At 39.0% G+C, this 62,502-nt stretch overlaps 1 protein-coding gene and 1 pseudogene across 1 annotated transcript; one reads left to right on the top strand and one right to left on the bottom strand.

Annotated features, from left to right (window-relative positions):
* Window positions 1-26,297: 26,297 nt before the first annotated feature.
* Window positions 26,298-43,442, bottom strand: LOC115965149 (2-alkenal reductase (NADP(+)-dependent)-like). The gene is made up of 6 exons (XM_031084339.1): window positions 43,209-43,442; window positions 42,879-42,936; window positions 41,808-41,963; window positions 29,007-29,173; window positions 26,991-27,073; window positions 26,298-26,676 (listed from the first exon to the last, which is right to left on the bottom strand). Exons 1-6 carry the CDS (start codon window positions 43,440-43,442, stop codon window positions 26,298-26,300), a joined length of 1,077 nt encoding a protein of 358 aa, XP_030940199.1.
* A 2,396-nt stretch (window positions 43,443-45,838) lies between these two features.
* On the top strand, window positions 45,839-48,240 carry LOC115965880 (annotated as a pseudogene).
* The last annotated feature ends 14,262 nt before the right edge of the window (window positions 48,241-62,502 follow it).

Raw genomic sequence — 62,502 nt, 5'->3', positions numbered from 1 at the left:
CAATCCGGAATTCGGATAGAAGGGTTTTGAGGGGCTATTGTGGGGCCCAACAATTCGTGGACCAGGCCCATTTGCCCTTAGAGAGTCCGAGGGCCCAATCCGAAGAGAACTGTGGCCCAAGCTCCATGACGCAGAGCACAGACCAATTGTGGGAGGCAGCCGAGGACAGTCTAGTCCTCGGCAGGCCCATAATCCCCCCAGAATAAAGGGATAAATTCGTAAGGAAATCCGAAATACCTTGGGGCGATTACCCTAAATACCCTTCTGGATAAGGCCCAATGCCTGACAGAACCGTACTCTGCAGCTTTATCAAGTCATCCCCAACAATTCCGGGATTAGACTGATGGGACCAATGTCAGTATTTGTAAAGACTGACCCTACACGTGGACGAAGGACATCGAATGCACGCTAGTATAAAAGGAGAAGTAAGTGAATCTAGTAAAAGGGGGGGGAGACTTCATGAATAAGATCGCCGGAACGATCCATGCACAGAACAGAGAAGGTCCTCCGTTGGACAGCCGGAAAGGACCACAAGGGTCCTCGGATCAAGTCCGAGGAGCCCATTCTCAGAAGTGGCAGCATGGCGGGGCTTTAAACGTTTAGGCCCAGTCCATTTTCCACAGGGACCTTTCTGAAATCCAGACCGGACCATCGCCCCGTGACCAAGCCCAAGCTTTTCAAGCCCACTCTCTACAAATCGTATTGTGAGGGATCTCTCCCGCGTGAATCCAAAATTGTCACTGGGCCGCACAGGAATCGTGTCCTTACAATTACATATATAAATTTTGGTATCTTTGTAAATAAGCAAGCAATATTTGTAAAGTAGGTACTTTCCAAGAAGTTTTCAACTCACCATTATTGGTTGTAAAATATTAAATATATAAATTTTGGTATCTTTGTAAATAAGCAAGCAATATTTGTAAAGTAGGTACTTTCCAAGAAGTTTTCACCTCAACATTTCACTCCTACCCACATGACTATCTACTCCTCTCTTTCTTTTATATTCATTTCTTATCTCACCTAACACTACTATTTCACCATTTCAAACCCATCCTCTGAATCTCCTATCACCTTCTTCTTTCTTTATGTATCTTTCTCACTGTAAAAAAAGTTTTTGGGCCATGGGGGCCAGGGCCCCCTTGTACCCCCTACTGGGTCGATCCGTCCTTGCGAACAAACTTGTTCGTGGATGATGCTATTGAACGGCAATGAGCATGAATGCTAGTGATGGACAAAACATATTGAAGGTTATAGGAATGTGGTTCTAAATTCTAATACCATATTGAGAGAACAAGAGAAACAAAAAATGAAATAAATTAATGGAATAAACTGTGTAATTTCTATATTCTTTGTATTTTCTATGCAATGAAATACACAAGTAGGCCTAAATATATAGACTTTGTAATTGAACCAGGGAAAAATTTTGCTCAATCAAGAATATCAACATGTTCAAATTTAGGCAATATAACAATATAAGGTTTATACTAACATTGAAAATCACATTAATATTATAAACAACCACCGTTACTGAACTATGTTGGAAGTATATTGTAACCATGTTTCAAAAATAAGATATTAGTTTTTTTTTTTATTATTATAATCGTGTCTTGAAAACATAATTTCAATACAAATAAATTACTCTTTTTTCCCCCTAAAAAAACACAGTTTTAGAAAAGATGTTAAATTTTCCAAATAAATTAAAAATATTACTATTTTAATACAACCATTTAAAAATAATATTTTGCAAAGCAGTTTTATAAGACGGTCTCATTAGACCACCTTATAAGATGGTCTCATTGGACTACCTTTTCTATGGCATGTGAAATTTCACATTAATTGTTATGAGAAAGAAGTTTAATATTATTGTCTTACAAAATACTTTTTCGGTGAGCATATATCACTATACCTAATTCTCAGCGAGCAGATATCACTATACCCAATTTGAGTAGCGCAAAGGCAAAAAAGAGAGTGAAACTCCACACGCTACCGGCATAGTGTGGCCTTCCATTAATTAAATAAGGTGGGAAAGTTATCAAAAATAAAAATAAGGTAGGAAATTTTAAATCTACCCAAAAACCAAAAAAAGAAAAAATTACATTTTTTTTAAAAAGAATATGTGGATGGCATTAAAAAAATCCTGTTAAATCAATATTAAAAATATGTTCTTATAAATATATATATATTAATTATTGGATTTGCATAGGGATTATACAGCAAGTAATTTTTGTTTTTTTGTTTTTACAACTTATGAAAAATGATAAGTTGCAGTTGCAATCTATCTAATATCAATTTTAGAATGTAGTCTTACTAACACAAATCTGCATATGCAACACAATATGCCCAACTCGTACAAAATTTGAAAATTCTTTTGTTGTTAAATAAAAAATCTAGTGTTTGAACTTTGTTTAAACATTTTATTTTCAGCTTGATTAAAAAAAAAATCATTTTAGAATGAACACTGAAATTTATTGTATTTATTATGTAAAAGAATTGCACATAAGGCCACCTAGGTTTGTTGGGCCTAATTTGACTGGTCAGTCTAAAGGCCCATAAGAGAGTCAAGACTCCGTACTCGAGAATTTTGTGGTTTTGTTTATCATGAGGACCTAATTTGACTGGCCAGACTAAAGGACCATAAGAGAGACAAGACTCTATAATCTAGAATTTGTGGTTTTGTTTGTCATGAGAGAGTTTGAATTTTACATATAATTCAAAGATATTTACATTTTAATAAGAGTAGTTTTAATGACGATATTTGGCAATAAGGAATCTAACACAACTTTGATGAGACAAAAAACAAGTGGTTGTGTATCAATATGACATGGACACGCTATTTTCCACCACTTACATCTAATTACATTAAAGTTGTATTAATAGATTTGTTTCATGTGAAAGTTTTTTTTGAAGATTATAATTATTATGGCACAAACTTTTGGTATAACTTTGATGTAACGAATTATGAGTGATTGTTTGTTACTTTTACGTAGACTCCTATTACTAACATGTGGGATAATTATTTTTGGTTAGTAATCATCGTTGGGCCTAATATGAGTAGCCAAGATACACCATAGAATTGGTTTTGTAGTTTTGTTTGTCGGTGGGATAGTGTCGCTTTCGATCAATTAAATAAGGTGGGAAATTTTATATCTATCCAAAAGAGCAAAATATAAAAAAATGATATTTGCCTTGAGAATCCATCCTAGTGAATTCAAAATAAACTGAACTAGACTAGTAAGTAATTAATTTTCTCTAACGTTACTTTGAAGTAGTGTTAAAAACACAACCTTCTTCCCTACTTCCACTAACATCATTTCACATAAATTTATTACCAACACAACTTTTATAACTTTTATTATATACTAATCTACAGAAAATATTTCTTTACTTCAACAGAGAAATATTTAAATACCCGTTGATACATAAACATATATATATATATATATATATATGAATTTATTAATTTTTATGTTTATCAACATCAAATTTTAACCTAAGTACATTAACCAATATATTAACTTAAATAACATGTTTTTTTAATATAAAAATTAAAAATTTTAACATTTTTTTATTGTACCAGTTGAAACACTAATATCGAACCCAAAATATAGCCTATACAAACCAGTGCAACTTTTTTTTTATTTTTATAAACATTATAGAGGAGTACCAGTACCAATTTAATGGCAGGTACGGTAAATTTTACTAATACAGCAGGTATTTGTATGTATTTGACTTCCTTGAAACAATGGCTTTCTAGCCTGAGGCTATGATTTCTGAAAGTGGTAGTGGGTTTTTGAAGAAGTTGATTGTGATAATGGCTTTTTGGGAAAAAGTGACTTAATTGGTTTGGTTCGATTAATTCTTCAAAGGGAACAATAACATCTGGATTTTCTGAATTTTAGAGTTCAAGAGAAATAAGCAATTGTTGGTATTAAGTTGTCTCTTTTTTTTTCTTTTTTTTTAATAAGCAATGGCCAAAAATGTGTGATGTTGAGCAAGCACATGTGAGCTTGAAATCGACTTTGGTTTTAGTCTTTCGGCTGCCTTTTGAAGATGTAACTGATTCTTGAAATCAATTTCAAGACTAGAGAAAGATCTGTGATGTCGAGCAAGCTCGTTTGTGGATGATGCTATTGAACAGTGATGTGCAAGGCTGCATGGTGATGGACAAAACCTATAGAAGGTTACAAGAATGTGGCTTTAATACCATATTGAGAGAATACAAGAAAGAAAGAATGATATAAATTGATGGAATAAACTGTATCAGTTGTATATTATTTGTGTTTTTCTATATGATGAAATACATAATGAGACAGGGAGATCCTTAGCTGAGCTAATACCAAGGAAACTTGTCCTAATTTTTGCACAAACTAGGATTTGAATATATGCAAATTTAGGCTGTATATATATATGTGGTATATTCGAACATTAGCAATCACATAATGTATTATAAACAACCTACTCCTGGCATCATGTTACATGTATTTTTGTTGTTGATGATGCTGAAAAATATCACCAGTGAGCCACACGGTTTTCGCGCATTCGAAACAGCACTTGCACAGCAAAAAAAAAAAGACCTCATAGAGAGCACCGGTGTGGTGCCGGCCAAATACCCTTCGAAGGTCAAGTCAGAACTCTTCTCACAACTCTAGAGTGCTAGAGAGGGTAAATTATGCGTACCGTGGTTTGTGAAGGTGCTTGGGTTTTTATAGTAGTAGGGATTGACCCATTTTCCTTGAAGTAGAAGTCTTTTCCTTATAGGAGTCTTCTTGGGCGTATTTTGCGGGATCCTTTCCATATAGGAATCCCTCTTAGGTTTCTCAAAACGTGGAGGGCAAGTTATTTCCTTACACACGCAAACATGATTGGCAAGCAATCTTTGACTAATGCCGTTAGCTTACGCTATGCCTTCAGTCTTAATCCTGTCAGCTTCAGGATCCCTTCAGTTTTATGATCCTGTCAGCTTCATGACCCCGTCAGCCTTAGGGTGTGCCCTGCCGGTCAGGCATCAAATGAGGGTTGACAGTTTAGTCTTTTTGTGATTAATTTCTTTTATCCTTATCAGTTGCCCCTTACTTCATATCTCCGTCACTTTTTATACTGACGGGTTATGGAGTTAACGTTCTTGTTGACTGATCATTGTTATATTCTTTAAGGGAGTGGGAAAATTATTTATGAGGAATTCCTCAAGCCGCCGCGCATTTAATGCTTTGGACAAATGGCGGGTTCTCATTGGTTTTGCTTCTGACGAGGGCGTCGCTTCGTCTTCCGCGCACTTCCACTCTATATATATAAGCGGCTCCTCCTCATTTCCTCTATTTCTTCTTTGCTGATCTTTGAAAGAGAGAGACCGTTGCCTTGAATTCTGTTAGCTCGTTCCTTACTTCCGTCAGCTCATTCCTTACTTCCGTCAGCTCATTCCTTACTTCCGTTAGCTTGTCCATTGCTGCCATTGAAGTCGTTTTTCTAAGAAAGTCAACTTACAAGTAAGTTCTATTCCTTCTTTTCTTTCATTTTTGCTTATGCCTGAATAATTCTTTAGTGAGGATGTCAGCTTAGGTACTTAGATTGGATTCGTCACTTGTAGGTAGTTAGATGTCAAGTGACGCGTCGTGTGAGGAGTCGTCAGTCTGCGAAGGAGCGGGCTATAACGAGGCCTTTGGTTCTGGTGATGAGTCAGAGGACTTCTCACCTCCGTCAGAGAGAGAAATGTTGGCCCAATCTCTCGACGGTGATGAGAGTTATACTGAGGGGGGTAAGGATGAAGTAGAAGAGGAAAGAAGGGAGAATGAAAGTGACAGGGACAATGTTGATGTTGACGGGGATTATGGTGACGGTGATGAGGAATCTAGTGGAGGGACCTTAGAGGGTCTAGGGGATAACCGTCCTTTCATTCTTCCTGAGGATTGGGCCGTCAATAAGTTTTTTCCCATGATGAGTAATAAGGTTTTTAGGGAGTTGCGCGCCCGCTACCAAATTCTGGACCATATCCTGATCCGTCTCCCTAGAGAGAATGAGAGATGTTACTCAGGGAGAACAGCTGACGTTGGCATATATGATAACATGTTTGTTGCGGGTCTAAGATTGCCGCTGACGGCCATACACCGTCAGCTAGCAGATTTTCTGGGCCTATCTGTCACTTAAATCGCCCCGAATGCCTGGAGAACTTTCATAGGTGCTGAAATCCTGTGGGGTCGCCTTAGCGGAGGAAACCGTCAGCTTACCTTGGACGAATTCTTTTACTGCTACAGACCCTATCACATCGCTTCGTCTAAGGGGACATATCATTTTAATGCCCGGGAGAAAAGTTTGAGGCTAGTATCAGATATGCCAGATTCCAATAGGAACTGGAAAAGTAGATATTTCTTTGTTGAAGGGACAGATTGGGTTTGCCGTCAGGAGGAATGGGCGACGATGCCCCATGGTTATTTTGACAACACTTGGGCCTTTGTCAGGGATTTAGGTTAATCCCGTCAACCATGTTTCTTTAGTTTTGAAGTGACGCTGCTAACATTCTTTCTCTTTTTCTTTTCTTTTCAGCTAATACCCGTCCCCACATAACTGACGAACAGGAGGAGTTCATCCGTCAGGTTCTCGAAATCCCTTTGGAGGAACGAAAGTGTAGGGATTTGATCACCCTTGACACTATTCATTTATACTGTGGGGGTCCAGAACCATCAGCTGAAGCCCGAAAGTTGGACGACTTTTCTCGCCGACGTGAGTATATTTCTTATTACCTCCGTCAGTCTACTCCTCTGTCTGTTGTTCTATTTTTTTTTTTTTTTTTTTTTTGTGTAGAGATGGAATCTGCTAAATAGAGGGTGAGGGCTGTCGTAGCCCGTCAGAAGGAAGAGAAGAGGGCAAAGGAGGTAGGGGGCCAAACTTCATCAACCCCTAAGACCGTCGCTAAGCTTGCAAAGAGGAAGCCCGACGGGAGTGACGGCCGTCCGTCTAAGAAGGCTGCCGTCACTCTTGGGGATAGTGCTCTAAAGGAAAAATCCCCTCTTAAGCCAAGCCATGGTGCGGGTAAGGGGGTAATGACTTCCTCAGGTCTCGTCAATGAGGGTCCCTGCTGCCTCTTGACTCATAAGGACTATGCTGTTGGGGAGGTTGGATCCTTCATAAAACTAACGGACATAGAGCCTTATGATTTGTTGGGGACGGATGATTTAGGGGCGTCAGCCCTTTTTGATCTCACCAGGGTATGCTTGCTTCTTTTTGGTCGGATTGGTTTTATTTTGTTTTGATAAACTCTGACTGACGTCTGTGTTATCTTCTCAGGCCTTGGTGCGTGTCAAGGCCCTTCAGGATCGTTGCGTTGCCAAGGAGGGAGTTGTCACCTAGGTTCGGAAGCATAATACAAATCCGATGAATGAACAGGGGCAGTACAAGGATGTTGTCCGTATGCTAAACCAAGAGCTAAAGGAAGTCAGGGAGAAGCTGGCGGAGGCGAACTGTCAAAATGAAAAGCTCCAGGAGGAGGTGACGGATCTAGGCCAAAGGGTGCAGACGGCTGGGACTGATGCGGTTCAAGATTTTAAAGTGTCGCAATCATACATTGACTCTTGTGCCGAGTATTATGGCACTGGGTTTGACGATTGCCTTAAGCAGGTCGCGTCGGCATTCCCAGAGCTGGACCTATCTGGAATTACAATGGATGATGGAGATGACGGCTCCTCTGAGCCTAATCTTACTCTGGAGGCTGACGATGTCGTTGTTCTAGCCCAGCTTGCTGCAAACCCTCCTACTCTTGCTTCCAACAATCCAGCTATGATTGTAGACATTGAAAATCAACAAGCTGACGAGAATCCTGCTGACGCTCCTGCTCCTTAGTTCTTTTTTATTTGTATTTTAACCTTGTATTTCAATAATTTTGCAAACAATCGTTTAATGTGTATTTCAATTACTTTTTAAACAATCATTTAAGTGGTTTTTTTTTTTTTTTTTTTTTTTTTTGGGCCTTTGTTTGTATACAGCTGCATTTATTACATGGCATGTTATTCTCGTCGTTTTCATATTTTTTAATCAGTGATTGTGCCAGGCGAAGTCCTGGTAAGCATTCCCGTCTGTTTTGGGAACCCCATCAGTTTTTCGAACTGGTTTGGAGACTCCGTCGGTATAGCCTTTCTGCAACTTATGAGCCTGTCCATCTTATCTTTTTGGGTTGGATAGTCTCGTCAGTTTCACGGGCTTTCCCCTTGGGTTTACGACCTTGTTCGTCATTTTTCAAGGTCTATCAGCTTGGTTGCTTTATCCAAGTAATGGCTCCGTCGCTTTTGTAGCCCGTTGGCTTTACAGCCTCGCCCGTCAATTGTCACTACTTTTATCATTTTACTAACTTTAATGTGACCGTCAATTTTCTAATTTCCAGTCATCTTATGGACTTAATGTAAGCCTGTTGGTTCTATAATGGCCTCATCCGTTTGGTGAGACCGTCAGCTTTTTAGCTTTAGTCTGTAATGGACTTGATGAGCTTGTCATCTTTGTAGGCTCGATGGTTTTAGAACCTTGTCCATGTGATGATAGTCTCATCTATTTGGTGAGACCGTTAGCTTTTTAGTCCATGCGTTATGGACTTAGTCGTTTACTTTTGTGGTTCACTTTTGTGAACTTAGTCGTCCACTTTTGTGAACTTTAAACTGTAGATTTCTAAAATAGATACTTCAGCAATTTTGAATAAACTCCTCTTATTACCATGCATTTGTAAATAAAAGTAGTTCTAAAACCAAATCCTGCCTTTCGGGCTTAAAATGAAAAAGAGGTATTGTTGCAAAAAACTAAAGTAAATAATAAAACTGAGGAGTAAGACTAAGATTTGCTAAAATGTAAATAAAAAAGGTTGGCCTTCATGTTGCCGCTTCTACTGGTAATACTTTCGTAAGTGCTCGGTGTTTCATGGATGTGGCAGCTTCTGTCCTTCTAACGTCTCCAGGTGGTAAGTGTCTTTCCTCTGTCACGACGTAACTCGGTAAGGTCCTTCCCAATTGGGGCCGAGCTTCCCTTTGGTAGGATCCCTAGCGGCACCCATGACCTTTCTAAGAACGAGATCTCCAACTTAGAAGTCTCTGTGTCGGAGTCGAGAGTTGTAGTGTTTGGCCATGCGGTCCTGGTACCTAGCAAGCCTTTGTTCTGCCGCCGCCCTGATCTCGTCCAGTAGGTCAAGCTGTAGTCGCATTGCCTCGTCGTTTTTGTTCTTGTCATGGTTGTGCACCCTGTAACTCGTGAGCCCAAATTCGGCTAGGATGACTGCTTCACTTCCATACGTTAGTCGGAACGGTGTCTCTCCTGTGGGTGTCTTTGTTTTCATCCTGTATGCCTATAGTATGCTTGGAAATTCTTTAGGCCATATACCCTTTGCCCCCTCGAGCCAAGTCTTGATAATCTTGAGCAAGGATCGGTTTTTGACTTCGACCTAGCCATTAGCCTGAGGGTGGGCGGGGGAGGCGTAGTGGTTCTTTATTCCTAACTGTGAGCAAAAATCCCGGAAGGAGTCGTTGTCGAACTTCCTCCCGTTGTCCGAGACAAAGACTCTAAGAATGCCAAACCTGCATATGATGCATCTCCAAACAAAGTTTCGTACGTTTTTCTCCGTAATGGTGGCCAAAGCTTCAGCTTCCACCCACTTTGTAAAGTAGTCAATGACCACTACTAGGAACTTCAGCTATCGTACTGTTGTAAGGAATGGTCCCATAATATCTAATCCCCATTGTGCGAACGGCCATGGAGCTGTCATCAGGGTCAGCTCTTCGGTTGGTTGTCTAATAATATTGCTGAACCTTTGGCATTTGTCACAGGTCTTGACATAAGCCTCGGCGTCCTTCTGCATGGTGGGCCAATAGTACCCTGCTCGCACAAGCTTGTGCACCAATGATCTTGACCCTGAATGGTTTCCGCAGATTCCTTCGTGTACTTCCCTCATGACGTAGTCTGCTTCTTCCGTACCCAAGCATCTCAGATATGGATGGGAGAAGCCTCTTTTGTACAGGACGTCTTTTATTAAGACGAACCTTGCCGCCTGGACCTTCAACTTTCTTGCAGCCTCTTTTCCATCTGGTAAGACCCCGTTTTTCAAGTATGAAATTAACAGCGCGGTCCAGCTACTGTCAGAGCCTATTTCCTGTACGTTGTTGGAATCTATTAGTGGAGAAAGCTGAACAAAAGAGAGTACATTACCAGGATGACCATATGTTCTGCTGAACCGGCCTTTGCAAGGCGATCGGCTCGCTCGTTTTCTCCTCTGGGGATTTGGATGATTTTGGCTTCTAGGTCATCTACTCTTGCCCTTACTTTATCAAGGTACCTCTTCATCCTTTCGCCCTTGCACTCATAGTCTCCATTTATTTGGTTAGTAATGACCTGAGAGTCGCAGTAAACGACTACCCTCGCAGCTCCTGCTACTTTGGCGAGGTCGAGACCTGCTATTAACGCTTCATACTCTAATTCATTTTTGGTAGCGGGGAAGTCGAGACGGACCATACATTCAACTGTATCTCCTTCGGGCGATAGCAGTACGATGCCGGCCCTTCCAGCTTGTCTGTTGGATGACCCGTTCGTATATATGCTTCCATAAGGGGACTCTTCTGCCCCCTTGCCTTCATCATGAGTGAATTCTGCTATAAAGTCTACGACGATTTGTCCTTTTATGGCAGTTCGTGGGCGGTACTGGATATCAAATTCGCTCAACTCTATAGCCCATAACGCCAGTCAACCCGCAGCCTCAATATTGCTCTTGTCGGTCAGGACGTTCACCGTATGGGCTTGAAAGTACGGTTTGAGCTTGCGAGCTGCTGTAACTAATGCAAAGGCAAGTTTCTCCATAGGCGGGTATCTTTCTTCGGCACCGCGAAGCACTCGGCTCGCGTAGTATACGGGCTTTTGTACTTTTTCTTCTTCTCTGACTAAGGCAGCGCTGATGGCTGCGGGGGAGACGGCTAGATAAAGAAAAAGCTCTTCTCCTGGCTGTGATGGGCTCAGTAGTGGCGGGGAGGAGAGATAAGCTTTCAACTCCTCGAATGCTTGCTAACATTCGGCAGTCCACTTGAATGATCTCTTCAGCATGCGGAAGAAGGGCAAACATTTTTCCGTCGCCCTCAACACGAACCTATTTAGTGCTGCTACTTTTCCGTTGAGGCTTTGTACCTCCTTCACATTTCTTGGTGGCACCATCTCCATAATGGCCCGGATCTTGTCCGGGTTTGCCTCGATCCCGCTTTGGAACACCATAAATCCTAGGAATTTTCCCGCCATCACCCCGAAGGCGCACTTTCCTGGATTGAGCTTCATGTTGTAAGAACGAAGGGTGTTGAATGTTTCTTTGAGATCTTCCAAATGATCTTCCTCCCTTCGGCTTTTTACTAGCATGTCGTCAACGTAGACCTGGACATTCCTCCCAATTTGCTGCGCGAACATTTTTTTCATAAGTCTTTGGTTCGTTGCTCCCACGTTCTTCAGGTCGAAGGGCATTACTTTGTAACAGAAGAGGCCTTGACTGGTCACGAACGAAGTTTTCTCCTAATCATCTTCGTGCATTCGGATTTGGTTGTACCCTGAGAAAGCGTCCATGAAGCTTAGCAATTGGTGTCGGGCCGTTGAGTCTACTAGGACGTCGACCCTTGGGAGGGGATAGCTATCTTTGGGGCAGGCTTTGTTAAGGTTAGTGAAGTCCACACACATCCGCCACTTTTCGCTAGCTTTCTTAACCATTACTACGTTCGCCATCCAATCGGGGTAGTATACTTCCCTAATGAAACTTGCCTCCTGTAGTTTGCGGACTTCTTCTGCTATGGTCCGATCTCGTTCGGGGGCGAACACTCTCTTCTTCTGTCGGATGGGTGGAAAGGAGGGCAATACATTCAACCTGTGCACCATGACTGAAGGGTCTATTCCTGGCATATCTTCATGGCTCCAAGCGAATACGTCTCGATTGCCTCTGAGAAAGGTTATGAGCTCTTGATGAATTGTGGGGTTAGCGAGTGTTCCAATTTTGGTTGTTCGGCCAGGATCGGAACTGTCAAGGGGTATCTCTTCTAGCTTCTCTACTGACTTCGTCACCGTCTGGTACTCTTTTATATTCAAGGCTTGGACCTGATCCTCTATCTCCATCACGGCCACGTAGCATTCGTGCGCGGCCATCTGACTTTCGTGCAGCTCCCCTACTCCATAGTCGGTAGGGAACTTAATCATCAGGTGGTAAGTTAAAGTTACCGCCTTCCACAAATTGAGCGTGGGTCGTCCGAGGATAGCGTTGTAGGCAGACGAGCAATCGACCACTAAGAACGTTACGTCCTTGGTTATCTGCTGGGGGTAATCGCCTACCACTACGGACAATATGACCGCGCCCAGGGGGAATATCTGGCTCCCTCCAAAACCCACGAGCGGGGCATTTGTCGGAATCAATCGCTCCTTGTCGATCCTCATCTGCTGGAATGCCGGGTAGTATAGAATGTCTGCTGAACTGCCGTTATCGACCAACACCCGGTGCATGTTGTAGTCTTCTACCCATAAGCTAATGACGAGCGCATCGTCATGTGGATAGTGAAGGCGTCGCACATCCTCTTCTGAGAACCCGATAATGGGGCCTTCTCTTCGTGCTATCTTTGGCACAGCTCCCGTCAGTTGAACATTTTGTACCATCCTAAGGTAGGTTTTGCGGGCCTTTTTGGATGACCCGGCGGTAGCCGTTCCTCCTACGATCATCCTTATGTCCCCTATCGGGGGTCTCGGTCGCTCATTATCCCGTCGGGGGTGTTGGTCTTGTGGGGGTGAATCTATTTTCTCCTTGCTAACGAACTTTTGCAGTTTTCCTTACCTGATAAGAGTCTCAATCTACTACTTTAGGTCATAGCAATCGGCCGTATCGTGACCATGGTCATGGTGGAAGCGGCAATATTTATCCCTAGACTGTTTGTTGGGATCACTTTTCAGCTTTCCAGGGAATGTCAGAGCCTCCTCGTCCTTGATCTGCATTAGGACTTGATCGATCGAGGCGGTTAACGGAGTGAAGCTTGTGAATCTTCCCCACAGGGGCTTAGGGCGTCTCTCATCCCTTCGGTCTCCCGCCCTTGCTTTCTTCCGGCCTTGGTCCTGCCGGGTGTCTTCCTGCCTTTCTCTTTTCTTGGGCCTCTCTTCTCGGGCCAACAGCGCGTCTTCGGCGTTCATATACTTGGTGGCCCTATAAAGCACTTCCAACATGGTCTTTAGGTCGTTTTTGTACAAGGAGAACAAAAACTTACTTTTCTTCAGCCCATTCGTGAATGCTACTACAAGTATCTTATCATCGGTTTCGTCGATCTAGAGTGCCTCCTTATTGAAGCGGGATATGTAGGCCCTTAACGTTTCCTCCTCTCGCTGCTTGATACTCATCAAACAAGCTGTAGACTTCTTGTACCAATGTCCTCCGATGAAGTGTGCAGTAAATTGAGCACTTAGCTCCTTGAAGGTGTTGATGAAGTTGGGTGTCAGCCGGCTGAACCAAATTCTTGCCACATCCTTTAGCGTTGTAGGGAAGGCCCTACACATGATCGCGTTTGCCACTCCTTGAAGGTGCATCAGGGTCTTAAAGGTCTCTAGGTGGTCTAGAGGGTCCCTAACTCCATCATAACTATCCGGAACTTACTTGGCAGGGGGAAAGAGTTGACGGGCGCGGTGAACGGTGAGTTAGTTCGGTTAACGAGGTCGTCAAGATCGCTGGACGCTCGTCCCTTAAGAGCATTCATCATAACTTCCATTTGTTCCTTCATCGCCTGCATCTCTACGATAATAGGTGGCGGAGCCGTATCTGCAAGAGAAGGGAGGCTCATGTTCTGACGCTCCGGTTTGCTTGGGGCGTTACTGGCCTGGGGTCCTTCTTGATTCCTTCTGTTAGTGTTGGTTCCTTCTTGATCTGCTCCTGGGTTGTCCGGTGCTGCGTTTTTCTGGCGCAGCTGTTCTTCCAGGTCGCGGTTTTGCCTAGTGAGGCGTTCCACGGCAGCAGCGAGAGTTTTAACTTGCTTCTCGAGGGCGGTCGTGGGTGGTTCATCTTTTTGAATGTCGTTAGCGGTTGCCATTGAGCGAGTGAGCACCATGCAACTTTTGTCCAGGCAGCGGTAATATGACTTTACACTACACGTTCCCACAGACGGCGCCAACTGATGATGCTGAAAAATATCACCAGTGAGCCACACGGTCTTTGCGCGTTCGAAACAGCACCTGCACAGTAAAAAGAAAAGACCTCACAGAGAGCACCGATGTGGTGCCGGCCAAATACCCTCCGAAGGTCAAGGCAGAACTCTTCTCACAACTCTAGAGTGCTAGAGAGGGTAAATTATGCGTACCGTGGTTTGTGAGGGTGCTTGGGTTTTTATAGTAGTAGGGATTGACCCCTTTTCCTTGGAGTAGAAGTCTTTTTTTTATAGGAGTCTTCTTGGGCGTATTTTGCGGGATCCTTTCCATATAGGAATCCCTCTTAGATTTCTCAAAACGTGGAGGGCAAGTCATTTCCTTACACACACAAACGTGATTGACAAGCAATCTTTGACTAATGCCGTCAGCTTACACTATGTCTTCAGTTTTAATCCCGTTAGCTTCAGGATCCCTTCAGTTTTATGATCCTGTCAACTTCATGACCCCGTCAGCCTTAGGGTGTGCCCTGCCGGTCAGTCATCAAATGAGGGCTGACGGTTTAGTTTTTTTGTGATTAATCTCTTTTATCCTTATCAGTTGTAATCATGTTTCCAAAACTTGATTTAAAAAATTAAAATTGAGTTTTGGATATATGGGTTTGATATTTTGCTATAAATGTGTTTGAAAACATGAACAGTAAGGGCTAAGGCAAAGGTACTACTCAGTCAGCCAAGCCAAGTCCATGAGGTGGATGATAATCTTGTGTACTGTTTCTTCCACCAAGACTCTGTTACCAACTCCCTTAAAAAAAAGAAAAAGCCTGCTACCAACAAGCGTCGAACTACACTTATCAAGCCTGTTTCCAATGACATTATATTATTAATTCTTGTTCATATATGTAAACAATATGAGGGATATAGTCTAATTGACAAATAAGGGAAAACATTGGTGGCTACTCAAATAATTTCCACAGTTTTTTGGCAAGGAATTGGGTCTGATTTGAGCAATTGCTTATTACTGTGAATGTTTCAATTCATTATGACTAACATCGAGTGTGGCATCTGCCTATTTGATATCACACTGTTTCTCAAATTAAGTGTTTACATGAATTAACAAGGGCCTTTATACACCTTTGTTTGAAGGGTCATATTGAGTCAAACCCAAATCAAAAGGCCCAAGTTACACTTTAGCTTGCCCAAACAGAAACACTCCCTTTTCGGAGCAATCAAGCTAGACCAGCATGTGCAGAACTTTACTAATCAGAATTGGCAGGTACTCCTAAAAGTGGCAGCCTTCAAGAACAAAAGATCAAAAAGGAGTGGTTTTGCCTATGAAGCTTTGAACCAGGAGGGAGTCAACATATTCTCAGGAGGCAGCAGTTGTGGGAAGAAGAATCATTACTTAGCCATACAGGATGCTGTGAGTGAAGCTGTTTTTAAAGCCAAGGAGCTGGGATTCAACAGAATTTTAATCCTGAGTAACATTAAGGGCCTTGATCAGATTTGCAACCAGTCTAGGAAGCCTGCTTGGCTGAAACAGACCCTATATTCTGATCTTCAGCAGTTAAACCTACAGGGTCTCTTTGTAAACCACCTTTTAGTGCCTAGTTTAGTCACTTCTCATGTTTTGGATTTGGCTTATATTACTACTTCCTTTCCTGTTCATCATTGTAGGCTAAACCCAGAAATTTTTGTGTCAATATTTTTGTGTGCAATGGTTCTTCTCTACGGACCGCAAAGTACTATTTATAGAGCACATTTGGAAGGGAGAAATGAAGTAATTTCCAAATTGAGTTCCATACTTCACGGTTGACGTGTCAGTGGTGCAAAGCAAATATATAGTATTCACAGCTGCACGTAATTTCTCACGCTATAATTGCCCTAAACTACGAATAGTAAACAGAATCAACACTAGTACCCCATGGACTTGAAGTTCTCCACTACTACAATTTACGTCATTTACAAATTGATATGGGTCCTAATTACAACGTTAAAATGTAGATTATATACATGAATATGGTGCAATTGATATTTTTTTTTTTTAGTAAATTAAAAATTCTACCTCTAAAATTTGAGGATGTTTGGATTTTAATTTTTATATCCTAAAGTTTTAGAATTTGAAATTTACTATCTGAAGTTTGAGAGTGTTTGGATTTTACATCCTAACATTTCAGAAATTTGGATTTTACCCTCTAAGTTTTAGGTGTGTTTGGATTTTACTCCCTAAAGTTTGGGGATGTTTGAATTTTACATCCTAAAGTTTTAGAATTTGAGATTGTAACATCCAAACATTCCCAAACTTAAGGGAGTAAAATCCAAATTCTGAAACGTCAGGATATAAAATCTAAAGAGTGTAAAATCCAAACACCCCCAAATTTTAGGGAGTAAAATTCAAATTCTAAAATATCAGGGTGTAAATCTAAATACCCCTAAACTTCAAGGGGTAAATTTCAAATTCTAAAACTTTAGGATATAAAATCCAGTGCACTCCTAAACTTTAAGGGTGTAATTTGCAATTTACCATTTTTTATTTTGGTACCAGAGATTTAGGGTTCAAAGACTCCAAATTGCTATTATTCTACAACTCCAAACATGCATGTTGCATGTTTTGTTCAAACACTTAATATTACTTTATCTAAAGAAATTGATATAAACAAATAAGTTGTTTCTATCAACTAAAACTTAGATGCATGTTGCATGTTTTGTTAAAATACTTATAAGGACTCAATTCGTGACGGCCCCAAAACAGTATTGGGTTTGCACTTTGAGGGCCCAAACAATATAATTTGTAGAGCGTGGGTTTAAAAGGCTAGGCCTTGGTCACCGGACGGTGGTTAGTCGTGGTGCTCATACAAATTTAAACCGTGTTTGCTCGAGGAGTCTTTCTCCTCGAGACGGTCTGGGAGGCTCTGGTTCTTGGCCCTTTTCTCCCCCCAGCCTTCTTGGCGCATCAATCTTCACATTATATAGCCCTTCTTGGCTAATCCTGGCCCTCCACCTGTTGATCAGGCAGGTGCCGATTCAAGTACCTGTCTCATCAGCCGCCTCCCCTTGCTTTTTGTTAGTTGCAATAACCGAAGTCACACTGTTCAGGCGTCTTTTCTCATTAATACGGTTAGGACGTTTGTGGACGCATTTAATGCGGAGGGGACGTATTTACCTTGAACCACCTCCACACCGTCCCCCCACGTGGGTTCCATTCTAATCGCCTCTTCTTCCGGGGGCCTTTTGGAGGCTACCTTTGATGACATGTCACTCTTCTCTTCGAAGTCTTGGGATGCCGAGGACAGAGTCATCCTCGGCTGCGTCTCTAGGCTATTTGGTCTTTCCCTACCCGTCCTCGGCAACTACCCTCCTCGGCACGGGCCCTGGGCCTTAATGGAGAGTGGGCCGGGTCGTAAGTTCTCTGGCCCCACAATAGCCCCTCAAAATCCTGCTATCTAGCTCCTCGGACGGATAAGAGGGTTTTGATGACATCAGACGTCTGTCAATGCTTGTCAATCCTTGTCACCTATCGGTTCCCGAGACTTTTCGCCTGCCCGAGACACGTTCTTAGAGCATTTGGAAGGTGAAACGTGTCCTCATTAAATGCAGGCGGCTCTGTGCTTCCCACGTTCAACGGCGTGATGGAGATCTAACGGTGGAGATTTCCTGGCCTTTATGGGCGGGAAAATTCGTGCAGTTACTTTCGATGGGAGGCATAAATGATTTTTGGAACTGATTTGTCTCTTCAGTTTTGCACTTAAGGGTTCTAGCGCATATACCCTGAGTTCATCTGAACTTTCGTCCAAACTCAAGTCTATCTCCAGCACAAAAAGCCTGTCCAAGGCACCTTTCCTCTTTTCTGTAAGTTCTCTGCCTCCATTAGCTTGTACTTTTTCTTTTCTGGGTTTATTTTTCTCTTGTTCCTCTCCTTCTCCCGTAGTTGGTTGAGTCTGTTTAGTAGTTCTTAGAAATGGTTAAAATGAGACTGAGGAAATTAGTTGAGACCGAAGAGGCGATGGAAAAGTTCATCGCCGATTATAGAATTCCCCCCAACGTGAGTCTGAGGCACTGTAAGATGGGGGAATGGCATATTCTGAGAAATACAGGTGAGGTGGTAATCCCTGTCCTCGCCTTCATAAAGGGGGGTATGAGAATCCCCATGGGGCCAGTAATGAAGAATTACCTTAGGCATTTCCGATTAGCTCCCACCCAGTGCGCCGCCAATATGTTTAGGATTCTGGGTTATGTGGATGCCCTGAATGAGAAAATGGGGTTAAGACTAACCCATCATGACGTGAATTGGTGCTACAATCTCCAAAAATTAAAGGGCAAAATCTATTACATGAAGACCAAAGACGAAAGGGCTCGGCTAATTCAGTGCCTCCCCGACTCCAACAACGGGTTGAATAAAGACTTTCTTATTGTATCTGGGGAATAGCACGACGGCGTTCCATGCCCAATGGTGGAGGGAGAACCAGGTGGGGTATAGAGAGTGGAAGGGCGCTGATCCTTTGCGCCATTTTAATTTGATGTGGTTCGGTTACTAACCATGTGCATGTTTTTTTCTTGCAGATCCCAACGCCTTTCATCGGCACTTTCACCTAGTTAACCAGGTGGACTTGGAGACTGTTCTTCAAGCGGCAGTTTTTGTAAACGACAACGATGGTCAAGTCAGAGCTGCTCACAAAATCTTAGGGTACGCTCCCCTTCAGAAGTCGTTCGCCGACCCAAAGCACGTGATTAGCGCTAACTGTCCTCGGCTTCCAAAAATTACCATAGTTGAACAAGGGTTTTTGATTTCCGAAGGATCTCCTGTCCCAGAAGGCATCCCATTGGTGGGCTCTTTGTTGCTTCATCGCACAACGGAGGACAAAGATAATTTGGATTCATCCGAGGAGGGTTTTGGGGCATTTGATCAAGCCGACCCATTCGAGGATCCTTCTGGTGATCTAGGGGACCCAGACTTGTCCGAAGCAGAGCTATTGTCAGTGGGTACATCCTTCCGAGCCGAGATAGGACTTAAGAGAAAGCCCTCGACCAGCTTACTCGACCTCCTCGAGGGTCAACCGGGGAAGAGTGCGCAAGGAACACCACAGTCCAGTGTTCCATCTCCATCACCTCAACCCCAGACCATCCAGACCAGGTCATCCTCCACCAAGACGCAGCCACAATCTCCCCACCACAAACTTCCTGCTCCTCCCCCATCAGCTCTACCTCCTCGGCCGGAGTCCACTGACTCAAAGAGAAAGAGGAGTCTCAAGGGTAAGGAACCCATGGACGGGGGAAAATCCCAATCTTCTAAGGAGAGGAATGAAGCTCCGCGTATGAAACAATTAAAGATTGGGCACCAAAGCAAGGGTAAAGCAACCGAAGCCCAATCCACCCAAAGCAAGGGGAAGGGGATCGAAGCCCAATCCTCGCCAAGCGCCTGGCTTCCCGCCCCAATGCTCCACGGGGGACCACTACTGGAAACCGTGTCCATGAGGGACCTTGGAGATGGCGAGGGCGGTTATGTGGCCGACGCATTAGGGAGAACCATGCTGCTTCCCACCGATATGGAAGAGTTGAAGAACCTGAGGATGCATGAGGTTTTTCTCAGCGCGAAGAGGTACTTGGGTAAGGTAAGACTCTTGGAACCTAAAACTCTATTAACTCTTGCTCCCAGACTTTCGCTCACAATGTATTTATCTCACTTGACAGGCTCTCCAGGCCACTTATAGGATGGAGGAAGAAGTCAACAAGTAGAGCAAGACCGCCGAGGGCGAACGCACCAAGCGCATAGAAGCTACACGGACCCTCAAAATTTCTGAGAATGACCTCACGAAGGCTAGGGAGGAGTTGAAGAATGCTACCTGAGACAGGAATAGTGCCCAAGCGGGTCTAAAGGGCGCCCAAACGCAAGCCGAGGAACAGACAAAGCGCCTAATCGTCATCGAGGAGCAGCTGCAGATAGCTAAGGAGCAGATCAGTGACTTGAAGAAGAGACTGGTCATGGCAGACAACGCTAAGGGCATGGTGGAGTTTGCCCGGGATGAAGCCGTGAGGGCTAAGCAAGAGGCTGAATTTTCCAGAAACGAGGCTGAAGCTGCTAGGGACAAGGCTGAGGATGAGGGTTACAATGCGGGAGTAGCTGAAACCCAAGCCTCCCTTAAAGCTCAAATCCCGGGTGTGTACAGGCTATACTACTCTCAAGTTTGGGAAGAGGCCTTAAAACGAGTTGGGGTGGATGCGTCGTCTGATTTGTGGAAAGCGGAGAGCATATTTTACTCTCCTGCCATCCGTGAGGCCGCCTCCGCCAGCTCCGAGGCTGTGAGCGACCAACACAAGGCAGGGGTTACTCAGTCAAAAGCTGCACAGATCAGCGTCCCTCCTGGAGAGTTGCTTGAAGGGGAAGAGCCTCATGATGCGATAGAAGCACCTGGAGGTATTAATCCCGAAATGCCCAAGGAGGTTGCTGAGCCTGCGGTTGGAGCTCAGATTCCTGTTGCCGAGGAGCCAGCCATTCTTGCTCAGCCCCTGCAGGCAATTCCTCTCGCTGAGGTCCCCAAGAGCACTAACACCGATCCTGCTCAGCCTTCCCCAGAAGGGACTGTCCTCCAGGGCGTCGAAGCTAATCCTGTTCTGCCTTCCCAGGATGTGGCCGACACAGAATTGAAGAAGTAGAAACCCCGGCCAGCCTCCGCATTTGTTTTTAGTTTAATGATTAACTAGTTTCTCTTTTATTTTTGAAAATTTTATAGTTTGCTTGTAGTTGAACCTGTTGAACACATATATGAAATTCTTTTCTTCTTCTTTCCTTTTGATTACATGTTAGTCGCCCTCGTCGATACTTACTATTGTTACGGACCTTATGACTTTTGAACTAGTTATCTTAATAAGTATATATAGTTATGCATACGATATATTTAGAATCATGTTTCGGAATGCTAGCTCACTCGCACCCATAGGGCATTGAACTCGTGTCTGAACCTCCTTCAGTGGAGATATAGGCATCATCCGAGATGTCCCGTGTGTTGTTAGGTCCAACTTGGTATCCAAATTTCCTTTAAGTAGTTGGTTTCCCCATAGGTTTGAGTCCGAGGACTATGCAATACCTTGGTTCTGTCCAAAACTTAGATATTTTCATTAAGTAGTTGGTTTCCCCATAGGTTTGAGTCCGAGGACCATGCAATACCTTGGTTCTGTCAAAAACTTAGTTTTTAAGTAGTTGGTTTCCCTGTAGGTTTGAGTCCGAGGACCATGCAATACCTTGGTTCTGTCCAAAACTTGGATATTTGCTTTAAGTAGTTGGTTTCCCCATAGGTTTGAGTTCAAGGACCATGCAATACCTTGGTTCTGTCCAAAACTCAGTTTTTAAGTAGTTGGTTTCCCCATAGGTTTGAGTCCGAGGACCATGTAATACCTTGGTTCTGTCCAAAACTCAGTTTTTTAAGTAGTTGGTTTCCTCATAGGTTTGAGTCTGAGGACCATGCAATACCTTGGTTCTGTCCAAAACTCAGTTTTTAAGTAGTTGGTTTCCCCATAGGTTTGAGTCCGAGGACCATGCAATACCTTGGTTCTGTCCAAAACTCAGTTTTTTAAGTAGTTGGTTTCCCCATAGGTTTGAGTCCGAGGACCATGCAATACCTTGGTTCTGTCCAAAACTTGGTTTTTAAGTAGTTGGTTTCCCTATAGGTTTGAGTCTGAGGACCATGCAATACCTTGGTTTTGTCCAAAACTTGATTTTTAAGTAGTTGGGGAGATTAGCCCTTCGGCCAAGGTATGGGACATTGGTTTGGGGGGATTAGCCCCTTCTCCAAGCCCCTAGAACCATCCGTGCTATGGGCGCTTCGAAGCGTAGCCCCTCATGGAGAAACGTAGCCCCTAGTGGAACTTTAGCAACAGGCTGTTGGAAGTGATGGGGGGGAACTTTCTCAACCCACCGTCTGTGCCAATACACAAGCCTTCCCCACAGACGGCACCAATTGTAAGGACTCAATTCGTGACGGCCCCAAAACAGTATTGGGTTCGCACTTTGAGGGCCCAAACAATATAATTTGTAGAGCGTGGGTTTGAAAGGCTAGGCCTTGGTCACCGGACGGTGGTTAGTTGTGGCGCTCATACAAATTTAAACCGTGTTCGCTCGAGGAGTCTTTCTCCTCGAGACGGTCTGGGAGGCTCTGGTTCTTGGCCCTTTTTTCCCCCCAGCCTTCTTGGCGCATCAATCTTCACATTATATAGCCCTTCTTGGCTGATCCTGGCCCTCCACCTGTTGATCAGGTAGGTGCCTATTCAAGTACCTGTCTCATCAGCCGCCTCCCCTTGCTTTTTGTTAGTTGCAATAACCGAAGCCACACTATTCAGGCGTCTTTTCTCATTAATACGGTTTGGACGTTTGTGGACACATTTAATGCGGAGGGGACGTATTTACCTTGAACCACCTTCACACCGTCCCCCCACGTGGGTTCCATTCTACTCGCCTCTTCTTCCGAGGGCCTTTTGGAGGCTGCCTTTGATGACATGTCACTCTTCCCTTCGAAGTCTTGGGATGCCGAGGACAGAGTCATCCTCGGCTGCGTCTCTAGGCTATTTGGTCTTTCCCTACCCGTCCTCGGCAACTACCCTCCTCGGCACGGGCCCTAGGCCTTAGTGGAGAGTGGGCCGAGTCGTAAGTTCTCTGGCCCCATAATACTCATTGTTATTTTATCAGTTTTAGATGCATGTTGCATGTTTTGTTAAAATACTCATTGTTATTTTATCCAAAATGCATATGTTGCATGTTTTGTTAAAACAATTATTCCTACTTTATCTAAAGAAATTGACAATAATAAATAAGTTGTTGTCTCTATCAACTAAAACTTAGATACATGTGGCTTGATTTGGTAAAACACTTATTTTATCTAAAGAAATTAATAAGCTACTTGGTTCAACCATGACTTCTAAGCCCAATTTTTATTACACACACACACATACACATATATGATTTTTGTACATATCAAGTAAGTATTTGCGTGATCCAATAAGACTGCATCCCTTTGCATTGTAAAAGGGCTAAATTAGGTTTTTCCTCTCTTGGGATCAAGAATAAGAGACCACATGTCAAATTAATTTTTTTTTTTTTTTTTTTTTAACTCATGTGTGTCTATAGGTTCTAATTAGCTCAATTGTAAAGTCTCCGATAATTGAATAAAAGATCTGGGGTTCAATCCCCGCTTATACTAAAAATTGATTGGTATCTTGGCCTAATGATAAAGAGCTATTATCAAGAGTGGATGTTATAGGTTGACACTCTATCTATAAAAAAAATGTGTCTCTTTCTTTTCTCTTTTCTTTCCTTTTTAGGCTCACTAACACTTTGAATCAAGTCATCTTTGTCTTTCTATTATTATTTTTTTTCTTTTCTTTTCTTTTTAATTAACATTAGCTAGTTTATTTTGTAAAAAATATTTTCCTTTAAAAGAAACTTGTAAAAAATTAAATTAGAACATTTTCATGGTTTCCACTTTCCCATTAGCTCAAGTTAAAGGTGTTATTGCGAGGAAGAAGGTGTTATTGTTGTAAAAGGTAAGGTGGAGAGTAGATTAAATGTTTATTTATTTATGTTTGAAGAGAGAAAAAATAATATTATATATATATATATATATATATTAAAGAAATAAATAAATAGTCTTGCATTTGAATAATAAGTTAGTTAAAATAGAAAAGGTAGAGTTTCAATTTAGTAAAACTCGAAATGAGAAGAAGATTCATTGGATTAATTAGGGTAAGCTATGTGGCTCAAAGAAGAAAGGAGGAATGGGCTTTCGAGACATCCACGCTTTCAACTTGGCCATGCTGGCCAAACAAGCATGGCAGCTTATTAAGGAGACACTTTCATTGTTCTACTAGGTGTATAAGGCAAGGTACTTTCCCCATTACTCTTTTATGGAGGTTGAGTTAGGCTCGAACCCATCTTTTGTTTGGAGGAGCCTATTGCAAGCTCATGACATGATTAGGGAAGGGTCTGTATGGGAAGTGGGCGATGGGTGATCCATTAGTATCAGCTCTCATAAGTGGCTACCACACCCCCCACGTTTTTGTGATGGGGCAGATAAAGACTTGAGAGTCTGTGACTTGATCAGTGAGGTGACCCACTAGTGGGATTGAACCATCCTCACTACCACCTTCACTCAAGCCACAGTGGAAGATATTTTGAGGATTAAGGTTGAACACAAGAGATAAGTTGATGTGGAAGGAAAATAAGCCCTAGGAGTTTACAGTGAAGATTGCATATCAAGTGGCTCTCTGGCTCAGCCATCCTCCCTCTAAGGAGCACTCCTCCGTCGCACAAGATCAGGGCCTATGGAAGAGATTATGATCCCTAAACGTCCCTCCGAAGGTTTGGACCTTTATGTGGAGAGCTTGCTACAATGTTCTACCTACAAAATCCAAACTTGCTTGGCAGAAAGTGCAAATCGACCCTAAGTGCTTCTTTCATGGCCAAAAGGATGAAACAACAAAGTCTATTCTGTGGGAGTGCCCGTTTGCCAGTAACGTTTGGGCTTTGGTTTGGGGTAAGTTGCAAAAGAGCAATTCTGTGGCCAAGAATTTCTTCATGCTTGCACGTCATATGATACAAAGCCTTGATAGAAAGGAACTCAAGCTGTGGGTTATAACGTCATGGTCTATAACGTCGTGGTCTTTGTGGAATGCTCGTAACCGCTTCCAGTTTAAGCATGTTCAAACCCACCCGAGTGAGATTTTTAAGCAGGCAGACTCCGTGCTCAAAGAATATCAGAGACTTGCCAAGTTCCTCCCCCACAGATGAAATATCTGTTTATGAATCTACCTTTTTTTTTTTTTTTTTTTTTTTTTTTTAAGTTTTGGTGCTTCTGGAGTAATAGATCAATTGTTCTTTGGGCCGATTTCAATATTGTAAAACTCCTGGGCTAGGCTTAATTTCTTTTGTATTTTCTTTTGATTAATATACTTCTATCATTTTAGTAAAAAAAATTCCCTTGGGGATAGTGTGAATGCTATTAAACCAATGAATAGTTATCTATCTCCAAGAGAATAACAATAACTATTCCTTAATATATGTAGAATAATATTAAGAATTAATATATCTCAATAAATACAAACCCCTCTTTGCATATAATAATTATAAATATAAAAAATCCTTAAAAAATAACATATCATTTATTAATCTTCTCTAAATGTATATATATGAAATTGGAATACAAAATTAACCAATTGTCAAATACATGCATAGGATTTTATTCCAAATCATTTATGTTGGGTTAAAATGAATTGACCCCTTACAAATTAATTAATTACCGAAGTTAATTAATTAGTCAAATTACATGCAATGGCATGGTAGCACAAACAAATCACCAACTAAAACTAAATGCAATGGAAATTAAATTTGAAACAATGATTTGTTTACAAATAGGGAAAACCTTCAAGGCAAAATCCCACCAAATGAATTTAAGATCACCACTCTTAAGAATCCACTATTATCAATCACAAGTGGTTACAAGTATAAGAAATTTTACCAAACCCTTTGACCTATCTCGAAATACCAACCTACAGTTGAACCCTTACCCTAATACCCAATTGAACTTGTATTGTAGCGGCAATTTCTCCGTTCAATGCACGAATCCCAGTACGTGATTAACGAATGATGCACAGATCCTAGTACATGACTAACTCCACCAACTTGAAGAAGATTTTGGCTGCAAAGTTCTTCACTTCATCAACAATGAAGATCAGAAAGTTCTTTGGTTACAAAACCCTTAGTGTAAAGACGCAATAGCTTCTTTAGAAAGAATGATGAACTAGATCACTATCTGCATGTATTAATTTTTTTATCTCTTATGACGGCCCTTAAAATAATCCTTATATATGTCTAGGGTTGTGAGAAAAGAAACTCTACACAAACACACAAGAATATGCGTGTAATTAGATCTGAAAAGTCTAATTTCGTAATTCTCGACAGATACAGCTTATGTCGAGCTTCAACATTAAATCTCGATAAAAGTATTTCTGTCGAGATTGTTGTTGAGCATTAATGAACAGCTCTTCTTCACTTGTTTCTTAGTCAGATCTTTATGGTTTTAACACTTGACTTGAACAACATGTTTCTTGAAGTCTTAAACACATCCTAGATCTACCCAATTACAAGTAAAGTATATTTTGTCAAAGGATTAGTCAATTACGTAAAATATGTCCCTAACAATTTACTGTCTGAACGTGCTCTTATTCACGAGAAACTACAAGTACTTGTTTTCCAACATTGCAGCCACTAAAGAGTCCTAGGAGAGCTGCTGCCCCATTCTCAAGGCCTTCAGCTAAGTCTTCCACATAAACTATCTTTGATTCTCTAATGTATGGCAATATGTGGTCTAGGAACTTGGGATAGAGGTGAAAGTATTCAATGGCTGAAAATCCTTCCATACGAATTCGCTTGTATATGATAAACATCAAATTTTTAATCCTTTCAGGCTCATCAAGATTGTGTGTTGAGGTCATTCCACATCCAGCTATGCGCCCGTGGTCTCTCATGTTTAGAAGAACTGCATCAAGCATTTTCCCTCCTACGTTCTCAAAGTAAATGTCAATACCATTCGGGAAATACCTGCCATGCCAAAAGAGAAACCAATGGTAATGTGTATTGTATTAATAAATAAAGAGTTAGATAACACAATTTGTGAAAAATAACTATATTTTTAAATAAAATTTCTTTAGAGAAGATAAATTTTTTTAGTATTATTGGATCACTTTATACCAAACAACTATGATTTTATATAGTTTAACCCTATTTTGTAACATTAAAGAGAAAAATTAATATAACTATATATATATATCATGTAGAAAAAAGTGAGCTTTAAAAGCTTATGGTGACATTTTAGATTGGTACCACATGTGCGTGACACAGTAGCAAGTACTGACCTTTTCAAAGCAGCATTCAAATCGCACTCCTCTTTATAATTGAAAGCCTCATCGAACCAAAACTTGTTCTTCAATAAATCAACCTGATTGAAGACAACAAATAAGTATTCATTTAACAGATGTTATATATGCAATTAGCGGACAAAATGGGCTTTTGCCCTTTTCCACAAAACTAATTAGCCTTTTGCCCTTCTTCCCAATCTAAATAGGGAAATGCCCCTCTTTTGAAACTCGACTTTCTCAAAATCGAGTTAAAAAAAAAAAAATTCTAAAGCCCTATAGTAACGTTTTTAAGGACCTATAGTGACGTTTGAAGAACCTATAGTGACGTTTTATAACTTGATATTCACAAAATCGAGTTATAGGCAATTTTATTGCCTATAACTCGATTTTATGGATATCAAGTTACGAAACGCCACTATAGGTCCTTAAAAACGTCACTATAGGTCCTTAAAAACGTCACTATAGGATTTAACTCGATTTTGAAAAAATCGAGTTTCAAAAGAGGGGCATTTCCCTATTTAGTTTGGGAAGAATGGCAAAAGACTAATTAGTTTTGTGGAAAAGGGCAGAAGCCCATTTTGTCCTGCAATTAGCACCATCTATCCTTTACCAAGAAATAAAAAAGGAAAGTAATTATTTCATATGTACGCTATTTCCAGAACATCAGTAGAGACATGGCAACGTATTTCATACCACTTGCTCTCAAAGAGAGATTTTTTTTTTTTTTTTTTTGAGAAGGCTCCAAGAGAGAATTAGATATGAAAATTTAGATGGTGACTACACAAAGTTGATAAATAGTCAGAAATTCAAAAAGTTCTAAATTCCCATAATGTTAGTTTAATATATAAATGAAAAATGATATAAAGTATTACAAGTTTCAATACTTGATGACTAGTGTAAATGGTTTCAAAAAACAATTATTAAAAAAAAAAAGACAAATTAAAATGGTGATACATTAGTAGTTAAATTGTCACTGTCACGTCAATTTTCAATTAAAGTTTGCTTTGAATTTATAAACTAATGTATAAATTTATAATGCTCTTATAATAAAATTAGTCAATTTTCAATTATTTTTTTAGTAAACAATAATACTTATTAGGATACGCACGAAAATAGTAATACTAGTATTTTAAATCGGGTTTATAATACATTACATAATCAGAGTACAACTACAAAAGGGGTCTAACCTTTGTAGTTGTAGACTGGGGTTATAAACAACGGACATTAAACACACACAACCAATGTAGGATAAACATCCCCTTTTTTTTAGTAAACAATAATACTTATTAGAATATGCACGAAAATAGTAATACTAGTGTTTTAAACCGGGTTTATAATACATTACATAATTAGAGTATAACTACAAAAGGGTCTAACATTTGTAGTTGTAGACTGGAATTATAAACAACGGGTTTATAAACATCCCTTCTTCTTTTTTTTTTGAGTAAATAATAATACTTATTAGAACACGTACGAAAATAGTAATATTAGTGTTTTAAACCGGATTTATAATAGTCAATTTTCAATTAAAGTTTACTTCGAATTTATAAACTAATATATCAATTTATAATGTTCTTATAATAAAATTCTAGTACCTTGACATCACTTGTTATTTATTACACATGTATATCCCATGAACAATTTAAAAGCACACAGTGGTCAAAGGGAAAGCAATCGATCAGTACTAATTTCCAGGAAGCTACACAACAAAAAGATTCCCTAGAAATTATATAACTAAAGGAATTATCCTGATATTACTTTCTTTCTTTTTTTAGGAATTAGGATTTTAAAATTAATTAATCACTAAAATAATATATGCCAATATTGTTATAAAAAATTAAATAAAAACAAAACAAAACAAAAAGGATGAGATATTTAATTTCTAAAAACACTAGAAATATAGGAAAAAATATATAATTGAAACATGAGATTGCATATTTTATTATATGTTATCTATACAATATAATAAGTTACTAGATCTTTTAATAAAAAATTAAAAAAGAGTGAGAAGACCTTTTGTTGACTTCCTGCACTTTCAACCACATAGCAACCCATCAACTTTGTGAATTGTCCAACGAGCTGAGCAACTGTGCCGGAAGCAGATGAAACCAAGACATATTCTCCTTTCTTAGGAGAACAAATTTCATAGAAACCAGCATATGCTGTTATACCAGGATAACCTATATATATTGTAGGGATTGGGTTTGAGCACTTTTCCTAAGGGATAAGTGAATTTAAGCCTAGCAAGCTCAATACAATAAATTTGTAGAGAGTGGGTAGAAGAACTGGGCTTTAATGAGTGTAACAACAGTTGAAGATGATTTAAAGAATGAATAAGTAAAACAAATATGGACTTGAGCAAGCAATTCAATCCTTGGCACTAGTCCGAGGAGCTTCAACTTATTATTTCTTGAGTGACAGTGATAATGGTTACAAAGTTAGTTCAGATTGCTACAGTGTTTTCTCTGGTAAAATCTCTGATCCCTTTTCTCAGAGCTCCTTCTTTCTTATATACTACTTTCCTCCTTCATCTCCACCATACACGTGTAGGTCAGATCTGCTGTTGTTGGTCTTTGTCACATCAACCTCCTCCTAAAACTCTTAGGTAGTAGCTGTGAGTTTAAAAAGCCACTGCTTAGGTATCATTTTAACATTAATGCGGCCAGAGTGTTAGTTATGGAGTATTTAATGTGGAGACAACAACTTTTCCTGGAATTGCTCTACCGCCATGCTCCAGTGTGTTTACTTGCTGTACTTATCTTTTTCCTTAGAGTGCTTTGGAAGATTGTCTTTGCCGGTAAATCACTTTTCTTCTACCTCGGCTTTGGCTAGCCGAGGACAGAGTTGTCCTCGGCACGGTTTCCTGGGTTGCCATGATCAGCACTGTCTTCTTCATATACGATTATGGGCCTCAGCATGGGCCTCAGGCCCAGTACAAAAGGTGGATGTATATCACTAGGCTCTATGACCCCACAATAGCCCCTCAAAATTCTGCTATCTGGCACCTTGGACAGAAAGGAGGATTTTGATGTCCTCGGGTGTACCTTAGGCTTATCACGTCTTGTCTTCTGCCGGTGTCAGTGCCTTTTTAACTGCCCAAGGCATGTTCCTGATGCTTCGACATTTGGAGCTCACCCTCATTAAATTCCTGCGACTGGTTGCCCCCCACGTTCTACGGCGCGATGGCGATCCAACGGTGGAGATTTTTTCCAACTCATGAGCGGGAAAACTCCCGTTGCTACTTCGATTTGGGTATAAATACCCATTTAAATCAATTTTCCCAAATTACCTTTGCATTCAAGAGCTCCTGCGCACATACGTTAAATCTGCCAATCTTTCTCACTCACTTGTGTCTCTTCAAAAGCTTGTCCGAGGACACTTTCCTCATCCTTGTAAGTTTTTTTCCAAACTTTTCAAATTTTCTTTACTTTCCTTTCTCTGTGTCTTTCTTCCTTCGCCTCTTTTTCCCGACTTTCTTTAGCTTCTCTAAACTTTTCCTGGGGATGGATAGATTTAAGAGTTTGGTAGAGTTCGAGGAAGGGATGGAAAAATTTAAGGCTGACTACAAGTTTCCACCTAACGTGGGCCTGAGATATTGTGAGGAAGGCGAATGGCATTTTCGAAGGCAAGAGAGTGAGGTGGTGATTCACATGGTCGCCTTCATAGAAGGTGGCGTGAGAATCCCTATGGGGCTGGTGATGAGAGATTACCTTAGGTTTGTTAAGCTAGCCCCCACTCAGTGCGTCCCAAACGTCTTCAAAATATTAAGGTGTGTGGACGCCTTAAACAAGAAAATGGAGCTACGGTTGACCCATCATGATTTGAATTGGGACTATAACCTTCACCACCTGAAGGGGAAGGGGTACTACCTGAAAACAAGGCAGCCTGAAATCAGGCTCATATAATGCCTTCTTGAGTCTAGCAAGGGGCTAAACAAAGATTTTCTAATCGTGTCCGGGAAGTGGCATGATGGCGTCCCTTGCCCGACGGAAAAGGGGCGACCAGGTGGGGCTCTAGAGATAGAAGTAGGACTTGTTCACTGTCTTATCGTGATTTGTGTTTTTTGGCTTCTAACCGTTTGCTTTTCATGGTTCTGCAGACAGACGCGCCATTGAACCAAACTTTAGTTTGGTTAACAGGGAGAGCTTGGACAACATCCTCAAGGCCGAGGTGTTTGTGAACAAGGATGACAATCAGCTCAGGATGGCTCACCTAATACTAGGATATACGTCAATCTCTCGCGCTTTCCAAGTGCCAAAGTGTGTCATTAAGGCCCGCGATCCACGTCTCCATAGGATCAGCGTCGCAGTTGAGGGTTTCCTGCTCCTTGAGGGTGCTTCACTTCTAGAGGGCATACCTTTGGTTGGTTCTTCTTCTTCCCATCCTGTGGTAAAGGAAGAGGAATAAAAAACAAAGAAAGAAGAAGAAGTCGTTGAGTTAGGTTCGTACGAGGACAAATTTGAGGTGTTCAACCGAGCTCAGTTGTCTGAGGACCCTTCTGGTGATCTCGGCGACCCAAACTATACTGAAGCAGACTTCCCCTGGGTAGAAACTCCTTTTGAAGAAGATATGGGTATACAGAGGAGACAAAAAACAAACTTGCTAGATTTGAGAGAGTCCTAGTTGGGGAGGGAGACACAAGGGAGAGCAGCTCAGAACAAACCACCTTCCCCTTCTCAGAGCAAGCTCCCTCCTACTCCATCCAAATTTCCTCCTCCTCCTCTTAAGCTAACCCTACCACCGAGACCCGAGCCTTCCGACCCCAAACGAAAAAGGGAGTCAAAGGGTAAGGAGATGATAAAGGTTGAGAAGTCTCGCCCCACACCGGAAGAGGAGGCCCAGCGAGCTGCCTAGTAACAAAAAGTTGGGCATAGAGGATCTGAAAAGAGGGTCGATCCTCTACCTGAGCCCCAGGCTTGGCTCCTGGCTCCAATGCTCAATGGGGCCCCCCTGATGGAGAATGCTTCCATCAGGGACTTCCAGGGAGGCATTGGCAGTCATGTGACCGATGCTTTGGAGAGGGCCCTGTTACTAGCCTCGGACATGGCCGAGCTGCGATCCTTTCGGAGGCAGGAGGTCTTTCTCAGCCTCAAGAGGTACTTGGGCATGGTAAGGTTTCCAACTTACTTAGTTTAGTTAGTTAGCCCCCTTTTTTTTAGCCTTTGTTCTCTGTTTACCTTGCATTTGTTTTCTTTTTTAGGCTGTTTAGGCCACGTTTAGGGCAGAGGAGATGGCCAACAGCTACAGCAGACAACTGGAAGATAAGAGGAATAGGCATGTTGCGGCTGTGGAGGCCTTTAACATTGCCGACCAGTCTACCCAGAACCTGAGAAACAAGCTGAAGGACGAGGAGAAGGAGAAGAGGAGTACGGATTCGGCTTTAGAGGGCACTTAGAAGCAAGCCGAAGACTAAAGGCTACTCCTTCGCAAGGCTGAGGACTAACTGGCTGCTACCAAAGGGCATATTGAGTCCTTCAAGAAAAAATTAGAAGGTGTAGAGAAAGCCAATGACACTATGAAGAAGGCCAGGGACGAGGCAGTAAAAGCTCGAGCAGAGGCAGAGAAAGCTAGGAAGCAGGCAGAGGAGACTAAAAAGCGAGCCGAGCAGGAAGCTTATGAGATAGGGGTGGCTGAGACTAAGACCAATCTCAGAGCCCAAGTTCCAGGGGTATGCAGGCTCTACTGCTCCCAAGTTTGGGTCGAAGCCCTCAACCAAGCTGGGGTTGAGGCTTCATCTGAACTTAGGAGAGCAGAGAACGTGTATTACCCCCTATTGTCCGAGAGTCTGCTCTTGCCAGTTCTGAAGCCGATACTACCCCCAAAGCGGTAGAGGTAGGTCAAGACAGTGCCACCAATGCTCCTACTCCTCTTGACAAGCCTGCCGAGGAGACTGAGCATCTTAGGGTGTCAGAAAAAGAGAAAATCATTAACCAGGAAGTACCCCAAGATGTGATGAAGCCTCTAGCTGGCCCTCAAGCTCCTCCTGCCGAGAAGGAGGCCCCTGAGAAAATGGAGTTAGTCTTGGCCTCCCTTGTTATGCCCCTCAAAGTCAGTCCTCCAAGCCAGGATTCTGAAGCCTCTAACACAGCCTCTCAGCAACCTTCCAAGGACAAGTTGACTATAAAGCTAAATAAATAGGCTGTTTTTGTTTATTTGTGTTGCTGTTGTTGTTTTTTTTTTTAAGTGTACTAGAATTTTTTGTAATGAAATTGCCTTTTTTGTAATGAAATGTGTGCACTTCTTTCAATGATAAGGCCCTTTGCTTATATGATTTGTGTTTTTACTAACATTTGAGTAATCCTAGTAGTGTGACTCATCTTTCATTGAACGGACAATCAAAAAATACTAAGTCCATAATGTAAATTTCAACTTAGTCTTTAATTGATAATTGAGTAATCTTAGTAATGCAATTTGCCTTTTATTGGGTGGACCACAAAAGAATTTAAGTTTATAATGTAGATCCCATACCTTCTGAATTGGTTACCACAATGGGCTAAAGATGCTAAGTTCACAGTACTTATAAAAATAAACCTCCAACTTCTAGGTTCATACATTATGGCAGGACATGCAAAGGTACATTTTTTATAAACTTACTGACCTCAAGGAGACACTATAGTATTGACAATAAAGGAAAGATAAGCCCAGTGTACCTTAAAATGCTTTAAGTGATGCTCATGGACGGACATTTGTTTACATCTTTGTTGAATAAGGACAGGGTAGGTGATCCGAGGAGCCAGGCTCCATTTAGGGTCCTATTTATCACTTAGATAAATGTCTAAAGTAATTAATTTCCTCAAGGCTTGTGGTCCGAGGATCCAAGCAATACCTTGGTTCTATTTAACACTTAGATAGTTGCCAGAAGTTATTAGTCTCCCCAAGGTTTGTGGTCCGAGGATCCATGCAAGATCTTGGTTCTGTCTAATACTTAGATCGTTGCCAGAAGTTATTAGTTTCCCCAAGGTTGGTGGTCCGAGGATTCATGCAAGACCTTGGTTTTGTCTAATACTTAGATAAATGTCTAAAGTAGTTAATTTCCTCAAGGCTTGTGGTCCGAGGAGCCATGCAAGACTTTGGTTCTGTCTAATACTTAGATAGTTGCCACAAGTTATTAATTTCCCCAAGGTTGGTGGTCCGAGGATCCACGCAAGACCTTGGTTTTATCTAATACTTAGATCGTTGCCAGAAGTTATTAGTTTCCCCAAGGTTTATGGTCTGAGGAGCCATGCAAGACCTTGGTTCTGTCTAATACTTAGATAGTTGCCACAAGTTATTAGTTTCCCCAAGGTTTGTGGTCCGAGGAGCCATGCAAGACCTTGGTTTTGTCTAATACTTAGATTGTTGCCATAAGTTATTAGTTTCCCCAAGGTTTGTGGTCCGAGGAGCCATGCAAGACCTTGATTTTGTCTAATACTTAGATAGTTGCTATAAGTTATTAGTTTCCCCAAGGTTTGTGGTCTGAGGAGCCATGCGAGATCTTGGTTTTGTCTAACACTTAGATTGTTGCCTCAAGTTATTAGTTTCCCCAAGGTTTGTGGTCCGAGGAACCATGCAAGACTTTGGTTCTATCTAATACTTAGATAGTTGCCATAAGTTATTAGTTTCCCCAAGGTTTGTGGTCCGAGGAGCTATGCAAGACCTTGGTTCTGTCTAATACTTAGATAGTAGTGAACCACATGACACGCAATTACAATAAATCAAAGTGCAAACAAAACTGCTTTCATTAACAATAATACCTTCTTAGGTTATTTACATTCCATGGGTGGAGTACAGTCTTCTCATCTAAGTCTTCTAAATAATATGCACGTATTCCTGCTACTGAAGTGATGCGATATGGTCCTTCCTAGTTGGGCCCCAACTTTCCCTAGGTCGGGTTCTTGGCATTCTCCAAAACTTTTCTCAGCACCAAGTCTCCTAATGTTAGTGGCCATAGCTTCACATTGGCATTATACCCTTACTTGAGTTTCTGGTGGTAATAGGCTTGGTGGATCATTGCCTTTTCTCTTCTCTCTTCAATTAAATCCAAAGTCTTTCCTAGCAGTTCATCGTTGTTGCTTGGAGTGAAGGTACTCATTCTCAACATTGGGAAGCTAGTCTCTAGGGGGATGACAGCCTCAGCCCCATAAGTCATGGAAAAGGGAGTCTCTCCTGTTGACCGATGCTGTGTAGTCCGATATGTCCACAGAACGTGTGGCAGTTCTTCCACCCATCTTCCCTTCGCATCATTCAACCTCTTTTTCAGCCCATTGACTATGACTTTATTAACAGCCTCGGCTTGTCCATTTCCTTGGGGGTAGGCCGGAGTGAAATACATGTTTGTAATTCCCAGGTCACAATAGTATTTCCTGAAGGCCTTGCTATCAAATTGAAGGCCGTTATCCGAGATGAAGGACCCCAAATCGAGTAACGATGTTCTTCCAAATAAACTTCTTAGCATCCATATCTCTGATGTTAACCAGGGGCTCGACTTTGACCCATTTGGTGAAATAGTCTGTATCGACCAATAAGTATCTCTTATTTCCAGCCACTTTGGGGAAAGGACCTACAATATCCAAGCCCCACTGAGAAAACGGCCAAGGACTGGAGAGAGGATTGAGGACCCCTCCTGGTTGGTGGATGTTTGGGGCAAACCTTTGGCATTGATCACACTTCTTGACATATTCTTGGGCTTCCTTCTGCATACCTAGCCACCAATATCCTTGAGTGATGGCTCTATGGGACAGAGATCTTCCTCTTGTATGACTCCCACAAATTCCTTCACGCAACTCCTCGAGCAGTAACTCTGATACTTCGGGATGTATACATAGCAAATACGGCCCAGAATAGGAGCGCTTGTACAACTTGTGATCCTCGGGCAGCCAAAAACGAGGAGCTTTTCTTCGTATTTTCTCAGCTTCTGATTTCTCTTCAGGTAGTGTATCATCTTTAAGAAAGCTCACTATAGGATCTATCCAGCTCGGACCCACTTTGACTTGATGGATCCAAACCATGTCCTTCTTGACTCCATCCGCTTTGCACAAGTCCTCAACAAGGATAACTCGAGGTAAACCCTGCGCCAAGGAGGTGGCAAGAGTGGCCAATGAATCTGCGTGCGTATTTCCACTCCTAGAGACATGTGACAAGTCGAAGAATTCAAAATCTGATTGCAAGTGCCTGACCTGACTCAAGTACTCTTGCATTCTTACATCTCTAGCCTTTAGCTCCCCCTTCATTTGCCCACAACCAATCTCGAGTCTGAGAACACTTCCTCTGCCTTTCCCCCCATTTTCTGTACCATGACCATTCCTTGCAATAAAGCCTCATATTCGGCTTCATTGTTTATGGCCGAGAACCCTAGTCTCAATGATTTCTCTATAGTAATCTTCTCAGGAGATATTAGAACTAGTCCCACCCCGGATCCCCTTTGGTTTACTGCGCCATCAACGTACTTTCCAGCGTGAGGGTCCTTGCAAGGAGATTGTGCCAACCAATTTTCCATCCACGTTTTGCTCCTTTGCTACTATTTCTATCGAGGGTTCGGCAAATTCGGCTATTAAATTAGTGAGGACCTGGCCCTTGACAGAGATCCTAGGCATGGATTTGATATCGAAAGCCCCTAGAACTGCACTCCACTTAACAATTCTTCCCATGTAATCGGCATTTCGGAGTACAGACTTAAGTGGAAGCTGAGTTAGAACAACAACTGTGTGTGCTTGGAAGTAATGAGGGAGTTTTCACATGGCATGCACTACTGCCAAAATTGCCTTCTCCAATGGTAAATAACGCACCTTGGCCTCATGTAATGATTTACTCACATAATAGACTGGCCGTTGTATGCCACCATCAATTCGTATCAACACCAAGCTTACAGCATGAAGGGCCACCGTAATGTAGGCGAACAAAACCTCGTCGGCCTTAGGGCTGGACATGATGGGTGGCCAGGATAGGTATTCCTTAAGTTGCTGGAAGGCCAAAGCGCAATCCTCGGACCACTTAAATCCTTTCCATTTGTCCATCAGAAGGTAAAATGGTCAGCACCTATTCGCAGATTTGGAAATAAACTGATTTAAGGCTGCAATCATTCTAGTGAGTTTCTAGACTTCTTTAGGGTTCTGAGGAGGTTGCAGATTGTGAACTGCTTTGAACTGATCTGTACTCAACTCAATTCCCCTATGAGTTACCATATAGCCCAAAAATTTGCCAGACCTGACACCAAATGGGCACTTAGAGGCATTGAGACGCAGTTTGTGTTTCCTTAAGACGTCAAAAATGACTCCGAGGTCCCTCACGTGCTCGGACACCACTTTACTCTTTACCACCATGTTGTCTATGTAGACTTCAATACTCTTGCCCAGCTGTGGTTCAAACATTCTAGTTATCATCCTTTGATAGGTAAACCCCACATTCTTCAAACCAAAGGGCATCACTTTGTAGTGGTAATTTCCAATAGGAGTCACGAATGCTGTTTTTTCTTGATCACCCAGGGCTAGTGGTATTTGATGATAGCCTTGAAAGGCATCTAAGAAGCTCATCCGAGGATGGCCTACAATTGCATCCATTAACTGGTCTATCCGAGGCATGGGGAATAGGTCTTTTGGACACGCCTTGTTTAAGTCTGTGAAGTCCATACAAACTCGCCACTTCCCACTCTTCTTCTTTACAACCACAGTGTTAGCCAACCATTCAGGGTAGAACACCTCCTTGATAGCCCCTGCTTGCTTGAGCTTTCTCACCTCGTCCCTGACAGCATCGGCATACTCTTTGGATGTGTGTTGAGGTGGTTGTTTTTTGGGAGTGGCTAATGGATTTACATTTAAGTGGTGACATAGGAAGTTCGGATCAATTCCTAGGGCATCATAAGCATCCCATGCGAGCACATCAGCATTTTTTCTAAGGAACCCTATCAATCCCTCCTTTTCCTGAAGGGGCAATTGAGATCCCACCTGGAAGAACCTCTCCGAGTCATCGCCAATGATCACCTTTTTTAAATCCTCACATTTTGCTTCCTTGGCTAGTGCATTAATAGGCGATGTCGGGGTCTTTGATTGCTATGAGATTTCTTCAACACGAGCCGAGGACTCTATTCTGGGCTGATGTGAGATGGTAGCCACCAGGCACTCTCTTGCCGTAGCCTGGCAACCTCGAATTTCCAGGACCCCACCCTCGGAAGGGAACTTCACCTTCTGATGCAGGGTGGAGGTAACAGCTCCTAAGGTATGAAGCCAAGGTCTGGCCACAATGGCAGTGTAAAGGGAGTAAGTATCCACCACAATGAAGTCAACCTCCACTATCTTCGAGCTGGTTTGCACAGGTAGTCTAATCTAGCCCTTTGGCATAACAATCTTCCCATCAAAACTCATCAAGGGGGAGCTGTAGGGCGTCAAATCTTCTGGTCTCAGCTTCAGCCCCTTATAGAGATCGGAGTACATGATCTTGGCTCCACTACCATCATCTACCATTACCCTTTTCACGTCGTAACCCTCAATCCAAAGAGTGATTACCAACGCATCGTCGTGGGGTTGGATGGTTCCAATTTTGTCTTCCTCGGAGAAACTCAAGACCAGATGAGGATACACTTTGGGTCTTTTTGGCTTTGGGCCATAGTCATCGGCGGGTAGTCAAGCTACAGACATCACCCTAGAAAGGCATAAGCCCGTCCTCCCCAGAGTAACAAAGATTACATTTATCATTCCTATGGGTGGTCTTAAAGAAGTGTCTCTCCAGGGCTCCTAGTTTGACCGGCCTTGATGACCACTAGAAGGATGCAAAAGGTGCCTCAGTTTCCTTTCTCGGACCAGCTGATCTAGGTGGTTCCAAAGGTTCCTACAATCTTCTGTAGTATGTCTGTGATCCAGGTGGTATTGACAATACAGACTCTGATTACGCTTCATGGAGTCTCCAGCCATCTTATTTGGCCACTTGAAGAATCGTTCATTCTTGATTTTCTCCAAAACCTGATGTACCAGTTCTCTGAATACAGCATTAACCATCTGCGTGTTGGTTGATATAAATTGCCCTACGAAATCTCTCCTCGGATGGTTATTGTTGTATCGATCCGACCTGAAATCACTCCTCTTTTGAGAGATAACCTTCTCTTTTCCTTTCCTTTGCAGCTGGTCCTCTTCCACTCTTTTATATTTGTCGATTCGGTCCATATGTTGACGTACACTAATGATAGGCTTGCTAATCAAGGATTTCCTCAAGCCGTGCTCGGTTGGGAGACCGCTTTTAAAAGTGCTGATGGCGACGTCATCAAAGTTGCCATCCATCTCATTATACATTTCCCAATATCTGTTCGAGTATGCTTTTAAAGTTTCTCCCTCATGCATGGATAATGACAACAATGAACTCAGAGGCCGAGGAACCCTGCTGTTCGTAATAAAGCGAAAGCCAAAGGCTTGGGTGAGCTGCTTATAGGAATCTATGGAGTTCGTTTTCAGGCCATTGAACCACCTCATCGCTACAGGTCCTAGGCTAGATGGGAAAACCATGTACATCAAAGATTCGTTCTTGGAGTGGACGGCCATTCTTTGATTAAACTGGCTCACATGCTCTACGGGGTCCGTTCGACCATTATAAACGGTGAACGTAGGTTGATGGAACCGCTGAGGTAGCCTAGCCCCTTCTATCTCACATGTGAAGGGTGACTTAGAGATATGATCCAGAGCCTTACTCATGGCATCATTACCCAGACCCTTACTAGATAGGCCCTTGTGTTTTCTTCTCTGATGGTGCTTGTCTTCATAAGAGAAGGTCTTACTTGGAGGAGTTCTTGATCTCTGCCTGTAATTGTCATCCTCTTCATCATTAGAGGATATGTCAGAACTGGAAGGAGACCGCCTCTGTTGTGCATGGCGTAGTTTCTTGTTCAAGTCATCTATCTCCTGCTGCATGGCTTGGTTGTTGTTTTGTCTCTAGGATACGCGACTGCCCACTTGGGAATGGCTTTTGCTCGTCTGGGTGGTATGCACACTTCCCTCTCGATTCCTTTCATTCTCCTGATTTTGTTCATGTTCAAGGCCAGGAAAATTACCCTATCGCTGGGATCCTACGGGTTCTGTCCGTTAGGGACCTACTTGGCATGGGTTTTCTTGGTGTGGACCTTATTCTACCATGTCTAACTGTTGCACTCACTAACACACAAGTTCTCCCCATAGATGGTGCCAATTGTAAGGACTGGGTTTGAGCACTTTTCCTAAGGGATAAGTGAATTCAAGCCTAGCAAGCCCAATACAATAAATTCGTAGAGAGTGGGTAGAAAAACTGGGCTTTAATGAGTGTAACAACAGCTGAAGATGATTTAAAGAATGAATAAGTAAAACAAATATGGACTTGAGCAAGCAATTCAATCCTCGGCACTAGTCCGAGGAGCTTCAACTTATTATTTCTTGAGTGACAGTGACAATGGTTACAAAGTTAGTTTAGATTGCTACGGTGTTTTCTCTGGTAAAATCTCTGATCCCTTTTCTCAAAGCTCCTTCTTCCTTATATACTACTTTCCTCCTTCATCTCCACCATACAAGTGCAGGTCAGATCTGTTATTGTTGGTCTTTGTCACATCAACCTCATCCCAAAGCTCTTAGGTAGTAGTCGTGAGTCTGAAAAGCCATTGCTCAGGTATCATTTCCACATTAATGCGGCCAGAGTGTTAGTTGTGGAGCATTTAATGTGAAGGCAGCAGCTTTTCCTGGAATTGCTCTACCGCCATGCTCCAATGTGCTTACTTGCTGTACTTATCTTTTTTCTTGGAGTGCTTTGGAAGATTGTCTTTGCTGGTAAATCACTTTTCTTCTACCTCGGCTTTGGCTAGCTGAGGACAAAGTTGTCCTCAGCATGGTTTCCTGGGTTGCCATGATCACCACTGTCTTCTTCATATGCGATTATGGGCCTCGGCATGGACCTCAGGCCCAGTACAAAAGGTGGATGTATATCACTGGGCTTTATGACCCCACATTTATATATATATATATATATATGAAAACATTCAATATATCGGATAAGATTTTATTTCCTATATTTAACTGTGTATATAAGGTTCAGATATATCTTATATTTATAATATTTAATATAAATCTTGATCATTAAGATCCTTAATTCAAAAAGTATTCTCCTGATGAGTACAAGTGACAGTAGAAGTACATGATTCAAACACATATGATGATATGAAAAGTGAAATCCACTCACTAAAGAAAAAGGAGCAGTTGCAATTATAGAAGCTACTAAAATAACAATTTTTTAGGCCAAAATTGGCTTTTACCCATTTGTCACAAACTTTTCAGCAAAATGCCCCATGTTTGAAACTAATTAGGAAAATGCCCCTGTTTTGAAACTTGATTTTCTAAAAATTGAGTTTTAAATGTAAAACTTGATTTTTGGAACATCGAGTTATAGCCAACGTGGACTTAAAAAAATAAATTTTTGGAACTCGAGTTCTATGTAAAGTACTCAAGTTCATGGAACTCGAGTTCCACTTGAATTTTTTCAAGGAATTCGAGTTCCATGAACTCGAGTATTTCACATGGAACTCGAGTTCCAGAAATTTTTTTTTTAAGATTTTCAGTTCGCTATAACTCGATTGTCTAAAAATCGAGTGTTAAATTGAAACTCGATTTTAGAAAATCGAGTTTTAAAACAGGGGCATTTCCTTAAATAGTTTCAGATATGGGGCATTTTGCTGAAAAGTTTTGGTGAAAGGGGCAAATGCCCATTTTCTCCCAATTTTTTATCTCACCAAATTATGGAATATTATGGAAGATTTTATAGCCATATATAGTTGAGTGGAAAGGTTAAATATATAGTGAGAAGCAAAACTAATAACCACCAACCCAAATAACTGGCTAAGAATTCCAGTGTAATAGGAAAGTGGTACATCTATATGGTGAATTTTAGTAAGGTTAGGTTCCTCGACTAGGCTGTACTCTTCCCACACAGCTGGTCCCCAAACAGAGTCACCTTCTTTGTAGTCTAGATGCCTGGAATCCAAAACCTTAGAGGCTGTTTGGATGCATTTTTTTTGTCACTCAATTTCCGTCACTCATCACTCAAAAATACAAGGCTGTTTGGCACCATCACTCACTTCCCATCACTCAATATTTTTCACACTATTTGTGGGCCCACACACTAACCCATTGTCAATTGACTTTCTCTCTCTCTCTCTCTCTTTTTTCTTTTTTTTCTTTTTCCCCTGCCTCTCCCTTTCATTTTTCTCTTCGTTTTCCTCTGTTTTTCTCTGCTTTTCTCTTCATCCATGTTAACACAGTGAAAAGGAAAGAAAAGAAGAAGAAGAAAAAAAAAAAAAAAACCCAAGCCCAGAACTTTGCCGTTGTGTTCGCCATGAGTTGGATGAGGTGGGGGCTCGGTCGGCGTGGTTGGGCAAAGGGGATGAAGACGAGCTGATAAAAAATAAAATTAAATTAAATTAAAAAAAAAAACCCAAGCCCAGAACTTCGTCGTCGTGTTCGCCGCGAGTTGGATGAGGTGGTGGCTCAGTCGGCGTGGCTGGGCAAAGGGGATGAAGACGAGCTGATCAAAAAAAAAAAACCTGAAACCCTGAAAAACCCAAACCCAAAAACCCAAACCCAGTGAAAGAAGAAGGAAAAAAAAAAGGAAGAACAATGGAGACCGAACCCAGGAGAAGAAAGAAAGAGAAAAAGAAGGAGACAGTGTCAGGAAATGAGTTGACAATACAATGTAATGGGTCCCATTATGTGTGTTTAATTACAAAAATGCCATTGAGTTATGAGTTATGGAAACTGAAAACAGCCAAATGTGTTTTCAGTTTCCATAACTCATAACTCAAAAATCAGAGAATTAAGTGATGAAAACAGAGTTATGGAAACAGAGTTATCGTTTGCAAAACGGATATTGAGTTATGGGTCCCACTATTTTTGAGTTATGAGTTATGGAAACTGAGAATTGAGTTACGGAAATAGGCCATCCAAACAGCCTCTCCGTGCCCAAATAATGCCTGCATGTTTGCACCAATTCACAATCGCTAGCTCAAAACTCAACTTATTACCAATCAATTTGCATTAATAGTCATATCTACATCCTAATACAAAATGATCAAAATATATATAACCTAGAGAGTCACAAATCATTTCACAAAAAATAATTCACAATTGTCGATGAGTCAAATTGTGATAGGCTCAAGTAAGAACGAATAAAAATTTACTAATTCAACTGTTATAAAAATTGTTGTGTATTACTGTATATGTGTACACGAAGATAAAGACTTACCGAGATAGGGGTATAGGAAGTGAAGATCGAATCTTCAGCTCTATTCATGCAAATTCGCATAACAGGATCGCATGATAAGTAGAGGTTCTTCAACAAAACTGCTTTTGATCCATTTGGGATCTCCAATTTGATAGTACTAGTTTTCACATACATGTCTGATTCTTTGGGAGAACCAGTGACATAGTCCCTCAATATCAGCTGCTTGTTGCTCACTTCCTTTCTAACACTAGCCATTGCCTCTATCTCCATATGTGTGTTTCGATATGTTTTTTTTTTCTTTGAAATGTTTGTGTAATGGTGGTGAAAGACTGAAATTTGTGAACAGAGGTCCTATTTGTAGTAGACATATTCTTAATGTTTTATATTCTGTAAGTACATTTTTTAATTAACACTAAATGTTTATGTTATTGTGTCACATAATTACGAGTCATTGTCTCATTGGTGGTTTGAAAGAAAAAAAAAATGAAAAACGCCATTGATGATGGTTGGCGCTATACTTTTTGTGATATTTTAGTGTTTAGACGACATTGTTTAACAAGTCTACAAAGAGTGCTATAATTCGTGGGTTTCACGGGCTGATTTGGTGGGTCTCGGTGGTGATTATGGTCCAGCAGTTCGTGGGTTTGATTTGGTGGGTGAGTGGGTCGGTGCTAGTGGGTCTTGGATGTTTGTATCGGAGGTGCCTCGGCGATGGTGATGATGAGTCTCGGTGGTGTTATTGATGGGTTAGTGGCATGGTAGTTGTTGATGGGTTGTTGAGAAGTGGAAGAGGAAATGGGGTGATAGTGGAGGTATTTTTGTTTTTTTTTTTTTGGCTGGGGCTGGATTGTTGAACCACCAAGCACAAACAAAAGCACATAAGTGAATAAAGACAAAAAAGAGAAATGAGAAAGGAAAGAGAAGAGAGCAGAGGCTGAGGGAAAAAGAAAGAGTTGTTGGGTAATAAACTCAAGCCGCAAGACTGGTGGCTTGTGTTGAGTTTTGAAGCTTCGGCCATGGCAGTGGTGATGGTGGCTTGTGTTGAGCTTTGAAGCTCCGGCCATGGCAGTGGTGATGGTGGCTTGTGTTGAGCTTTGAAGCTCCGACCATGGAGGTTGTGGGTTTGATTCAAAGATGGAGAGATCAGGTGAGGAGAGAAGAGAAAGAGAGGGAGAGAGGCTTAAGGCTTAATGTTTTTGCTGGAAAAAAAAAAAATGGTGACATGGTGGGTTAGGATTGGCTGGCGTAAAACACATGTTTTACGCTAGCTCCTGACCCAATGTTTTCTCAATTAACAAATGTCTTTAGAACATCCGCTAACAATACTTGAAAAATCTAAGTTATTGACTTAATTTTCCACTAACCCACAGTCAAATAAATTACATTCTCTTTTACCAATGATTTTTTTTTTTTTTTTAAGGATAAGACTAATTATTATTACAAAGTAAAAAAGAAAACAAGATAAAAAAAAAAAATCCAAAACTAAAATATAATAGAATAATATCCATATGAGAAAGTCTATTTAGTAAGCCTAACGCCATAGTGCTCAATGCACAAACACAAATCACAAACCTAACCAAAAATATAAAAAAGTAGTGGATCACTCAATGAAATAGATAAGAAAAAGTAGAGGAAAAGAATTCAAGTTTTAAGCTATTTATTAAATAAAAAAGACAATAAAAATAAATGGGATCTTTTATATTTAAATATCAAGTAAATAAATTTAATTAATACTAATTAAATGAAGGTTAATTTGATGAATTAACACTAACTAAATTAAAGTTAATTTCATATAAAGAATTAAAAAATAATGGTTTAAGCATTAATTTTAATTTAAAAAATTATCATTCATTTATAAATGAAATTTACTTGATCTTAGATTAGGCGATATTATATATTGATTTTAGTGTTAAGAAAGAGATAGAGACTGGTTGGTATCTACCCAAGTGAGGAATCAAGTGATTAATATTTACAATCTACTGGGTAGGATGTTGCTTTACTAAATTAAAGTCTCGAAACAATCCTCCCCTCCCAACGAAAAAAAAAAAAAAAAAAATTAAGGTGTTAAATTGGGTTGAGCTTCTATTAGTTTAAAATTTTGTAGACCTTTTTAGGGGTGAGAAAAAAATACACAACCCATTTTTATTTTCTAAACCACTTATTATTGTACAATTTCAAAAAATGCTAAAGGTAACTTGGTGACTCATTAATTTGTGAGCCTTAGATACATAAATTTGTGATATTTTTAGCATAATTCTAAAATTTTGTGCCTTTATATAAAGGAGTAAAGCCATTTAAAATTTCATTAAAAAAAAAAAAAAAACCATTAAAAGATGTGGGCTTTGGGTCAAGGCCTTGAATTGGCGCCTTCCTTCTCTTATTGTGTTCCTAGAATCTCTATACACTGCGTACAATTTTATCATCCCGCTTTGACACAAAAGTAATTGGAAAATTTTGTGTTACAATCAAGCCGTCAATTTTGAACAATTTAATGCTATTTGGAGAGTCTTGTACAAAAGAGCATGATGTGTAGAGGTTAGAACTTCACATCAAAGAGCATTAAACTATATATGATTGTCACATCTATGTTTCTTTCTTGACGAATAGTAGTCAAATTTGTAGCTCATTACAAACCTGATAATGATCACTATCTTGCCTATAAAAAAGAGTCTCTCTCTTTTATTATTTGCAGTGCAACAGGCTACAGAAAAAGAGAGGGAAAGGTTTTAGCAATGGCAGGTGATGGTGAAGAAGTGAGAAACAAACAGGTGCTAGCTAGAGATTACATAGATGGAAATCTCAAAGAAACGGACATGTACTTTGAAACAAGTAGCATAAGCTTGAAGGTGCCAGAGGGTTCAAAAGAAGTGTTGGTGAAGAACCTTTACTTGTCCTGTGATCCTTACATGCGAGGCAGCAAGGCCAAAATCCCAGATAACCTTTTTTATTCCTTTGCTCTCCATTCAGTAAGCCCATGCTCATAGCTCACTGACTCACTCTCTCTCTTGCATATATGCTGTATAACTATCTTACTTGACATGGCAATGGATACACCTTTAAATTTGCTGTATTTAATCTAAACCATGAAATGGTTCAGTTTGAAATAAATAGAATTGTTATCATAGTTTTTGCTTTCACAAATGAACCTATTTTTTTGGTGAAACATGTAGCCAATAGTTGGGTATGGAGTGGCTAAAGTTTTGGAATCTGGGCACCCGGACTTCAAGAAAGGAGACTTCGTTTGGGGGGTAACCAAATGGGAAGAATACAGCCTCATCACAATGACTGAAAGCCTCTTTAAAATCCAACACACTGACTGATGTGCCCTTTTCCTACTATACTGGACTTCTTGGTAAGTAATTTGCTCATCAATTGGGAAAAAAGTTTATAAGATGGATTTGATTTTCAAGAAAATTAAAGAAACAAAATAAAAAAGATTTTACTTCATAATCTTTTATATGATTGGAATATACAATTCATGGAACTCTGATTAAAGATGAATTTGATACTTTGCAGTGTAATTATTTATTTATACTACATAATCTATCTTGTTCGTGTCACTTTTTTCTGTCCTCTACACCATCTCCTCCTCTGCATACTAGCAACTATAGATATTTTCTTTTAAAAAAACACATTGACATAGTATATGTGTCTTTCCTATGTCACTTTATTTTGTTACAATGTGTTAAATGCTCCTTATAATTGGATTTACTTTTGCACATAGGTATGCTTGGTATGACTGCTTATGTCGGTTTCTCTGAACTTTGCTCACCAAAGAAAGGAGAATATGTTTTTGTCTCATCAGCATTTGGTGCAGATGGTCAAGTAGTTGGGCAATTGTCCAAATTGATGGGTTGTTATGTTGTTGGAAGTGCTAGAAGCAAAGAAAAGGTACATCAACCTTAATTGGAATCTTCTATAAAATATTTGAAAAAGAAAAGTACTAGGTATGCATTGTTCTGATTATATCATCACCTTTTACTAACATCCATTTTAAATGAATTTGAAGCAATAGTATATATTTTGTTCTTAATTCGAACTGATTTTGCAGGTTTGATCTTTTTATTTTCCTCCTTGAACAAGTTGTTATTTTTGCCTCTGGTTAGACTTTTAAAGTATTTTAACACAAATTTGCATTATATTCTGAAACATTAAATTTCAAATTCTCCTAGTCCTCACCCTGTTGTATGATTTTACTTATTTGGACCCAAATTCTAAGCTACAATGCATGCTTGAATCTTTGTTTTAAAGCAGGGGATATAGAAACAAGCTCTTTTTTTAAAATGAAATTTCAATACTTGTCCTGCTTTTATCTGAACAAGGTTGACATACTAAAGAGCAAGTTTGGATTCGATGAGGCTTTCAATTATAAGGAAGAGCATGACTTGGATGCAGCTCTAAAAGGTCAGTGGAAAATTTGCATATAAATAATCTAAACGAAATTAATGAGGCAAAATTTCTCATTATTTGCTGTGAGGCAAAATTGCGCTGCATTCACTAATTTATTCATGGTGACTGCAAATTGCATAACATTAAAGAATAAACGTTGGCAGAAACTAACGTTTGATAAATATCTCAACAGCAATATCAAGGCTTAATTGTTACTTACAACTGCAAGAGTAACTTTTATAAAAAACTGAGAGGCACTGACTTTTTTTTTGGTAATGATGTTAGGTGTTTTCCTGAAGGCATTGACATTTACTTTGATAATGTCGGAGGCAAAATGCTTGATGCAGTTCTCCTTAACATGAGATTCCACGGTCGCATTGCAGTAGCTGGAATGATCTCACAATACAATCTTGATCAACCTGAAGGCATAAGAAATTTATTATCTTTGATATATAAGAGGATTCGAGGGGAAGGATTTACAGTGTATGATTACTATCACCTCTTTCCCAACTTCTTAGGCCTTGTTCTGCCTTACATTAGAGAAGGAAAGATGGCATATGTTGAAGACACAGCCAAAGGCCTCGAAAATGGCCCTGCAGCTCTTGTAGGAATTTTTAGTGGCCAAAATGTAGGAAATCAAGTAGTTGTAGTTGCTCGGGAGTGATCATTTTACCTCCTTTAGCATATGTATTTTACACTTTTTTTTTTCTTTTTTCTGTGTAATACTTATACAGCACTATATAAAGTGCTTCTCCCCATTACCATGGTGAAAGCATTGCTGCTAGACAGCCATGGTAACTTGGTAAGTAAATTCTCAGGATTCAATATATTATGGGTTGTTTCAATAAGTTGGTAAGTAAATTCTCAGGATTCAATATATTATGGGTTGTTTCAATAAGGAATGCTTGTCCATATATGTAAACATTAAGAAGATAATAGTCTAATTGGCAAATAAACAAAAAAAATTTGTGACTGCTAAAATAATTATTACAGTGTTTTGGCAAGGAATTGGGTCTTGATTTGAGCCACATGCTTATGGTATGAATGTTTCTATGCATAGTGACTAACATCAAGGGTGGTATTTGTCTATTTGTTACTATTTCTCAAATTTAAGTGTTTACATTAATTAACAAGGGCGTTATAAACCTTTGTTTCAAGGGTCATATTGAGTACAACAACCACTTTTTTTTCCCAAACAACTATGAAACATCAACATTTCTGCAGAGTCAACATAACACTAATAAAACTTTCTTTTCCTTTTGAGAAATAATAATGAAAAGCATTTTCGTCCTCAAGGGGTTTAAACCTCTTTACCTTGACTGCCAATGCATGGTGACATTGAACATAACAAACAGCTCGGTTGTGTAGAGGGATTGGATTGGCACTTGGTACAGACTCTTTTCTCCCTTCTGTGTTGTTCTCTATGTACCAGGTACTGTACTGTAACATGTGTTTTGCCCCAACATTTCTTTACTGCTAGCTATAAGGAATAAGGGAAGATAGAGAATAAGGGAACGAAAATGAAGTCAAAGTATGCCATTTTATTCAGATGGAAATTGAATTAAATGATGATTCCACTTGGGTTCACATTTTCTAATTACTGCAATTAATTAAGCTGACCCCAAAATATTGGGATTAAGGCTTTGTTTATTAAAGTTGTCCTTTGCACATTTGAGTGAATTATAGATCCTTTCAAAACCCTTTCACCAAGTCAAAAAGGAGTCCTTATTCAGTTGCCTAAATCGTGGAAGTCAAAAAGGTTTAATAATCCTTTTATAAGTCTATCTTTCAAAAACATACAAACTGGTAACTTAAATTCAAATGAAGGTATCGAGGGGGGACTTTGAACACTTAACATATTTAAAAAATTATTTCCTCTATTGCATATGGTTGAAAATTGTTTAGGGAATCAAAAAGTTCTTAAGGGATATTATTTAATACATTAGTTTTAAAAGAAAAGGCTATATAATTTCTAAACTATTCCTATTAATTTAAACTTAAATAAAACATATGAAACAGGTATTGACCTTGAAATAGAGGTAAAGAAAAGCCTAAGTAATGAAAGAAATTATAAATAAAAAAAGGTATTTATTAACTTCTTAAAAAAGACAATATTTTGAGGTATGTGATTGTGATGTGGTGCATTAAAGAAGACTAATATGCATCCATCTTACACTTAGATACATGAGTATGTTATTAAATCAAGCTTAGCACAAAGATTAGAGTTGTCACTTGATTTAGTTCTAAGAATGGCTTGAACTCTATGAAGAGATATAATTTGTATAACCAGAGAAAAAAAAAAAAAAAATTTGGCCTTAGACACCAAACATTGCCTAATCCGAAGGTCAGCCTTCGTTGGGAAAAACAGTCAATTAATATAACAAACAACAAATTTATTTCCTTTTCCCCTCTTTGTGCAAATTAAATGGGTATTTCAAATAAATTAGCTAAGCACAATAACCAATATATAAATATAAAATTCTCAGTGCAAGCCAGAATCAAGACTCCGAATTTTTACATGAAAAACCCTTCAATAAAAAGGGAAAAACCAGAGGACCTAGTAGTCCAGTAAAATCTTCCACCATAGAAAATGGGTTTACAACAATATTCTCAAGAGCAAATGCTAGAGATTACCAAGAAAAAAAAAAAATCAATCTTGAATTACAAAAAATTATTCATAACGCTATGCATTGAGGTGGATACTAACAGTAACAACAAGAAAAGATCTCACCAACTGACCAGCATTTGAGAAAACATAGAGGAACTTCAAGCAACAATACCAGTCAACATAAGGCTCCGTTTGTTAAGAAAAATATACTGAAACTTCATCGAAATTGGGAATTAAAATGACCTTCCAATTTCAGCTTGAAAGTAGTTGGTTTTCTTACTTGTAGAAAAAATTTCTGAACTCTTCTTCTCTCTCAAACACAGCAACTTTAGTTTTGCAATTTTTTCAACAAAGATAGCACAACTGTAAAGAATAGATAAGGGTAGAATATTATTAGTAAATATGAAAAAATAAGAAGTGATAATTCAAATGAAATCCTTAAAATAAAAAACAAAAGACTTTCTGAATTTTCTGAGAAATATTTGATGTGCTAATAGAAATTCAACCATCATGGAAGAACCACGATAAAATAGAGCTAAAAGTAGAAGATACACAGAAGCTATGCAGTAAGATATGTTAAATATGAATTAAGGGTTTGTCACAAAACTCTTAGGATATCATTAACCAAAGAACATGGTAACATATATACAGCAAAAAAAAAAAGAAAAAAAAAAGAAGAGGAAGAAGAAGAAGAAGAAGCAGAGAGGAGAGGAGAACAAATCATGAACAATTAGTCAACTTCAAAGCAAAACACTAAACAGAAGGAAATAGAGAGAATATACCATTTTTAAATGATTTTGACCTATTTATTAGGTAGGATGTATCAAAGGTTTATCTCAATAACCAGAATATGGGCAATCTTAGACACTTTTGGGCTAAACTACATGACCTCTGATTGGGACAATCAAAGATCACTGGTATTTGTAATTTAGTGACGCAATGAGCCACTTCACCCTAAGCAGATATTACAACTTCTTGCAAATGTATAGCTCATTAATGAATGATAGGTCCTCAAGTTACTGTACAAGATATTCTCACTATTTGGTTCTATGGAATGGTTATATATTTCTTATGTTTTAAAGAATTAAGTAAAGTTGAATGTGCCTTTATTTTATTTTTTTTTACCATCCCAGCCAAAAGAAATTAGGAAAACAAAAAAAAAACAAAAAAATACTAGAATCAGCAGCTTTTAACCCTTGTTTAAACCATTTTAGAGACCCCACCAACCAATGTTAATTTGAAAATGTAAATTTTATATTGGCATTCTGCTAGAGGAATGTTGTTTACTGACAATAGTCCAATATTATTACAAGTCCCTATTTAAGGGAGCTCTCCTAATTGATACATTTAGTTGGGTTAAGAGTGCCTCTTTCCATGCTTCTCAGTTTTAGTTGTGTGGATAATTAGTCACTGACATCTTTATAGAAATTGCAGGTGGAAAAGATTGATGGTTCCCTTGAGTTTCTTATCCTATCTAAAGACCAATTGTGGGATGGTCAGAAACGAGGTTTTCCATGAATTTTGATTCTGTAATTTTTTTTTTAAAGTTTTCCTTTCTTTGTTGAGATACTTGTGTATTGCAAAAGGCCAAAAGTGGATATTGTTTCTTAATTGAAGAACTGTCCATTGCACTCTACCTCTTTACTAATGTAATGGAGATTAATCTAGCCTTTTTATCATTTATAGAAAGAAAACAAGTTATTTCTTGTTTCATCAATTTTTGAATGGGTGTCAAGTGTTTGCTTGACTTCTGAGTTAATCAAATGTGTGGGTACTCCTAACCTTTCAACTCTCAAATTCTTTCCCAATTTCTTAGAGGTTGTTGCTACGATTAAAACAATTCAGGAGCTAGAACAGGTAGAAAAGAGGTTGATGCAACAAGCATATCAAAGAGTTAGGAGGTTCCTCTCACAGCAGATGTGTAAGCACCCTTCCTTGGCTTGGTGCTAAGGTTTAGTTTTCTACAAGAGTGGAAGATGATGGTGTGCATTAAAATCAAGTGGTTCATAATGATAGGAAATCTTAAGAGTTGTTTAGTTGAAGTTTTTATTTATAAACAAACTCATTAGGCTGCTAATGTGTATTACATACTATCAACTACTAGCATAATGCTTTTAAGAGCTCCTTGAACCATGGATGCGTCTAACTATATTTGGTAGCCGTACTTTGTCAAGGTGTTGTAAATTTCACAAATTATTGGCTAGAGTCTTGGTTTCTTATCATATGGGGTCTTTGGGTTTACAACATAGATTATTATGGGTTTTCTGGGACTTGTTTTTACTACATATATTGCTAATTTAAAGGGATTTAAATGCTATTTTGGAGTGTTTTGTTTCTCTCTAAACTGTTAATTTTTACACTAACATAGACTATAAGATAAAAATTGAAAGTTAACACCAAATCAAGGTGTTCATTTCAAAATTTTAAAGTTAAGGATATATTTACAAATACCCAATACATTGGCAAGCACGTCGCTCGTCCAAAATGCTAAACTCTGCTTAACATTAATACAGATTTAATGAGTCCTTCCTCCAGCTAACTCATATCTATACCTTAATCATGCCAGAATAATTTAAAATATATATATGATAGTAAACCTTGAGAAGGTCAATAACACCATATGCACAAAATGACTTTCATATCAAAAAGAGTCAAAACACAATTCAGTGATTTGGCTGTACTCAATTTAACTATATATACGTTGTTTTGGCAATATATGAACATATGTGTGGAGTTTACATGCACACCTTTACATAGACTAAAAGTTTTGTTTATGTAGATATGTACATTGGCTACAAAAAAGTGACTCTGCAAATGCATAAACTGAATAGGGTCTTGTAATGCACAAATTACAAATTAAATTATATATACATATCCCAAATGGTAAAGAGAAAGCAAACCTGAAGTGCCTTGGTATCAGTTGTCATCAAGTTCACTATTTTTTGAGATGCAATCTTCTTGTTAGCTTCAAAAGGTGAAAACCATATATTAATATATTAGAAGTATAACCATCAACAACTTCAGTGTAGTCTGAAATTTTATAAGAACGTGAGTTCAATTTTGCTTGCACTAGTTGAACTGGGGATCACTTAACTCACTAGCCCCTGCATATGATCCACTTAGACTGACCTCCCAACCCAAATATGAAAGCAAAAATCAACAAGACCTTCTCCCAGCCAATTCACACATAAACATAGCAATCATTAACCAGCCCAAATCAACAAAATCTATTGCCAAATGTCAGAGAGCTTTTAAGCACAAGAACTGATTTATGTACTGTTGCAGTTTCAGCTCAAGAAATTAAAAAGGCCTACCTATAAGTGAACTTTAAAAGAGATGTTGAGACAAAGAATGTGTATGTTTTTATTAATGGGAATCAAAACAAGCTCTAATAGCAACCATTTCAATATTGATTCCAAATTGCCATAAAAATTTTTATTTCGAAAAAATTCATTTGGAATCACGACTTTCATAATTGTTTTAGATAATTCACATATTTACAGTAATCAGTGCGGTTGGTGAGATCACTTTCTATTAATTAATTCAGAAGCATTAATCTATCCATGGGTGGGGAGATGTTTGGTCAGTCAGCATATTTGGTTTGAGGTTGGTGTAGGGAACCTTATTCCTTTTGGCATGATTGTTGGGGTGGCAACCAACCACTAAAATAAGCTTTTCCACTTTCATAATGAAATGGTCTCAAATGTTGGAAAATGAGCAGAAGATTTCATGAAGGCTTTCCTCAATTGAACGAAAAGCTACTGCATCAACACAAATCAGGCAAAAATAATTTCATAGAAGGCTTTCCTCAGTTGACTGAAAAGCTACTACCAAATCTAATCATGCAAAAATAATTTCCTGAAAATATAATGGATTATCAATTTTTTTTTTTTTTTTTCATTTTCTAAGTAACAGTTCAGAAAATGCTGTTCGAACAATGGGAGGAAAGAGGGGACAATTGGCATGAATAATACACTTATTGGATTGAATCAATACTTTATATACTAGAAGGGACTAGAAAATTGAGAAAACAAACCAGCTAAAACTTCTGTTGGCTTGGGAGTGGATGAAAACTTCATAATGAAATTTTTCATCCAGCTGAAAACAACAGATATGTTGTCCCTCGTGACTGCACATCAAGGCAAAATTCTTAACTAATTGAATAATCTTTTAGGTCTATTAATAATGTGGATCCAGGTTTTATTAATTCTGCTAAATAAGGATGGGAACCTGAGAAGAATTGAGGTTTATTTTGCATAAAGTATTGAAGTAGAGCAAGTACATAATCTTGGAAGACTAATCTCCCCTTCTCTACTCAGTAATACAAAACTTTTGATTTTTCTTTTAGTTCTTATAAATTTTATGAGGGTTAATGGACTTAAGGAGGTTTCATAGTCATTTATTCAAGGTGTCAAAGTGTGGCAAATACACTATCTCATTTCTCTCTTCTTTCATTTTTTATTTATTTTTATTTTTAAAGTTTGTTGTTATCTTTAGTTATTTGCTTATGGATTCTGAATAATTTACAGAGAAACCTTGCAGGTGATATACAAGGAGTGAAGCTACTGTGACTGGGCCTAAAATTGATAGCAAAAGGCCAGGAAAATCATAGAAAAGCCAGCATGCAATTTCAACCACTTCAGCTGCTGCTAATTGTGTGTCATCTTCACCCACCACACAAAAAAAAAGTAGAGATAAATGTTACAATTTTGAGCACCAAGATCTGATTAAGAGTACTGGCCCTAATTATGAAAACACATTCAGTTTGACAATCTGTTTGAACTTTGAATCTAAGTTCTTAAGTGCCAAAGACTAGGAAAGATTTTTGTTTTTTTTTTTGGTTTTTGATAGGTAATTGCAATATATTAGAAATCAAAATGGTATACAAAATAAAGAAAAAAAGAAAGCAAAACAAGACTAGAAAATAAAATACACGAAACCAGCCATATAATTAACAGCACAAAGGTAGAGTATCTAGGAAATCCATCAAAGAAAACATGGAGAGAGTGGAAGACTTCAATCCCCATTCATAAAGAGTCTTCAGAAATAAAAACTTGAAGTTTGGTGCAGTGGACTCTCTGTCCTTGAAAATGCAGCAATTCCTTTCACCCCAAATGCACAAAGGCTGGGAAAGCTAAGGTATAAACTCGCAATTTTCTTTTGTTGCCATGAAAATTTTACATTTATTACTTTATCACTCTTAGATTTAAGATTATTGTAGTAAAGATGTTAAAAGTTATGCTATAGAAAGAACACTTTGAGTTGTTAACAGAAGCCCATTTGTGATCATTTATAATTCATTAACCTCATTTTCCACTATAAATTAAAAAGAAGAAAAACAGTAAATTACAAATCAAACTATCTATATGATTGACAGAACTTGCTGTATATATAAACTAAATTTGGTTTTGTAAATCACCATTTATGAAGTAAATTATGTATAAATATCCAAAATGGTAGGAGAAAGCAAACCTGAAGTGCCTTGGCAACAGTTGTCATCAACTCAATTATTTTCCCAAATGCAAACTTCTTGCCAGCTTCCTGGTTTAGTCTTCGTCTTCGAAATCGGACCAATCTGGCTGCCTTCAAAAGGTAAAAACCATATATAGATATATTAGAACATCAACACCTTCAGTGCTGCCTGAAATTTTAATTTACTAGTAGGACTGGGGATCGCATATTTCATGGTCCCCCAAGTAAAACCGACCCCCAACCCAAACATGAAATGAAAAATTAGCAAGAACTTCACCTACCCAATTTCTCATTATTGTGCAACTAAACTCCATTTTTCCACAATAGTTCACCCTCATAAACAGAGCAATTATGACCCAGTCCAAATCAAAAAAAATCTACTGTTAAGTTTTTGATAGCCCTAAGCAAAAGAACTGATCCATATATAAACTCTTACCGTATAATAACGTGAAGGTTACAAGAAAAACAGAGAGAAAGAATTGAGTATGTGGACATAAAGCAGGTTCTAATAATGCTAAATCCAATTTTCCAATTTTCCCAATGTCAAGAAAATTTCAATTTTGAAAAAAATTAAAGAAAGAAAATAGCTTAGCAAACAGAAATTGACATATTGGTAACAGAGTCAGCTACTTCAACCATCTAAATATGAAAAAACTTAACCACTAACCCGCTATCCTGTATGTCAACAAATGGAATATGGTCAATCTTGGACTGCTCATTGTCTTCCAAATTGGGGCAATCATAAATCTCCAGCGTTTTCAATTGGGCGAGGCGTCGCATGGCTTCCTCAGTGGGCAGATGCAGCAAGCGATTGCAATCCATAATATACAGCTTTTGAAGAGAGGAAAGATTGCCTAACCACCCTGGCAAAGCTAACATCTCATATAATCCCTCCATCCACAGAATTTTAAGGGCAATGAAGTATTGAATTTGGTCCAGGAGCAGGAGAGAGTAGGCTGACTCACACAATTTGAGCTTTTGGAGAAAAGGGGTGAATGGATAAAATGATCCCTCTATCCCAAGTTGAATATTTCCTTTTCTTTTAATTTTGCACTTTTGGCTTCTTCCTCATCTTCCACCTTCGCTAGACAGTATATGTTTATTTCTACTCTGGGATTCTTTTTAAGGCTGTGTTTGTTTGGAGGTAAAATAGGAAGGATTGAAAACTACATTTATTTCTACTCTGGGATTCTTTTTAAGGCTGTGTTTGTTTAGGGATGAAATAAGACGGATTGAAAACTTTGGAGAGAAAACGGAAAGGAAAATTTTGTTTAAATGTATTTGATTGGATGGAAAGGCGGATTGAAAACTTTGGAGAGAGAATGGAAAGGAAAATTTTGTTTGAATGTATTTGATTGGAGGGAAAGAAAAGAAAATAAATAATGGGAGTAAGTGTTTTCTCCTTGGATTTACTTAGGCTGTGTTTGGTTCGTGTAAAAGCATTTCCGGAAAATGGAAAATGTTTTCATGTGTTTGGTTGCCACAAAATTCGTTTTACGGAAAATCAATTCCGGTGTTTGGTTCATTCAAATATTTTTACAGAAAATGCTTTGCATACCCAATTTTCCATACACACTCATGTAAGTGAAATTGAGATCGCGCAAAAAAATCCAGCAAAAGAAACAAAACCCAGCAAAAAAATTCATCAAATCCGGTCAAATTGAGATCGCGCGGCGGAGGAGAAGATGAGATCGCGCGGTGAAGGCGAGATTGAGCGGAGGCGAGATCGGAGGTGAGATTGGTGCGATCGTCTGACGAGCGACGATCGCACCGCTCGTCGGACGATCGACGATCAGCGCGGTGCGATCGTCCGACGAGCAGCATGATTGACGATCGGTGCTCTCCGATCTGGGCTCTCTTTTCTCTCTCTCTCTCTCTCTCTCTCTCTCTCTCTCTCTCTCTCTCTCTCTCTCTCTCTCTCTCTCTCTCTCTCTCTCTCTCTCTCTCTCTCTCTCTCTCGGAAATGATTTGAAGTGAAAATGAGGGTGTAAAATCATTTCCAAGTCAAAGGAGTAAATGTTGGTCAACAGGAAATGATTTTCCGGAAAATTTCATTTTCCGTTGCTGCCAAACACGCGGGTTTAGGGGAAAATGATTTCAATTTTTTGAAATCATTTTCCCCCAAAACAAACGCACCCTTAATAGATGTTCATTTTGTTTTTTCCTTTTTTTTGGTGGGCACGCTTTTTTTTTTTTCTTTTTTTTTCCTGACGTTGCTTATTTTTTCTTTTTTCATTTTTTGATTTCCATTTTCCTGGGTTTTCTTTCCTGGCGTTGCTTTTTTTTTTCTTTTCTTTTTTTCTTATTTTCATTTTTTGATTTTCTGGTTTGTGGTGGGCACGTTGCCTTTTTTTCCTTCTCTTTTTTGGATGTTGCCTTTTTTTTTTCTTCTTTTTGGGCTGTGGGTGTGATAGTTGTTTTTTTTTTTTTAAACTAGACATGATTTTTTTTTGGGACATAATTTTTTTTTTAATAAATGGGGTGATTGCTTTTTTTTTTTTTTTGATTGTTTGTCACTTTTTTGTATTAATTGGCCATCATTTTTTAACAAGGATGTATGAGTAACTTTATACAAACTCACTTTTTCCATCCCTCCACTTTTCCACTCCCAACCAAACAAAAATGAGAGAAATTAAAATTTTTTCTATCCCCACTTTTCCATCTTCCCACTATTTTCTATCAACTTATGTCCATATTGGTAGGGTTTATGCCCTAGAATCCAATTTATTGGCATGTTATAATAATTAAATTGTTTAATTATATGAAACTATTTGTATATGAACTAATAATACATTATCATAGTCCTTGAGATACATTATATGTGATTTAGTTATAGAAAATATAAATCACAAATTCCTTGTAAACTCAAAATGTAGTTTGTAGTCAATGATGGAATTGGGCATTTCATCTGTGAAGACTAACACATCAACTAAGATGTTTGTCTTGATTATGGAAGTAGAGACTTCTAGTTGATGTGTTCTAAGTGTGTAAAATATATTGAATTAGACCATTGTGAGATTAGTTATAACAATTAACAACTGTCACCTAAATAATTAATCTCATGATTTCTAATTTCATAGATTCTCAATCCTGAGAGGATAGTAAACTCGATCATGAAATGTAGGTTACTTAAATATATCAGGAGTGAGATCTAATTTAACGGTCAAAACCTTAGTATGTTGGGTAATCGCACATAATATTAAGGAAACACATATTCTCAAGATGGAATCCATAATGTCTTTCATAGAGACATGAAATATCCCATTGAGATAAGTTTAATAACAACTGGTTATTCAGGGTCGGCCACTTTAGTAAGGAGTTACTAAAGCTTATATTTAATTAAATTAGATTTTATAAATACGAACAACTAAAAGATTAAACCGGAGACTCAAGGAATAAAATAGTTGTTTACAAAGTGACAATTTATTATGACTTTGTTCACTATGGATATTTCATGGAGGGATCAAATGATATCATATTAGAGTCTTGGGATATAATTCATTAATAAGGTCTAGAGTGCAATTATATTTTCATAGTGGTACTTGTAATATAATTAATGGTAACTTTGGATTTGTCAAAAGTTGACAGATAAGCCCGAGGCCCATTGGAGTTAGAGCCTTAATTATCCCTTTGGTCACATCCCAAGCCACACACTCAAGCCTAATTGGGCTGACCTAAAAGGCTAACCCAATTAGATAATCGGTTATTTATTTATTTAATAAAAGTTATTAAATAAAGTAACTACCTAGGCAGTTAATATGTACGTATGATTAAAAGAAGAGAAAATAGTTTTTCTTTGAAGTATCTTTTGAATACACCTTCCTTATGGAGAATCAACGTACTTAAGAACTAATTAAGAGACCACTCATCTTGGGCACCATGTGGAATTGGGATGAAGATTGAATGTATTCTCAAGTCTTGTTCTACTGTGGGTTTTGTATGAGATGCAAAACCAATTTTTCCAGCACATATAACTTTAAAACACCTAAGCTTTTAAATTCTAATAATCAATATATATATATATATATATATATATATATAAAAGCAGAGACCTCATGTGAAAGGGAGATTCTAGCCTTTTACCCCCATTTTTTAAAATATTTGGCAATATGCCCCTGTTTCGAAACTCGATTTTATTAAAATCAAGTTTCAATGAAAAACTCGCTTGGTTTAAAATCGAGTTATGCCCAATCAAACTTAAAAAAAAATAAAAAAAAATAATAATAAAAAAATTGCATGGAACTCAAGTTCCATGAACGCCACTATAGGGCCTTAAAACGTCGCTATAGGGCTCCCTGAACCTGGTATATCAAACTTATAAAAAAAATTGCATGAAAACGCCACTATAGGGCTTTAAAGCGCCACTATAGGTCTCCCTGAACCTGGTATATAATCAAACTTATAAAAAAATTCCATGAAAATGCCACTATAGGTCTTCCTAAACACCGCTATAGGTATGGAACTTGAGTTCCATGCAAATTTTTTTTTTTTTTTTTTTTTTTTTAAGTTTGATCGGGCATAACTCAATTTTAAGTCAAGCAAGTTTTTCATTGAAACTCGATTTTAATAAAATCGAGTTTTGAAACAGGGGCACTAACCTATATAGTTTCAAAACAGGGGCATATTGCCAAATATTTTTTAAAAAAGGGGTAAAAGGCTAGAATCCCCCATGTGGAAGTGCATGAGGTTATGCCATGTGGCGCTTTGTATGAGTACTTTTTTATTTAGCCTTTCACCTCCCATCTTTTTATCAATGATTAGTTTAAGCCATAAATGCAAAAAAATTAAAAGATTTGGTTCTACTCCCTTTTCCAAGTTCTTGAACTCTTCCACTTTTAATTTCATTAATTTAAAAAATGAAAGGTTTTCTCCATTCAATTTTAGTTTTCATGTTCTTTTATATATTTCAGTTTCACAAAATATCAAAAGGCCAAAAGAAGAATAGGACTGGAGAGATAGAGAGACAAAGAGTGAGAAATTAATGTAAAAAAGAGAATGAAATTGGCTTTGGTTTCAGGTGTAGATGATCTAAACTTCTTAACAGTGCTATCAAAACGTGATACAATGCTTTAACAACATATGGGGTTTCTAAAAGGTATGTGTTTTTTGTCTTTATTTATATGTTTGGAAAGTGTTTAATCTTTGTAAGTGATTAAGGTACTCAAATGTAAGTAAAATTAAACGTAAAATATGAAATAGTATAAGTTTATATTTCCCTGTTCAATTATTGTTTTATTTTTAATCTCTTGGCATGTATATTTAGTTTTGCGAATTAGAAATTATAAACCTTAAATCTTAGATGTTTAGCCTTCAAAAGTTCACGTGTTTTCTTTTAAAAAAAATACTTCTAAAAAAAAGAAAATGAAATAATAAAAAAAATTATATTGGAAACGGCCAAATGTAAGAACTAAATATACATGTATACTTGATCAAACAAAAAAGGGCATATAGTGGCATTTTTAGAGTCTAATTAATTATGGTTACTTATAAATATATTGTGTTACAATTTTTTTTTCATTCATTATTTTAGTGATGTATAATACATAATTGAAATTAATTTTCCAAACATTATAACACATATGAGTATTATAAAAAAAACTAATAACGAACACGCACATCGCGTGGGACATCCACTAGTATGTTGCCAAAGTCAGCAATCTCTAAAATTAGTGTGCACAATATTGTGAAACCATCACCTTTAAATGAAATTCCTGGTGTTGTTCGGCCATCAAATCCAACAAATAAACTTCGTACCTAGCTGAAATTATCTGAAATTGAAGATTGTGATTTTGAAATTGAAAGCATAAAATCATATACGAAATCATGCATTTTGCACCTAATAATATTACCATACTCATCCTTTTTTGCATTTTGTAAAAAGCATTTGTCTAACAAAATTTTTAAATACTTGTTACCAATATCCTCCATCACCATACTTTCTTCAGATGGTTCAAGAAACCTTTGAACCATCCAATACTAAATTAGTTCATCCTTTGTAATGTCATAATCTTTGAGGAAGATTGCACAATATGCAAAACATCATTTTAAAGATATTATTGTAGGACTATCAAATCTTGATGTTAATTTCAGAAAGAGATCATCACCACACAACAAATCCCAAATTTTTACGGCACTGTATTCTCTTACTATAACTTCTGAATCATTGAGGGAGGAGTCTATATTGTGTAGGCTAATCTTGGGGTTTGAATTCACAATTTTAAGCCCCAAGCCATCTACTTCATTCACAAATTTATCCAACATATGTTTGATGGTCTTAACTTTATCAAAATCAAAGAATGAAATGCTAGGTACCTAGTTCATCATTTGGTTTTGAATCTATACCTTTTGCCCAAAAATCTCATAGTTGAACTAATCTAGCACATTATCAACATCATAAACTACAACTCCAAGCTCTGTTAACTAGATCCTCACAAACTCATCACTTACTTGCCTTTTCTGAGCATCATGTAACATTCCATGAATCTTGCATAAGGTGTAAAGAAGATTTTTCAGCTCCTTCTCCTCCTTGTCCTTGAAACCCCACCCAAGATTGGAATGCTCAGTGACAAGTGAAATTACATTGGTGACTAGTCTATCCCCAACATCATCGAGGATAATTTCAACAATATATTCTTCCTTACTATGCAAAAGAGAAATTAGTATGAAATGTTTGCAAAGTGTTAAAAGGTATGGTTTTGTTAGAAATAAATAGCTATGTATAGAGTTGGGACTAAATCAACACCTGTTTGACAATTTTGTCTTTAATTTTTGATGTTGAAGCTAAGGTGATTTTTCTCTTCTCAGCACCACTTGAGTTGGATGCACTTTCAAGCTTTTTGATAGACT

Source organism: Quercus lobata, chromosome 10 (assembly GCF_001633185.2).
Source record: "Quercus lobata isolate SW786 chromosome 10, ValleyOak3.0 Primary Assembly, whole genome shotgun sequence".
Taxonomy (NCBI): domain Eukaryota; kingdom Viridiplantae; phylum Streptophyta; class Magnoliopsida; order Fagales; family Fagaceae; genus Quercus; species Quercus lobata.
This window is presented reverse-complemented; position numbering and strand designations above follow the sequence as displayed.

What these genes read in the sequence shown, in the direction of transcription:
- LOC115965149 (XM_031084339.1), bottom strand. Translation starts at nt 43,442, where the DNA reads ATGGCTAGTGTTAGAAAGGAAGTGAGCAACAAGCAGCTGATATTGAGG. An exon ending in CTTCCTATACCCCTATCTCG is followed by an intron (nt 42,937 to 43,208) that starts GTAAGTCTTTAT and finishes GCAAACATGCAG; the next exon opens with GCATTATTTGGGCACGGAGA. An exon ending in GTGCAGGAAGTCAACAAAAG is followed by an intron (nt 27,074 to 29,006) that starts GTCTTCTCACTC and finishes GTCTTCAATCAG; the next exon opens with GTTGATTTATTGAAGAACAA.